The sequence below is a fragment of the Leptodactylus fuscus genome, chromosome 2 (assembly GCF_031893055.1).
Source record: "Leptodactylus fuscus isolate aLepFus1 chromosome 2, aLepFus1.hap2, whole genome shotgun sequence".
Lineage (NCBI taxonomy): Eukaryota > Metazoa > Chordata > Amphibia > Anura > Leptodactylidae > Leptodactylus > Leptodactylus fuscus.
Window position 1 is genome coordinate 274,363,774 of NC_134266.1, and position 72,089 is coordinate 274,435,862.

Genomic DNA, 72,089 nt, shown 5'->3' on the forward strand with positions numbered 1-72,089 from the left:
AATAATGGAAGAAGAAGATCAAGCAACACAGGTAAGAAAAAGGTTTGGCATTTCCAAAATTGGATTTTAATAATGAATACCAATCTAAAAACATTGTCCCATAAAGTTACTAAATTAAATACAAAAAAATATACAAAAATTTAAGAATGGTGAGTTTAGTCAATTCTATGGTATTTCCCAAGACATTCAATTACTTGTTAATTATATTTCTGTTAATTAAAATTTTCTCTATTTTTTCAATATGTAACTCCTATTTTCAAAAATCTGAAAAGTCTGACGTGTAAAAGTCTTCAGCCTAATGTTCTCTGATACTCCTAAACAAAATCCAGGGCGCACAATTGTCTTCAGAAGTCACTTAATGAGTTAATAGAGTCCGGCTGTGTGTAATGTAGTCTCAGCATAAATATATCTTTTCTGTCAAGGCCTCAGTGGTTTGTTAGAGAACACTAGTGAACAAACAGCATCACAAAGACCAAGGAACTCACCAGACAGCTCCGAGATAAGGTCGTGGAGAAGTTTAAAGCAGGGTCAGGTTATAAAAATATATCCCAAGCTTTCAGCATCCCAAGGAACCCTGTACAATCCTTCATCCAAACATGGAGAAAGTATCCTACAAATGCAAACCAACCAAGACATGGCCGCCAGCCTAAACTAACAGATCATTGAGCAAGGAGAGCCCTGGTCAGAGAAGTAGCCAAGAGGCCCATGGTCAGTGTGGAGGAGCCGCAGAAATCCTCAGGAACAGGGAGAATCTGTTCACAGAACAACTAGAAGTCACCGCGTACCCCACAAATCTGACAATCAACATGGAAGAGCAGCAAGAAGAAAACCATTGTTGTAAGAAAGAGGGAGAAATCTCATCTCTAGATGTGCAAAGCTGAGACCGAGCCCAAAAGACTCGCAACTGGAATTGCAGCAAACATTGGCTCTACAAAGTATTGACGTAGGGGGGCTGAAGACTTTTGCACGTCACTTTTCAGATTTTGATTAAACCTTCTATCATTTTCCTCCCACTTGACAATTATCTGATACTTTCTGTTATTATCGCTGAAAATCTCAACAAAATAAACTTAAGTTCGTGGTTGTGACAAAATCTGAAAAAGATCAAGGGGTGTGAAGACTTTAACAAGGCGCAGAATATGTATATAATGTGAACACAAAGCTAAATGAATTTGGTAAAAAAAAAAAAAATGCACTTAAGACAAGTACATACAACACAAATAAAATCAGAACCCACAACCAGGGATACAACAATCATATACACGGTGTAACAATACTTGATGTCACTCGTGGCACGTGCAGCCGTGTATTCACCACTAATATCCACACCTAATATTGGGACCTCTTGGAAATCTCTGGACATGTTTTCAAATAATATATATCTTGATGGCATGGAAGGGAATACAAGTTCTGTAAGTTCCCTTCACCTCTTCTTCTCCCCTCCGTTCCAGCTGTGGGGTCCTGGTGGTCTCCGCCATTCTCTGGTTGGGACACCACTAAGGTCAGTGATCGGCCGCAGCCGCCATGTGGAGACCATCACCAGCTGGAGCATCAGATCTGGAGACCTAAGGAGACAATGGGGTGCTTGTTGCTGTACGGTGGGGTGAAGAAGAGGTGACCATTGTTTATAGTTGTTAGTTTAACCCCTTCCCTGACCTCACCTATTTCTTATTTTATCCGGAGACCCCCTACAAGATCCTCTCACCTGGTACAACTTCTTACATAATACTATAACAGGATTCTGCTCTGTATCCGCCTTGGTTTCCCATATTCTATAGACATATCTCCTATGTATCCTGTATACTCACAATGATAATGTACCGTTAACCCTTGTGGGTGAGGTCAGAGCTCGGGTCCGATTATTCTGGTGCCTTGTGCCGCTGTACGGTGAGATGGCGGTATATTTATACTCTTATGGCTTCCATATCATTGAACATATAATCGGAGTAATTAGCAGAACCTCCAGTATGTGACACTGTAGACATTTCCCATGGAGATGGTTCTTCTCGGCTCTATCCCCAGTGATACATTAGCAGATGTTTCATCTTAATGTTTGATCTTAATGAAGAATCCTCTTGTGTTATACGGGACTGTACACACCAAAGGTCTCCCTCTTCTCTATCTGTGTCCCCGTTGACGTTTATCATATAGATGTTAGATGACCATGGCCCTTTGTTTTAGCTGGTTAGTTATCTTCCTCAACCCTTCCATGAATCTAGTTTGGCACTGACAAATTTCATTTGCAACCCAGTCTACTAAGTCTAGTTCCTGCATCTCTGTTTATGGGTGTGGAAACCAGGGGTATCACCGTTTAGGCTGGCCGAGTATGTAGGTTCACGTGGCAGAATATATGCAGCCCTAGTGTTTCTGGTGTCCCACAAACCTAAATTTCTCTGGGATACCCGTGTGCAATGTGCAGGTCTATGACTTGTGGATACAAGGTTGGAGTAAACAAGGTAACAGATCTTTTTTGAAGGATTGTGCATAAAATAACTAATCCAGACATTGATGTGCAGAGTTAAAGTCACTTCAGATGTCGGCACAGTCAGTGGTGCAGAAATGGAAGATACGTGTAATAGTCTGTTCACACTCTCCTATAGTAACCTCTGCTCGGAGCAGGCAATATTCTTGGTTGCTAGGGGTGATGATCTTCAAGGAATACACAGTCCAAGTAACAAGGATTCTGCCTATGAAGAGCCTTCACACCTTGTCTCAGCGAGGAGATGTGGCTACACACGTGGACTGTATTGTCCCCAGGCTGGAGGAACCATTACAGGCCCGGAGCAGGTAAAGGGGCCCTGACATAGGATTATCCCCTCTGGCTCGGGAATACCTGTGAGGAGAAGATGTTCTTCTGGCCTGGACTGGGTGACAGGAGAGTCACTTGCCCAAGTCTTACAAGGAATCACTGGAATCCTGTCTTAAGACAGGCTTGCACATTCCAGTGAGAGCCCTCTATTGGTTTGCAACAATGAGGCAGCAACTGACTTCCTAATTACATCATGGAAGGCAGATTTGCATATTCTTCCCATAGTTCCTTGCAAAGTGGAGTGCTAAAGGCTTAACAAGTCTCCACACACCTATATGGTGGTCTCTCCCTAAGGAGTGACAATATCCCCCGAACCCTGTCTAAGCCTCTCACCTCTACCAGGTTATAGTCCTCTCTACATCGGGCTGAAGTGATCCAACCAGATCGAAACAGCTGTCCTCGATTGAGAGACTATAACCTGGTAATAATCCCAGCGTCATTGCTAAACAAAGGCCTCTTGGAAGGTTGGGCATGAGGCTAAAGGGAGCAGCCATTATTGGGTTATTTCACTGGAATCCTGTCTTAAGACAGGCTTGCACATTCCAGTGAGCGCCCTCTATTGGTTTGCAACAATGAGGCAGCAACTGTCTTCCTAATTACATCATGGAAGGCACATTTGCATATTCTTCCCATAGTTCCTAAGGAATTACAAAGGACTCTTGTACACAGCAGCGATCTGGCACAGGTCGTCCTCAGGGTCAGGGGTCAGCAGATTTGGCCAGGCCTGACCCCTGGATACAACCTCCTCATAAAACACCTCAGCCGGGACTATGGAGAAGACTTGGCAGCTGAACAATGTAATGGAGGAGCAGAGGAGACGTCTGAGGGGAGACATGATGAGGAGATGGTGTCAGGACAGGTCCCAACTCACTACTGAAGGAACCGCACACTCTCCTGGGAGGGAGGGGGCACATCTAGCAGATTCTAGAACCTTCTGAGGCATCAGCAGATGCTATTGGCTGGAAGGATCATGTGACAGACTTTTGGCACGTACCATTACAAGTAAGGAATAAACCAATATTTATGCAGACAGATCAATGTGTCATTTTGGTCATTAGGTGGCAGCAGCACAATAAGCCTAATGTGGTATAATGTAATGCCAATGAGAAGCCATTACACACTATTATATAAGGTGACAGCACTGACTAATATCACTATGCAGAGCATTGGCCAGTGGCACAGGAAGGCCCAATGTATATAGAAATAATGGCCATACTAGGCCGAGCTTATAACTGTTATTTATCACCTGTTATCTTTATACCATTGTAGATCTTTTGTACATCTGCCTCAGCAAAGAGATCATCAGAGAGGAGCAGAAGGTCTGTGTGTCCTTTATTACTTGTGGGTGGCAAACGTAGTCATTAGAGATGAGCGAACACTAAAATGTTCGAGGTTCGAAATTCGATTCGAACAGCCGCTCACTGTTCGAGTGTTCGAATGGGTTTCGAACCCCATTATAGTCTATGGGGAACATAAACTCGTTAAGGGGGAAACCCAAATTCGTGTCTGGAGGGTCACCAAGTCCACTATGACACCCCAGGAAATGATACCAACACCCTGGAATGACACTGGGACAGCAGGGGAAGCATGTCTGGGGGCATAAAAGTCACTTTATTTCATGGAAATCCCTGTCAGTTTGCGATTTTCGCAAGCTAACTTTTCCCCATAGAAATGCATTGGCCAGTGCTGATTGGCCAGAGTACGGAACTCGACCAATCAGCGCTGGCTCTGCTGGAGGAGGCGGAGTCTAAGATAGCTCCACACCAGTCTCCATTCAGGTCCGACCTTAGACTCCGCCTCCTCCGGCAGAGCCAGCGCTGATTGGCCGAAAGCTGGCCAATGCATTCCTATGCGAATGCAGACTTAGCAGTGCTGAGTCAGTTTTGCTCAACTACACATCTGATGCACACTCGGCACTGCTACATCAGATGTAGCAATCTGATGTAGCAGAGCCGAGGGTGCACTAGAACCCCTGTGCAAACTCAGTTCACGCTAATAGAATGCATTGGCCAGCGCTGATTGGCCAATGCATTCTATTAGCCCGATGAAGTAGAGCTGAATGTGTGTGCTAAGCACACACATTCAGCACTGCTTCATCAAGCCAATACAATGCATTAGCCAGTGCTGATTGGCCAGAGTACGGAATTCGGCCAATCAGCGCTGGCTCTGCTGGAGGAGGCGGAGTCTAAGGTCGGACCTGAATGGAGACTGGTGTGGAGCGATCTTAGACTCCGCCTCCTCCAGCAGAGCCAGCGCTGATTGGTCGAGTTCCGTACTCTGGCCAATCAGCGCTGGCCAATGCATTCTATTAGCCCGATGAAGTAGAGCTGAATGTGTGTGCTTAGCACACACATTCAGCTCTACTTCATCAGGCTAATAGAATACATTGGCCAATCAGCGCTGGCCAATGCATTCTATTAGCTTGATGAAGCAGAGTGTGCACAAGGGTTCAAGCGCACCCTCGGCTCTGATGTAGCAGAGCTGAGGGTGCACAAGGGTTCAAGTGCACCCTCGGCTCTCCTACATCAGAGCCGAGGGTGCGCTTGAACCCTTGTGCAGCCTCGGCTCTGCTACATCAGAGCCGAGGGTGCGCTTGAACCCTTGTGCACACTCTGCTTCATCAAGCTAATAGAATGCATTGGCCAGCACTGATTGGCCAGAGTACGGAATTCGGCCAATCAGCGCTGGCCAATGCATCCCTATGGGAAAAAGTTTATCTCACAAAAATCACAATTACACACCCGATAGAGCCCCAAAAAGTTATTTTTAATAACATTCCCCCCTAAATAAAGGTTATCCCTAGCTATCCCTGCCTGTACAGCTATCCCTGTCTCATAGTCACAAAGTTCACATTCTCATATGACCCGGATTTGAAATCCACTATTCGTCTAAAATGGAGGTCACCTGATTTCGGCAGCCAATGACTTTTTCCAATTTTTTTCAATGCCCCCAGTGTCGTAGTTCCTGTCCCACCTCCCCTGCGCTGTTATTGGTGCAAAAAAGGCGCCAGGGAAGGTGGGAGGGGAATCGAATTTTGGCGCACTTTACCACGTGGTGTTCGATTCGATTCGAACATGGCGAACACCCTGATATCCGATCGAACATGTGTTCGATAGAACACTGTTCGCTCATCTCTAGTAGTCATGTTTGGGTGGAATTTTGGGAGAGGACAGGTAATACACAGGAGAGTTTGGCCGGGGAAGATTCCGGTGCTGGATGCAATGGAGCTGCCTTATTGCAATCTATCCGGTCAGTGCCTATTCCATGTGATTACTGATGTGTGTCAGGTTTCACTGCAGATGGATATACCGTCCCATCATGTAAAGATTAGCAGGCGGTATTTTAATTTGTTTGATAATTATCAGTTGGACAAAGCGAGTGAAATGAGGTATACAATACAGCGCTGTCCGTATACATCCAGACCCTGCCGCTGCCAGTCATCGGGAGGAATTTATTTCTACAAAACCTGTCAATCGGATTTGGCTGGCAAATGAAAAAGTACTTTAGTTACAGTATGGCACGGTAAAATTTAAATTTCACAGACTGCTTTGGTAGGTTTTTTGTATGGTTTTTTAAAATGAAAAATTTGTTAAAAAGTTTGCCTTTTGTAGGGGTAGTTGCGTGCAGACAGCTACGGACTCTACATCCATGCAAGATCTGATATAAATCAATATGTCCAGCCCCCAGGACAGGCACAAAATCTCCAAAATTAAAATCTCACAGCTTAGAGCGTACATTGCATTCTACTTGTATCTCCTAAAAATAAACTATCCGTAACCCCCTCCCACACTATTTTTTATTTTTTTATTTTCATTTTTTACTCCCCACCGTCAAAACCCATCACTTAAATTTTTTGTGTTCACAGACACATTTGAGGGCTTATTTTTTTCAGGACAAGTTGTACTTTGTAATGGCGCCATATAATATTCTGTATGATGTACTGGATAGATGGTGAAAAGGCTCTAAGTGGTGCAGAATTAGAGAAAAACTGCATTTGCTCCACTTTTTTATGGTTTAGTTCATTGTGCGGTAAAAAATGGCGTGTTCCTTATATTCTTTGAATCTGCACAATCACAGGAATCCAAAAATATCTCTGAAAACTGCAAAAAATTATTTTAGTGGACGTATTCTGACAAATGTAACTGCCATAGACTGCAATAGATCTTTATTGTTGTCTATGACTAAGTCACTACATAACTATTGAGGCTGGTCACAGGCAAATCTCAATAGTTATATTCCTATATCAGAGCTGAGAGCCTTCAGAAGACTCCGGCTGTTGCAGGAATCGGACAACTCCAGCGATCTGAGTCATACCAGCTAAATAAGTAATCAGAGGGGTGGGGGTTGGCGTTGCATTAATCACAAAGGCGAGATTGGGGCCCACGGTAACACCGAATGCCCACAGTCAAACAGATCTCTGATCGTGGGTACTAGCACCCGGTCTCCATTGTATAAAACCGGTGGCGTAACTACTGCAGGAGAGGCAGCTGCCACAGGGCCCGGGACATTAGGGGCCCGGCGACAGCCGCTACCGCCGCGTTTTTTTTTTTTTAATAGGCCGTTACTCCAGCCGGTAACAGACCCTATATACTTACCGAACCTGGCAGGGGCCAGGATCGGTAAGTGATACCGCGGGCCCCACAAGCACTATTATAGTCGGGGGTGTTTTCGGACCCCTGAGTATAACGATTGGAGGCTGGGGAGAGGTAAGATAACATAAAAAACTGTGTTACTTACCTCTCCAGATTCCGGGCAGGCTTCGGCCTACTTGCGTGACGTCATATGACCCGCGACGCAGGGCCCCAGTCACATGACGTCCCGAAAGATGGCCGACAGTGACGGAGAATGCAGGGAGATAGGTAAGTAACAGTAGTTTGTTGTTTGTATCCCTCTGGGTCTCCGATTATTATTGATTCTATATTATTGATTTGATTTGATTCTAATAATAATAATTGTTCATGGGTGTTCACAAAGGGACATAATACTGTGTGCAGGGGCCAATATAGGATATTATAGTGTGTGCAGAAATGCGCGTCAGGGGAGGGGGGGCGGCATTAGGGGTCAGTTGGTCGAGGTCTACAGCATCGGTCGGGGGGGGGGGGCATGTCAAAAGGTTGCCACGGGGCCCCACCATTCCTAGTTATGCCACTGTATAAAGCAGTGAACACCCCACAATTATGGTGCCCACTGTGCTTTTGAGTGGGCGCCATATTTAAAGTGTCATAATATGCAGTACTAATACGCTGTCTACCAATAAGTATTTGGACACCCATGCAAATGAAGATATCTGTGGTCGTGAGGTACATCACGCCTTCTACCGTTAAATATCATGTAGGAAACAGCATTGGAATTAGTCGCTTGCAAAGTACAGAGTTGTCCGATTTTGAGAAAGGGGTAATTGGGGGCACCACAGAAATGGTCGATCCTTAAGGGACATAGCAAGCGAACTGAATTACCCAAAATCGACAGTGGCCTATGTGATTATGAAGTGGAAGGTGAACAGTGATTGTTGGAATGGGTCCCGAGTCGGCAGACCCCCGAAACTGCAGCCGTCCAAAATCGGTAAAAGAACTTACCTGTCTTCTCCAAGCCGAATGGAATAAAATACCACTAGCCGTCATACAAGGACTTGTGGAAATTCCCGGAGGATTGAGGCTGCAATGGCCGCTCGTGGAGGTGCTACCATCTATTGCATAGGAGTATATGTTTTGTATTCTACCACAGGTGTCCAAATACTTATTGGTAGACAGTGTGAGCAGAGATACGGCGCAGTGGACAAGGGTGCTGTAAAACTGGGGGGAATGAGCGCCAGCCAGCACTAAGGGACTGAGCTGATGACACACCACAAGAGTCAGACGCACAGCTAGGTGTGTTGTATGGAACAACATAGGAAGCGATGCCTGTGGTCACCACTTGTCACCACTTCAGGAACTGGACCATTCTATTGATAACAATTAGAGATGAGCGAGTACTGTTCGGATCACCCGATCCGAACAGCACGCTCCATAGAAATGAATGGATGCACCTGGTACTTCCGCTTTGACGGCGAGCGGCCGCTTAACCCCCCGCGTCCCGGCTACGTCCATTCATTTCTATGTGAGCGTGCTGTTCGGATCGGCTGATCCAAACAGTACTCGCTCATCTCTAATAACAATATATTACAATTTGATTTAATTTGATTCTAGAGGTGGGGAGTAACATTACATTTTTGTAGACAAGCAATCGTCTGTGCTGTAATACTGTAACGTTTCTTCTCATGTATCCAGGATCCCCTTTTCTCACCTCATGATCAAGAGTTATGCAATATATGTAAGGTTTGCAGCCATCTTGGTCTCTACCTCTGATGTTGAGTCTGGGGTCTCCGCTAGCTGGTTCTCTTCATTTTGCAGTCTTGCTATATTTTTTCAGGTTTCCGGTTCTCTTTGCTATTATCACTTGCGGAGACACCCAATGCCCACCTCCTGGCCCTTCGCACTGCATACCTTTACACCAAACTTGTAAGCTGTAGATGAGAATCTCAGTAAGTATCTCACCCAGTTCCTGTGGAGGTGGACTGTGGTGGTTATGGCTTACGGCCTAGGAAAACCCAAAAGTCATTATCTCAGACAATTAGAATATTATATAAAACTAACTGTAAAAAAATGATTTATCACAGAAATGTTGGCCAAATGACAAGTGTGTTCAGTAAATGTCCTCAATACTTGGTGGGAGCTCCATGAATGATGTCATCAATGGAGGGATCAGCCTGTGGCACTGCCGAGCTCGTGTTATGGAAGCCCAGATTGTATGATAGCAGCCTTCAGCTCGTCTGCATTGTTGGGTCTGGGTTCTCTCATAGATTCTGTATGGGGATAAGGTCAGGCCAATCCAGCACAGTGATACTGTGGTTAGTAAACCAGGTCTTGGCAGTGTGGACAACAGGGGCCAAGTCCTGGTGAAAAACGACAAGTCCATCTCCATAAATCTTGTGGGCAGAGGAAAGCCTGAAGTGCTGGAGAATCTCCTGGTAGACGCTGCGCTGACTTAGGTCTTGATAGAAACAGTGTACCTACACCAGCAGATGACATGGCGCCCCAAACCATCAGTGAATGTGGAAACTTCACGCTAGACCTCAAGCAGCTTGGATTGTGCACAGCGGCCTCTCTGCTCTTCCTTCAGACTCTGGGACCAAACTAAGGAAATGCAAAATTTACTTTAATCTGAAAACACCTTTGACCACTGAGTACCAATCCAGAACTTTTTGATGATATTCTAATTTATTGAGATGTACTAGTATGTTATTAAGAGTCTACACCACTTCACAATGGGAGCCGAGTGATCATATGACCCAGACAGATGGAGTTCTGGGTAAGGAAGGCAATAGGAAGTCTTCTCTTCCTCTCACAGTTTGGATGGGGAAGTGTCAGTGTGAGAAGCGACTGAGCCACAGCCCAAACCTGGAGAGAGTACAGCTAGGCCAGATATGCATCCATCAGTAGTCAGGAGATTGGAATTATCCCCGCACTACTTGTGGTCAAAAGGAAAGTGAGGAATCGAGGATAAGTGCTATATGGGCCTCAAAGCTATGAACTATGCTTCAGGACAGACAGGGAAATTGTGATCAACTGCACCTTGAAAGTTGTGAACTCAGAGAGACTTTGTGGAAATTGTATGAAAATATTGCACACTATTTAATGTGAAGACTGCAAAGCAAGAAGGATTGTCCCTCTAGAAACTGGCTGCTGTATTACCTTGTGAGTAAACACCTTTAAAATAAGAGTGAGAATAACAGGTAACTACTGAGATTGGTGGTTAAGAATTCTTGATTTTTGCGACAACTGTCTTGAGAAATGGCCTATAATTGTATACTCGGAAAACAATGGCTAATGAGACTCTAATTTCTTTCCCCACTATTAAACACTTTTTAAAAAGTGTAAGAACAGATAAGTGCAGGTATTAGTGGATGATCATTCACTATTTTTTTGCTGTAATGCACTGTAAAAGGCTTGTTGTGTTCCACCTTGAGCACACAGGTATGAGTAATGAGCAGCAGTATACTCTGAACACAATGGCTAATAATCCCCTAATTTATTTCCCCATTATTGAACACCTTTAAAAAGGTGTGATGAGCTGAGTGCAGGTATTAGTGGATGATAATTCACTGTTTTTGCTGTAAAAGGCTTGTTGTGTTCCACCTTTAACACACAGGTGAGTAATGAGCAGCAGTATAGCGGCAGTGAACACTGCAATATGTATTAAGTTTCTTTCTGTTAAAGACACTGCAACCACCCCAAATTCTTCTTTGAGTTCCTCCCTATACTTTCCTTACACTTGTAGTCCTCTTTTCCTGACCTTGTATCCATTTTCTATCACTGTCCCTAGCTCCTGCTGATGCCTGTCCCTGCAGTAAGAGCGATGTGAAATGACTGTACCTAAAATGGCCACTGTTTTTTATAGGGCTGTGACATCACTGGGGCGGCTGGCTGCTGATAACTGCACAATTGGCATTGTGGGTGATCCCTTGTTCCCAGAGTTCCCTCCCCCTTGTCCTAACATGTACAGTGGCCATTTTAATAAAAAATTTGATATGATGCATCGAAGCCTGAAGAAATTCGGATTCTAGGTGTATCGAAGACTTCCTGAAAATTTTATCGAATTCCACTTCCTCAGAATCAATTCACTCATCTCTAATTCTGATTATAGATATCAACAGGGACACAGCGAGAGACCTTTGGTGTGTACAGTCCCGTATAACACAAGAGGATTCTTCATTAACATCAAACAGAAAGATGAAACATCTGCTAATGTATCACTGGGGACAATGCCAAGAAAAACCATCTCCATGGGAAATGTCTACAGTGTCACATACTGGAAGTTCTGCTAATTATTCCAATTATATGTGTAATGATACAGAAGATGGAAGAGAATAAATATACCGCCATCTCACCGTACAGCGGCACAAGGAACCAGAATGATCGAACCTGAGCTTTAACCTCACCCACCATTTTATCATTAGCATTGATATTACATGACATGTATAGGCATGGTAAACTGGAAGTTTCTATCACTAGTCGTGAGCACTACTACTGTATGTATTACTAATGTTTCAGTCTACTGTAAATCTCTAAACCTCAATGTATGTGGATTGTCTTGAAATCTGGGGAAGGCTGCAGTGTATCTAGACTGGTCCTGGAGGAGACTGTGGATGTTGTGTATCTAGACTGGACCTGGAGGAGGCTCTGCATGTTATGTATCTAGACTGGACCTGGGGAATGTTGTGGATGTTGTGTATCTAGACTGGTCCTGGAGGAGGCTGCGGATGTTGTGTATCTAGACTGGTCGTAGGGTCAACTGTGCATGTTGTGTATCTAGACTGGACTTAGTGGAGGCTGTGGATGTTGAATATCTAGACTGGTCCTGGAAGAGGCTTTGGATGTTGTGTATCTAGACTGGTCCAGGAAGAGGCTGTGGATATTGTGTATCTAGACTGGTCCTAGGGTCAACTGTGCATGTTGTGTATCTAGACTGGACTTAGTTGAGGCTGTGGATGTTGAATATCTAGACTGGTCCACGAAGAGGCTTTGGATGTTGTGTATCTAGACTGGTCCAGGAATAGGCTGTGGATGTTGTGTATCTAGACTGGTCTAGGGTCAGCTGTGCATGTTGTATATCTAGACTGGACCTAGAGAAGGCTGTGCGTGTTGTGTATCTAGACTGGTCCTGGAGGAGGCTGTGGATGTTGTGTATCTAGACTGATCCTGGGGGTAGCTGCAGATGTTGTGTATATAGACTGGACCTGTGGAGAGCTGTGGATGTTGTGTAAGCAGACTGGTCCTGGGGAAGACTGGGAAGTTGTGTAGTATCTAGACTGGACCTGATGAACCCTGTAAATGTCGTGTAGGTAGACTGAAATTGAGGATGGCTGTGGGTGTTGTATATCTGGACTACACTTGGAGGAGGCTGTAGATGTAAATCTAGACTAGACCTGGATGTTGTGTACCTGGATTAGACCTTGGGGAGGCTGTGGATGTTGTGTATCTACACTGGACTCTGGGGGTTGTGAATGTTGTATATGTAGACTGGACATATAGCTAATCAGGATTTAAGTAATAGAAAACCCCTTTAAGAATGCTAAATGCCATGGGTGCTACATTTCTGAAGATGGGACATTGATCCAGATATTTATTATGATCTACTTATTTGGGCTTAGGAAGAAATTTCCCCTAATATGGGGTAATTGGTATCTGCCTGATATGGGTTTTTGCATTTCTCTAGATTCATTTGTAGATCTGATGGATTTTTTTGCTTTTTTTTTCAGCCTTATTATGAATATTCCAGAAATAGTAACTGGGTCGCTACGTATTAATAAGATTTTTATTATATATAAGAAATCATTGGATAGAATACAAAAACAACAATGAATATTTGAAGAAAAAATCTATACAAAAGGCAATAAAACAAAGAGAAAGATAATTCAATGGTTTGGGCTAGAAAAAGGACCGGAATCATTTAACTCACAATTGTGCACTTTTTGGAAATTTTTAGTTTTTGACTTGATGAAACATTTTTCAATTCAATTTTAACTTTGGTTTTACATTTTCTTAAATAAAATTTTGGAAAGCAAAACCTTATTCCTGCCTTTCTTGTTTTAGTATTTTTTTTCCTTCTTTTCTTGCAGAGACTTATTTTCTAAGGTCAAACCCCAATTTTATTTCTTTACAAAAAATACCATAAAAAACAGTTATTCGGTTACTATAGGATTGCTCTCGTACTTCCTGTCTCGGATATTTGTCATGTACTATTGCACCTGCCTCATCCACACTCTACAACATTGAGCCAAAATTGGAAAATTTTTTTAACCGAAATCTAATCAAAGTATAAAAAAAATCCTTGAAGACATGAACATCTCTCCACCAAAAGCGGTAAACTCATCGCAACTCCAAACCAACCTGACCCAAGTGTCCGTCACTTCCGACCAGTTGCTTTACTACCTAATGGGGATTTTAGAATTTTTGATCTTGGTGGGTTTTGGTTTCTTCATCTATTTCATTACAATGATACTGATTGCTTTTTTCTCCACCCAACACATCCGGGACAAGGCTCGGTACGTCCTCTTCATCTACATGCTCTGCAATGACGCATTGTTTCTCTTCTTGGGGTTCTTTTCGTTGGTTGCATTTCAGAATGGACTATATATTTATGTGCCTATATGTTACATCTTGTACATCATATCCGCAGTTACTTTCAAAGTCACCCCCTACAACCTGGCCGCCATGGCTATAGAACAATACGTGGCTATTTGTCACCCACTACGACATGTGGAGCTCTGTACAACCTTCAGAGCTCATGTGACCTTCACCATGATATGTTCCTTGTCAATTATCCCACTTGCAGTTGAGCTATATGTCATGTTGTCCTCATTCACAAATATATTCAATCTGTATATCATATGTTTCCATAAGTGGCTGATAGTAAATCCCATCCAGGATATTATAAGATCCGTCAGCTACATCCTATGCTTCTCCTTTGTGGGAATCGTCATCCTATTCACCTACGTGAAGATCATGTTGGTCGCTCGTAGACTACGTTCTCGGTCATCTTCTGCCTCCAAAGCTGGGAAAACGGTCATGCTCCACGCATTTCAGTTACTCTTAAGCATGACGTCCATATTGTCCATATCATCAGAATCCCTTCCAGTCGTTCAGAATAAATTTAGGAATACGATAAATTTTTACATATTTACCTGCATGCCGAGATTTATCAGTCCCGTGATTTATGGAATCCGTGATGAGACATTGAAAAAGTATATCCGAAGGTCCTTGCCACATTTTTTCCAAAACTTACTTGGTAAAAATAAAGGAAACCTTTCCAGATGACCAAAAATGTCTTCTCTTGTCTCATTACTATATAGGAAGGCATGGGAAAAGATTTCTTATTTCTTATATTATTTGTACAGGGGAGTAGCCCAAGGCCAGAAGATTGAACTCTGCCCCACTGCAGAACTTGTCTTCAGAACTTCATAATGATGAATGTTCCAGATATTGACCTTCCATCTCCTCTCTCGGGCTCCCTTGTGTTGTCTGCTGCACATTTCTTTATACAGGGTTAGGCAGGGAGGTATGGATGATTTGGACAGGGCGCCACGCTAGGTGGGGATAACCTTGGTGGATAATGATTGGGGGTATCTGCTCATCAGGAGCTGCCATTTTAGTAGCAATGGAGACGTGTTCGATAGAACATCGTGTGTCCGTGTACAACACCTTTATTGAAACGGGCCGTTCTGTCATTCAAACACAGAGACGTTTCCAGAATTATTTCAACGTTGGCCGTCATGGTCGTGTTCCGAAGTTTGACACGATAATGAAGTGGGTGAATAAATTTCAATGAACAGGTTCTTTGAGACCCGAAACTGCACAAGGTGGTGACCGAACGGTACAGAGCCCGGAAAACATTGAAAGGGTGCGTCAAGGAGTTGAAGCCAACCCTCGACGTTCGGCCGTACAGCATGCATGTGCCCTTTGCATGTTGGACCGATTCAGAGGAGTACGGTCAACTTCTCGCAACGTCTACAGGAGTGTATGGACAAAAATGGACGCCATTTATCAGATGTCATTTTTTAATATTTCTTTTGTTTTTCTTTGATTTTTGTAATGGCAACATCCAAGCTACACATTGAAATAATAAAATTTGTGTTTCGGTGAAAAATGAGTGTGTAACTGTTATTTCAAATCATCCATACCTCCCTGCCGAATCCTGTATCTTTGGGACTATTTTATTATAATGTACCTAGGTTATGCTTTGTAGGAAGTGTCTTGACATTGATGCGTCCCACATAACTGCTGTGGCCAAATCACAGGTCCCCGAGGGCCTGAGGAGACCCAAAGGGAATCAAGTTGTTGGGGAGCCAGCACTGGATGCCACAAGGGATCCCAGGAGAAGAAGTGAGGGAAGGTGAGTATCAGTGTTTATTGCTTTACCGCACCTCCCTATGACCTCCATGTATTACTGATGTGATCCTAGAGTATAATAAAAGCATTTTCGGTTTAGAACAGAAACTAAACTGGTGGTGAACCTTTCATATACTTGTGAAACAAATCTTGTGACGCTCTAGTTACAATCTTACAATCTAGTCACAATCTTACTTGAAATGGTATAAGCTGTTCCACAGAGATTCCCCATCAGTTTTACACAATCTCCTATCCCAGTTACTGCTGATGATCAGACCGGCTCCTGTCACACAGTTACATGCAGGAGGATACAGTATATTGTAGACCCAGAACACGGAACTGGAAGTGAAGCCCCATCATTGCCTCTCCTGTAGCTTTGCACACATCGATCAGGAAGGTAGGGACAGTAATAACCTATCCCTGCCTTCCCTACGGGAGGTCGATTTCAGTCAACTGGATGTATATACACATAGGTAGGGATAAGCTTGGACCGTCTGGATATATATAATCAACCTGTGGTCTTGAACTAGTTACATTTCATGTGTGTGTTAAGATTTATGGATCCAGAAGAGGGACATTTCAAGGGTAACAATGTAATGGGTCAAAAATGGGGACTATTCCTCCAAAAACATCTATTTTTCAGTTTTATGCAACATCACTAACAGGAAAAGAGCACAACACCTGGAAACAATGGAGCCGAGGATGGAAGCTTGTAGCTCAAATTACTATTTCCTATTAACAGACTTTTCCATTGCAGTTAAGGGACCTTCCCATTTTATGGCTTGAGAAAACTATCAAATCCATCAAATCCCACACATTTATAGGGATTCTACCATTAAAACAAATTTCTTTTCTCGTTCACATGTCGGAATAGCTTTAAGAAAGGCTTTTCGTCTCCTACCTTTAGAAGTCGTCTCCGGCCCGCCGTTCGGTTAAAAACACGTTTTTTGTCGGTATGCAAATGAATTCTGGGGACGCCCCCAGTGATGTTTAAACACTGAGGCCCACCCCCAGTGCTGCGAGAGAACTCTCTCCATCTTCTTCATCAACCGCATCTTCATTCATTTTCTTAAGGCTTGGGTCACACTTCAACACCTGCGCAGTCGGCTCTGCTATCAGGCCACAGGCAAAGGTGAGTGCACAGGCCGGTGGCCATTTTTTGGAGGCCGCATACACGCACTTGCGCGGTACGCTCCTGTAGTTCTATATAGTTCCTGGAGTCCTATGGAGCATGTTCGCGTAAGCAGCTTCCAAAAAATGGCCGCCAGTCTGTGCACTCACCTCTGCTGCAGCTCGATGGCAGAGCCGACTGCACAGGCATCGAAGTGTGGCCCCAGCCGGAATAAGACGAGTGAAGAGGCAGTTGCTGAAGATGGAGGCGGCGCTAGACAGCTGTCTTGCAGCATTGGGGATGCCCCCAGTGCTGTTTGAGCGCTGAGGCCCTCCCCCAGTGCTGTGAGAGAACTCAATTGCATATCAACAAAAACCTGGTTTTTAACCAAACGGCGGGCCGGAGACGACTTCTAAAGGTAGGAGACAAATAGCCTTTCTTAAGGCTATTCCGACGTGTGAACGAGAAAAAAATTAGCTTTAATGGTAGAATCCCTTTAAGGGATATCCATATAAACCGATATAATCCTGAACGCAGGGGCGTAACTAGGAAATGCTGGATCTCATATCAAACTTTTAAATGGGCTCCGTCCTTGAGCAAGAACATTACAGGCCAAAATGAAGACCATAATGGCCTAAACCTGTTAAAGGGCCCATTCAGAGCCAAAGCTGCCCATACATATTAGGGAATAATGACCCTGCAACCAAAAACACATTTAGGCTAAGGCCCGATGTTGCGGAAAAGCTAATTTTTGCTGGGTTTTTTATTTTTATTTTTTTTTTAAGCTAAGAATGAATCTAGTAGAAGGAGCATTCTGAGTACTTTCTATATTTTTTCCATTCCTGTTGAAGCCACAACCCCCCCCCCCAAAAAAAAAAAACTTTTCCACAATGTGATACCTCTGCCTAAACATGTTTTTATATGGGCAATTGTTCTGCTCTTTTATAACTTTTCATTAAGTTTGTCGCAGGTTTCAGATACAAGGCCTTATATATGAAAGGCAGGAACCTAAGAGCTGAGCCACAGACTCAACTGAGAATGGGAGGATTTTTTCTTACCAAAAGCTTGCTTAGTATTTTTCTTACAATACATACGGAATTAGTATAGAGAGATATTATTCTTTATGTCAGGACGTTGTAGGTTTTAATAATATATACATAGATATATTTCTCAATACAAATGTTCTTGTAAAGAAGAGAATTCCTTTTGAGGCTTTTAGACAGAGAAAATCTTGCCATTGAGAATACTTAGGTCTGCGGCTCGGCTGTCAGGGAGTTCCTGGGTTTGAGAGGAAAAAACTGGAACACCAGCAAGACCTAGAAGGTTCCAATGCGCAGTGTACGTCCATAACAGTAGGGACGGGGCATTTCTTGCAAAAAAGAACAATCTCAACCCAGATCCCACATGGCATATCTTTCAGATGCAGAGGGTAAGAAGGTCATTGAACCCCGGTTGACAGCGAAGAAATTTAGAAGTAATTCAATCCTTGTATAACTTGCACAATGATGCAAAGACTCACCAGCCTTTGGTTTCGGATATTGAGTTCATATTCCTATCGTCCCTGTCTCCTGACCAACATGGTGTGTTGGCCGCCGCCTTTTGACTTTCCGAACTACACAAGGCCATTTCTTCTTCAAAGCCATTTAAATCTCTAGCATACAGACATCCCTCAGAGACAAAGACTAATTGGGTGGTGGAGGAAAATGTAATCTTTCAAAAACTTTATTAACAAGGCACTACAAAGGCCCTTTTTCAAGTGCATATAAAAACAGCTGATAGCCAACAGTGTCCGATATGTATACAGCCAGAGCCACGTCTCATACGGCTTTAAATAGAGCCCGCTTGAATTCGCGGGCAAAAGTGGCCGGCGCGCATGCGCAGAGGCCCGACAAGAAACACGAGGACTGCCGACTCGGCGTTCTAGTGTCCTCCTCTGCGCATGCACGTGTGCTTCGTCTCAACTTGGCTCCACTCGTCAAGGAGACGAGTCATGTAGACAGTTTAAATCTCTAGGTCCAGATGGATTTACTGGTATGTGCTACAAAAAATATATGTCTATTTTATCACCACATCTGCTGAGGGATTTCACAAGGGCCGTGGAGGATCAGAGATTTCTGGAGGAGATGCTTGCCGAGACTCCCTAAACCAGGCAAACCCCTCACGACCCTGGTGTGAACATTAAGTTGTATGCCAAAGTCTTGGTGGGTTTTGGTTTGTCTAAATGGGTTTTGGTTTGGGTAGACACTCAGGCCTCAGATGGCACCCAAAGATTTAATAACTGGATTCAGAGGTCAGAAACCTCTAAGATACCTTCCCTCTTGTTAGCTTTATATTCGGAGAAGGTGTTTCACTGGGGGTATCTGGATGACCTATTGGAGAAGTTTGGTATTAGCAGTCATCTCATCCTAGCCCCATTCATGGCCGTCAGCCAAAGCGATATCATTGGGATTTTTGTCAGAATCTCGCACAATTGATTTTTACAGAAGGGCTAAAAGTAGATGAAGAAACCAAATCAAACAAAGGAGTCGGAAATATTAGACTTGGTAATTTATTTATAGAAGACGATCCAATATAAGATATCAGTGAGTAAAAGTGAGTGAACCTTTGATAGGCCGGCAATCTTAGGGTGAATTCACACTGAGTAAACGCTAGCTTATTCTGAACGTAAAACACGTTCAGAATAAGCGGCGTCTAAAGCAGCTCCATTCATTTCTATGGGAGTGGGGATACGAGCGCTCCCCATAGAAATGAATGGGCTGCTTCTTTCACTCCGTGCAGTCCCATTGAAGTGAATGGGGAGTGCCGACGTATACGGCAAGCTCTGCTCATGCCGGAGCGTACACGCCGGCACTCCCCATTCACTTCAATGGGACTGCACGGAGTGAAAGAAGCAGCCCATTCATTTCTATGGGGAGCGCTCGTATCCCCGCTCCCATAGAAATGAATGGAGCTGCTTTAGACGCCGCTTATTCTGAACGTGTTTTACGTTCAGAATAAGCTAGCGTTTACTCAGTGTGAATGCACCCTTAGGGTGCATTCAGACTACGTAACGCCGGGCGTGTATGAGAGCCGTACACGCCGGCATTACGGCAGACTGCCGAACACTTCCCATTCACTTCAATGGGAGCGCTCGTAAATGCCGCTGTTACGAGCGCTCCCATTGAAGTGAATGGGAAGTGTTCGGCAGTCTGCCGTAATGCCGGCGTGTACGGCTCTCATACACGCCCGGCGTTACGTAGTCTGAATGCACCCTTAGGGTGCATTCACACTGAGTAAACGCTAGCTTATTTTGTAGAGTAAAATTACACTTGTAAATTTTGCTATCCCATTGACTTCAATGATATTTTTTTACAAGTGTAAAAATACGCCTGTAAAAAATACGCCTGTAAAAATACGCCTGTAAAATGTCATTGAAGTCAATGGGATAGCAAAATTTACAAGTGTAATTTTACTCTACAAAATAAGCTAGCGTTTACTCAGTGTGAATGCACCCTAAGGCTGTATTCACACAGAGTAACGCCAGGCGTTTTTTGTGTGTTTTTTGCACATAGCGCCGCGTTTACGCCGCGTAGCGCCGCGTTAACGCCGCGTATACGCGGCGTTAACGCCGCGCTATTTAGCGGTGGCGTTGCCCGGCGTTAACGCGGCGTATACGCGGCGTTAACGCGGCGTAAACGCGGCGCTATGTGCAAAAAACACACAAAAAACGCCTGGCGTTACTCTGTGTGAATACAGCCTAAGAGTAGAAATTATCTCTTGGACATAGATTGACACTATACCGGTGATGTATAAATTTGCGTATCATCAGAGCAATACGCCAGCAGGCAGTGCACCGTATCAATACAAGGGCCTGAAAATAAAAGAATAAAAAAATTACCATATATACTCTAGTACAAGCTGAAATTTTCAGCCCAGTTTTTGTGCTGAAAAAGCCCCCCTCGGGTTATACTAGAGTCAGCAAAAAAAAAAAAAAAAAAAAAATTAGGGGGGGGGGGGGGGGCGGTAGGGGGGGCATCTATGACCAGCCACAATATTAATGTATAGAATCTCCCATAAAATAGTGCAAAAAAAAAAAAAATTTAAAAGAAAAAAAAAAAAGTTGTAAATCCCTCCTTTCCCTAGAATAGATACAAAAGTAGAAAGTGACTGTGAAACACATTCACATTAGGTATCCTGTGTCTGAAAGTGCCCGGTCTACTGAATATAGGGGATCTGCAGTGCTCCTCTTCCGTCAGCTACACCCCTGCTTGTAGATAAGAGAGAACTCAGAGGGAGTTAGGTGAGACACCTATTACAAAAGGGAATTTTTTTCTCTTGTATACCCAATGGATTGATTTATTCGGCTGACTTTCTGACAGTGGAAGGCCGTTTAATGACTTTCTCACAGTGGAAGGCTGTTTGTTATAAATCTTCTCACTCCAGTACACTGGAGGGCAGGAGGAATAGGTTTAGAATTCACATACTGATGACCATCAATGGGAATCAATAACGAAGAAGAAAGAAGTTGGATGTGGTCAGTGAGCATTCGGGCTTCTAGACTGGATTGCATCTGAAACCACTGCAGCCCCTATAGGCAGGGCCGCCGATAGGGCAGTACTACTGGTACTGGCGTCAGGGGCCCGACCAAATTGAAAAATGGGGGGGGCCCGGTTTTGGCCCGCCACCGTGTGCCGGCCCCCTGGCGCCCGTAGCAGTCATTGTGTATGTCCTATTTCAACTCAGATCTGCATCCAGAGGACGCAGATCTGAGTTGAAGACATATGCGGCTGAAGCAAGGAGCTGACACAGGTCAGCTCCTCGCTTCGCCGCTGCGTGCCTCTCTCGCTGACACATATGCGGCTGAAGCGAGGAGCTGACCTGTGTCAGCTCCTCGCTTCGCCGCCGCTGCTACTGGCTTGTAGACGCGATGTGATCACATCGCGTCTAAAAGCCAGTAGCCGGCGGCAGCATCGAAGCGAGGAGCTGAAACAGGTCAGCTCCTCACTTCAGCCATCGCGTCTACAAGCCAGTAGCCGGCGGCGAAGCGAGGAGCTGACACAGGTCAGCTCCTTGCTTCGCTGCTGTGCGCCTCTCTCGCTGTCACATAAGCGGCTGAAGCGAGGAGCTGACCTGTGTCAGCTCCTCGCTTCGCCGCCTCTGCTACTGGCTTGTAGACGCGATGTGATGACGTCACATCGCGTCTATAACTGTGCGCCAGTGAGAGAGAGGCGCGCAGAGAGCTGCGAGGGAACGAAGGAGAAGGTAAGTCAGTCAGTGTAATGTGGAACGTGAAACTGGGGGCAGAGAGAGGACGGCATGACAATGGGGGCAGAGATGGAGGGACATGAATATGGGGGCAGAGATGGAGAGGACGACATGACAATGGGGGCAGAGATGGAGGGACATGAATATGGGGGCAGAGATGGAGGGACATGAATATGGGGGCAGAGATGGAGAGGACGACATGACAATGGGGGCAGAGATGGAGGGACATGAATATGGGGGCAGAGATGGAGAGGACGACATAACAATGGGGGCAGAGATGGAGGGACATGAATATGGGGGCAGAGATGGAGGGGACATGAATATGGGGGCAGAGATGGAGGGGACATGAATATGGGGGCAGAGATGGAGGGGACATGAATATGGGGGCAGAGATGGAGGGACATGAATCTGGGGGGCAGAGATGGAGGGCATGAATATGGGGGTAGAGATGGGGGACATGAAACAGGACAGAGATGGAGGGGACATGAAACTGGTGGCAGAAATGGAGGGGGGGAACATGAAACTGGTGGCAGAAATGGATGGGCGGACATGAATCTGGGGGCAGAGATTGGGTGGGAGACATGAAACTGGGGGCAGATGAAGGGTGTATATGAAGCTGGGGGAGAGATAGAGGGGGGACATATAATGTACGGGTGACTGTAGGAGGATTATACTGTGTGCGTGCACATGAAAAATTAATGAGAATGGGTGGAGTCAACATAACAGTGGGTGGGGCTAAATTTGCCGCAGCGCGCCGCACATTTTGTCCCTCTTTTGGTTCTTCAAAAGTTGGGAGGTATGGGTACAGGGGGCAGTGGAAAGATGTTAGAAGGTGGACGGGGGGGAAGGGGGATTGTTGGGGCATCGGGTGTGCGGCACTGCGGAGAGGTATGTGTGCTTTGTATTAATAATGATGTAAGGGCTGCTATGCTACTAGCATAGCAGCCTGTTTGGGGGTGGGACTTTCACTTTAAAGGAGTGTTCACATTGCGTTTTTGGCCTCCCTTGCTGGGATACGTTGGTAACCAGTCACAATCAGCTCCCCACTTATCCCTGCACAGAGAACTGCAGGGCTCCCTTTTTTTTAATGGCCAGTTCTTCGTGCAGGGATAAGTTGACAGCTGATTCTGACTGGTTACCAACGTATCCTGGCAAGGGAGGCCAAAAACGCAATGTGAATAAGCCCTGAGGATTTATTAGGAGGTCTCTTATAAATGGTGTTGGCTGTTGGTATAGGCGCTGTCACACGTAGCAGATTATACCTGCAAATAGAATCTGATTAAGCCTTGTAAAGCTGCTAAATAAAGGGAAATGTAATACAGAATGGGTATGTCGCAAATTAAAGTAGTTTTAAAATGGCGGCAGCGGGGGGCCCAGACACTTAGGCTGTATGGGGCCCCAAAATTCCTGATGGCGGCCCTGCCTATAGGTCTTGGAAGGTAGGAGATCCAACTCACCACCCACCTCAATTCCCTAAATATATACACTTCAAGTCAAGGATGTAGATATGGATGTGACTGGTAATTTGCGTTGATACCTTGTCCAAATGACAAAATGAACCATCAATTCTTAGAACAGGAAGGATTGTTCATGGGACTTTATCTCAAGTACTAATAGCAATAATAGGTACACTATAAAGAACTTTTTCCCACCTTTTACGATACCCAATAGGACCTTTATAAAATTACTTCTGGTCATCAGTAGAAATTCACTTTATTTTGGCCAAAGAAGTTATGAAAAAACGTGGCAAAGACCTTCTCATGTGTTCCCTCAATGTTTCATCACGGATTCCATAAATCACGGGACTGAGGAATCTTGGCACGCAAGTAAATATAAAAAAATTTGTAACAATCAAAACGTCATCTGGTCTCATGGGAAGGGACTCTATGAATGTGGACAATATGGAGGCCATGCATAACAGTAACTGAAACGCGTGGAGCATGACGGTTTTCCCGGCTTTGGAAGCAGAAGATGATCGAGAACTTGCTCTACGAGCCACCCGCATGATCTTGTTGTAGGTGACTAGGATGACGATTCCCACCGAGGAGAAGCAGAGGATATGATTGATGGTTCTTACAACATTCTGGATGGGGTTGACTACCAGTAAATGCTGCCAACATATAATATAAATATTGAATATATTTGTCATTGAGGAGAACATGACATAAAGCTCAACTGCATATGGGATGGTCAACAAGGAACATATCATGGTGAAGGCTACATGTGCTCTGAAGGTTGTGCAAAACTCTGCATGTCGTAACGGGTGACAGATGGCAACGTATTGTTCTAGAGCCATGGCAGCCAGGTTGTAGGGGCTAACTCCATATGCCATGCAGGACAAGGCATAGAAGACGTAACACAGCGGGACAGGAACATATAACTCGTAGAAAACCATGAGCAACATATAGAACCCCAAGATTAGAAAGAATGTATCATTCATGAGCAAGTAGACGAAGAGAACGTATCGAGCGTTGTCGCGAAGTTGAGGGCTGGTGAAAAAAGCAGTCAGTATCATTACGATAAAGTAGGTGAAGAAACCAAAGGCCACTGTGATCAAGAGTATGAAAGCCAACAGCGCATAGTCGGTCATCTTGCTGGACGTGATGGATATGTGGTTTATGTTGTACTGAAGTTCCGATGAGTTAACCATTCTTGGTAGAAGAATCGTCTTTAAGAATTTTCATACTTTGATATAAAAAAAAAAACAATTAACTTATTAGATTGGGGTAAGACTTATAAAAATGTTTACAAAATTGCCAACTATGAGTGACCTAAAACAATAGAGTAACCAATAGAATCAGCATGGGTCGTTGAATACAAAAATTCTGTATATTTTGTGATTTTGATGTTACCCGTCAACATAGGGAAAAAAATAGCATTGTTGCGTATTTGACATCTAGTAACAAAAATTGAACTGCCATTGAAGCTTGTCTTCAGTGCGTTGTTACACGTTTCGGCACTAACTTCCCCTTTACTTTAAGGTCCTTTCTGACAATTAGACAATTATGGAGTTTTTGTTTTTTAATTTCTTACCTGAGCCAATTAATTTTCCTTTCATTAATTCTAATAATTGAGTAAAATAATTGTGGTTGAAGCAGAACATTATAAAGTGAACCCACTTAGTTACAATCAAGCATTGAATTGACCTTCGGAGGAATGACTACCAGGATAGCCATGACTATCAGGGTAAACCCAATCTGAGGACAAGCCCAGATAAGACTACTACTACGTGGGTAAGCTCAAGCAGAGGACACAGGTAAGTACCACTACAACAGTAAGCCTAAAGAGAGGACTACTACGACCATGGTGAGCCCATAAAGGGTGCCCAGTGTAGGCACCACTGTCAGGATATGCCCAGATACAGGATAGAGAGTATGCACCACTAACAGAATACGCCCAGATAGGGGCACCACTATGAAAATAATCCCATAAAGAGGATCCAGGATAAGCATCACTACCAGGATAAGCTCAGACATAGAACTCAGGGTAAGTACCATTACCAAGATAAGCTCAGACATAGAACTCAGGGTAAGCACCACTACCAAGATAAGCTCAAACATAGAACACAGGATAAGCACCACTACCAAGATAAGCTCAAACATAGAACTCAGGATAAGCACCACTACCAAGATAAGCTCAGACATAAAACTCAGGATAAGCACCACTACCAGGATAAGCTCAGACATAGAACTCAGGATAAGCACCACTACCAAGATAAGCTCAGACATAGAACTCAGGGTAAGTACCACTACCAAGATAAGCTCAAACATAGAACTCAGGGTAAGTACCACTACCAAGATAAGCTCAAACATAGAACTCAGGATAAGCACCGCTACCAAGATAAGCTCAGACAGAGGATGCAGGGTAAGCACTACTACCAAGATAAACTCAAACATAGAACTCAGGGTAAGTTCCACTACCAAGATAAGCTCAAACATAGAACTCAGGATAAGCACCACTACCAAGATAAGCTCAGACAGAGGATGCAGGGTAAGCACATCTACCAAGATAAGTTTAGACAGAGGATGCAGGGTAAGCACTACTACCAAGATAGGCTCAGACAGAGGATGCAGGGTAAGCACTACTACCAAGATAAGCTCAGACAGAGGATGCAGGGTAAACACATCTACCAAGATATGCTCAGAAAGAGGATGCAGGGTAAACACATCTACCAAGATAAGCTCAGACAGAGGATGCAGGGTAAGCACATCTACCAAGATAAGCTCAGGCAGAGGATGCAGGGTAAGTACTACTACCAAGATAAGCTCAGGCAGAGGATGCAGGGTAAGCACATCTACCAAGATAAGCTCAGAAAGAGGATGCAGGGTAAGCACTACTACCAAGATAAGCTCGGACAGAGGATGCAGGGTAAGTACCACTACCAAGATAAGCTCGGACAGAGGATGCAGGGTAAGCACATCTACCAAGATAAGCTCAGACAGAGGATGCAGGGTAAGTACCACTACCAAGATAAGCTCAGACAGAGGATGCAGGGTAAGCACTACTACCAAGATAAGCTCAGGCAGAGGATGCAGGGTAAGTACTACTACCAAGATAAGCTCAGGCAGAGGATGCAGGGTAAGTACCACTACCAAGATAAGCTCAGGCAGAGGATGCAGGGTAAGCACATCTACCAAGATAAGCTCAGAAAGAGGATGCAGGGTAAGCACTACTACCAAGATAAGCTCGGACAGAGGATGCAGGGTAAGTACCACTACCAAGATAAGCTCGGACAGAGGATGCAGGGTAAGCACATCTACCAAGATAAGCTCAGACAGAGGATGCAGGGTAAGTACCACTACCAAGATAAGCTCAGACAGAGGATGCAGGGTGAGCACTACTACCAAGATAAGCTCGGACAGAGGATGCAGGGTAAGTACCACTACCAAGATAAGCTCAGACAGAGGATGCAGGGTGAGCACTACTACTAAGATAAGCTCAGACAGAGGATGCAGGGTAAGTACCACTACCAAGATAAGCTCGGACAGAGGATGCAGGGTAAGCACAGCTACCAAGATAAGCTCAAACAGAGGATGTAAGGTAAGCACATCTACCAAGAGAAGCTCAGACAGAGGATGCAGGGTAAGCACATCTACCAAGATAAGCTCAGACAGAGGATGCAGGGTAAGTACCACTACCAAGATAAGCTCGGACAGAGGATGCAGGGTAAGCACATCTACCAAGATAAGCTCAGACAGAGGATGCAGGGTAAGCACATCTACCAAGATAAGCTCAGACAGAGGATGCAGGGTAAGTATCACTACCAAGATAAGCTCGGACAGAGGATGCAGGGTAAGCACATCTACCAAGATAAGCTCAGACAGAGGATGCAGGGTAAGCACTACTACCAAGATAAGCTCAGGCAGAGGATGCAGGGTAAGTACTACTACCAAGATAAGCTCAGACAGAGGATGCAGGGTAAGTACCACTACCAAGATAAGCTCGGACAGAGGATGCAGGGTAAGCACATCTACCAAGATAAGCTCAGACAGAGGATGCAGGGTAAGCACATCTACCAAGATAAGCTCAGACAGAGGATGCAGGGTAAGTATCACTACCAAGATAAGCTCGGACAGAGGATGCAGGGTAAGCACATCTACCAAGATAAGCTCAGACAGAGGATGCAGGGTAAGCACTACTACCAAGATAAGCTCAGGCAGAGGATGCAGGGTAAGTACTACTACCAAGATAAGCTCAGGCAGAGGATGCAGGGTAAGTACCACTACCAAGATAAGCTCAGGCAGAGGATGCAGGGTAAGCACATCTACCAAGATAAGCTCAGAAAGAGGATGCAGGGTAAGCACTACTACCAAGATAAGCTCGGACAGAGGATGCAGGGTAAGTACCACTACCAAGATAAGCTCGGACAGAGGATGCAGGGTAAGCACATCTACCAAGATAAGCTCAGACAGAGGATGCAGGGTAAGTACCACTACCAAGATAAGCTCAGACAGAGGATGCAGGGTGAGCACTACTACCAAGATAAGCTCGGACAGAGGATGCAGGGTAAGTACCACTACCAAGATAAGCTCAGACAGAGGATGCAGGGTGAGCACTACTACTAAGATAAGCTCAGACAGAGGATGCAGGGTAAGTACCACTACCAAGATAAGCTCGGACAGAGGATGCAGGGTAAGCACAGCTACCAAGATAAGCTCAAACAGAGGATGTAAGGTAAGCACATCTACCAAGAGAAGCTCAGACAGAGGATGCAGGGTAAGCACATCTACCAAGATAAGCTCAGACAGAGGATGCAGGGTAAGTACCACTACCAAGATAAGCTCGGACAGAGGATGCAGGGTAAGCACATCTACCAAGATAAGCTCAGACAGAGGATGCAGGGTAAGCACATCTACCAAGATAAGCTCAGACAGAGGATGCAGGGTAAGTATCACTACCAAGATAAGCTCGGACAGAGGATGCAGGGTAAGCACATCTACCAAGATAAGCTCAGACAGAGGATGCAGGGTAAGCACATCTACCAAGGGTAAGTTCAGAGAGAGGACCTTCAGTAGGCTCAACCATAGAACTCAGGGTAAACACCACTACCGGGATAAGCCCAACTCGAGGTCTCCCACTCTATGATGATCATATGTCCTAATAACCTAAATTGTGACCTTGTAGGATATTTATAGGTGACCTATACTACCAAGTAGCAATCTGTGTAATAGGATTCAGCTGACCAGATTTTCTTGTTGCCTATATAGCTGTATAACAGATAGACATTTCCTACATATCCTGTATACTCACAATGATAATGTACCGTTATCCCTTGTGGGTGAGGTCAGAGCTCGGGTCCGATTATTCTGGTGCCTTGTGCCGCTGTACGGTGAGATGGCGGTATATTTATACTCTTATGTCTTCCACATCATTGAACATATAATCGGAGTAATTAGTAGAACCTCCAGTATGTGACACTGTAGACATTTCCCATGGAGATGGTTCTTCTCTGCGCTTATCCCCAGTGATACATTAGCAGATGTGTCACCTTAAAGCGCAACAAAACTGTCTGACAACTTTTGATTGTCTGGCAGTATTTGTATCATTAATATATTTACTTTATTAACAAATTTTACCTCCTTTCTGTGACCTCACACACCTAGGGTCATGTGGTTGACTGACCTGTGATTGGGCCTCAGCAGTGACCCTGGGCACGTGATGTCACAGAAGAGTGCCAGACATTTTTTGACTTGTTGCATTATACTTAACATGAAATAGTCACTTACTTTGCAGCTTAGTCTAATTTAGTAAAGCATGTGATTCTGGAATACAATGTAATTAGTTTTATTTAAAGGGATTCTATCATTAAAGGGGCTCTATCAGCCATCTTCCTTCGGTGCTCGCGAACTGACATTGCTAAAAAAAATGGCCTGGGCGCATGCACAGTAGCCGTAGTAGAAGCCGCATGCTACTGCGTATGCGCCCACGCCATTTTTTTTGCCCATGTCAGTTCGCGAGCGCCGGAGGAGGACGGGACCCGAGGACATCACAGGAAGAGGAGGCGTGGATGAAGAAGACGGCGCACCCTGAATGCCCGCCCAGCGTGCACGATGCGTAAGTAGATCACATTCTTTTTTAGGGTATTATTTTAAAACTGGGGGGTAGTATAATATAACATTAGCGGTGCCTGAATAGCCTAATTAAAGGCTATGCACGCATATGTGGGGCTCTAGCAGCATGATTTTGCTGATAGAGCCCCTTTAAAATCACATTTTTTCTCGATCACATGTAGGAATATCCTTAAGAAAGACTATTGTTCTCCTACCTTTAGATGTCTTCTCTGGGCCTCCGTTTGGTAGAAATCCCAGTTTTCATCTGTATGCAAATTAGTTCTCTCGCAGCACTGGGGGTGGTCCTCAGCGCTCAAACAGCACTGGGGCGGCCACTCTGCAAACGGAATGGCCTCTCTGCGTGTCTTCTTCCAGAGCTGGTTTCAGCCGACAGTAGTAGAGCCGACCGCGCATGCCGGCCGGCGGCCATTTTTGGGAGGCCACTCTTGCTCTTGAAGTTCAATGCAGGAGCGGCCTCCCAAAAATGGCTGAATGTTAATGGTCTCAATACAAGTTAATACAAGCTGTGGCCTACTCCCACATTATCCAAAGTTTTTTGCTGTGTTTATTAGAGGCAGGGGTCCTCTGGGAGTTCCCCCTTTCCCCTCCCTTTCTCTTTTTTTGGGAGAGGGGTTAGTTTTGTATAGGTAGTCTGGCTCATCCTTTGCCAGCTCATAATTAAACGAGAAGAGCCCAAGCCCCTCCGACTGAAGAAAACTGACATCGAACTTAGATGTATTGTACTGATGGAATAAGGCATAGATCTCATTTGCTTTGAAGCCCATTTTCATCAGTAGGTCAACCATTTTCCCTAGGAGGACACAACTCATTGCTTTGCCACTATAGACAGACCTCATTCCTACACTCAGCACATGGTCCGGGTGCTGGGAGAGACCACACAGTATGGCCGTCCCTTTATTCTCTTGTAGGCTGACAGTCCATGTCTGTGTTTCCAAAAGGATATATCAACCTTCACAGCCATCTCTAGACCTCAACCTCCACATCATCAGTATGAGGTCTACAGACAAAACTCACTGGGTCATTTGGCTTAGTCTTCTTCCTTCTGCTCCCTCCAGGTGCCTATAAGATCGTCATTAAAGGAAAAGATCTAGAGGCCCACTGGGGATTCCAGCTATTTAATCTGGGCCATTAGCGCCCCTCTCTGGCTGCTGTCATTGTCCTCCCCTGAGTCAGCAGAACTGCACCTAGGTGTCACAGCCTTCTGTCTTGCAGAGGGGCCGCTGTATGGAATCTGCTGGTGTTGCTGAAGGCTGGCAGGTGGATCTTGATGCTGGTCATCTTCCATCTTCTCCTCCTCATCCATATGACTCTCAGGTTGGAGCCCCGTTATCTTTGTCTCAATATCATGTGTAATATCCCAGCAGTCTCTCCGCACAGTATAATGTTCCATAGTGGCTTCCATATAATATAAAGTCCTCAGTGGACCATCCACACAGTATTATGCCCCATAGTGGCCCCTGCACACAGTATAATGTCCCATAGTGACCCATACGGTGTTCATTACATACAGTTCTATGAAAAAGTTTGGGCACCCCTATTAATCTTAATCATTTTTAGTTCTAAATATTTTGGTGTTTATAACAGCCATTTCAGTTTGATATATCTAATAACTGATGGACACAGTAATATTTCAGGATTGAAATGTGGTTTATTGTACTAACAGAAAATGTGCAATATGCATTAAACCAAAATTTGACCAGTGCAAAAGTATGGGCACCTCAACAGAAAAGTGACATTAATATTTAGTAGATCCTCCTTTTGCAAAGATAACAGCCTCTAGTCGCTTCCTGTAGCTTTTAATCAGTTCCTGGATCCTGGATAAAGGTATTTTGGACAAACAATTCAAGTTCAGTTAAGTTAGATGGTCGCCGAGCATGGACAGCCCGCTTCAAATCATCCCACAGATGTTCAATGATATTCAGGTCTGGGGACTGGGATGGCCATTCCAGAACATTGTAATTGTTCCTCTGCATGAATGCCTGAGGATTTGGAGCGGTGTTTTGGATCATTGTCTTGCTGAAATATCCATCCCCGGCGTAACTTCAACTTCGTCACTGATTCTTGAACATTATTCTCAAGAATCTGCTGATAATGAGTGGAATCCATGCGACTCTCAACTTTAACAAGATTCCCGATGCCGGCATTGGCCACACAGCCCCAAAGCATGATGGAACCTCCACCAAATTTTACAGTGGGTAGCATGTGTTTTTCTTGGAATGCTGTTTCTTTTTGGACGCCATGCATAACGCCTTTTTTTTATAACCAAACAACTCAATTTTTGTTTCCAAAATGAAGCTGCCTTGTCCAAAAGTGCTTTTTCATACCTCAGGCAACTCTATTTGTGGCGTACGTGCAGAAACGGCTTCTTTCTCATCACTCTCCCATACAGCTTCTATTTGTGCAAAGTGCGCTGTATAGTTGACCGATGCACAGTGACACCATCTGCAGCAAGATGATGCTGCAGCTCTTTGGAGGTGGTCTGTGGATTGTCCTTGACTGTTCTCACCATTCTTCTTCTCTGCCTTTCTGATATTTTTCTTGGCCTGCCACTTCTGGGCTTAACAAGAACTGTCCCTGTGGTCTTCCATTTCCTTACTATGTTCCTCACAGTGGAAACTGACAGGTTAAATCTCTGAGACAACTTTTTGTATCCTTCCCCTGAACAACTATGTTGAACAATCTTTGTTTTCAGATCATTTGAGAGTTGTTTTGAGTAGCCCATGATGCCACTCTTCAGAGGAGATTCAAATAGAAGATCAACTTGCAATTGGCCACCTTAAATACCTTTTCTTATGATTGGATACATCTGGCTATGAAGTTCAAAGCTCACTGAGGTTACAAAACCAATTTTGTGCTTCAGTAAGTCAGTAAAAAGTAGTTAGGGGAATTCAAATCAATAAAATGATAAGGGTGCCCATACTTTTGCACCGGTCAAATTTTGGTTTAATGCATATTGCACATTTTCTGTTAGTACAATAAACCTCATTTCAATCCTGAAATATTACTGTGTCCATCAGTTATTAGATATATCAAACTGAAATGGCTGCTGCAAACACCAAAATATTTAGAACAAAAAATGATTAAGATTAATAGGGGTGCCCAAACTTTTTCATAGGACTGTATATTGCAATATTTATGATGTTCACCACCCTTGAACTATTTTTATACTCGGGTCTTTTCAGACCCCAGAGTATGATAATAAGAGAAGGTGACAAACTTAAAAGAAAAAAAACTGTGTTACTCACCTCTCCTGGGCTCCGGCATTGGTTTTTCATGTCATTTATTTTATCTTGCTTACTTATATAGCACTATCATATTCCTCAGCACTTTACAGTTAGTAATATTGCCAACACTGTCTAAATTCCCTATCAGTATGTCATAGGAGTGAGGGAGGATACCAAAGTACCCAGAGGAAACCCACACAAACACGTGGAGAACATACAAACTCCGGGCAGATGTTGCAAGGCCACAGTACTAAGCAACGCGCTGCCCTATGACATTACATACTGGCTGTTAGGAGATGGGTCGGAGCCTCCGCGGTGGTGAGCAGAGACTGCCGGACCTCTCCACTTTTGGTCCCCGGCCTCTGCTTCTAGCTGATTCAGGGGGCAGACCAGAACCTCTGCGATGGCATACGGGGGTTTCTGGTTCCCTCCTGAGCCGGACCACAAACTTCCGGGGCAGGAGATCATGCAGCGGGCCGAAGCCTATTTAAGTTGGGCTCCGGCTTGACGCTGGCTATTGAGTTTCTCCTAGTTCGCTCCTTCTGCTGTGTTACGTGTGCCTGTATTTGACCTACTTATTATGTTCCCTGGACTCTGCCTTTACCTCTCGATTTAGTACTGTGCCATCTCCTGTTGATGACCTTGGTATGTCTTCAGAATTTTGCTCCTAGACCCTGATTTTGTACCGCTCTGCTCTCCTGTTACCGACCAAGCTTGCTTACGCTTTCTTCTGGATTACTCTCTGTACTGCACTGACCTCACGCTGATGACCTGGATTGGATGAATACTTTTTGGTGCACCGCCAACCGCTGCCTTCTGGTTCTTCAGACCTTCATGTCAACTCTGTAAACCTGCTGGTAAGTGATTCCAGTTTCTGGTTCTGCTGTGATTTGTGGTGCGCTGTGTGTCCAGGGTTCCCTGACCAATACCACCCTACTCGGCAGTAGCCTCCAAGTCCGTCACCATCATCAGGGGCTCTGGTGAACATCTCTGAAGGGTTGGGCTTGGTGTGGCCCGGAGTGTGCTGGACACTCAGTGCTGTGTTTTGTCATTTTGATCAGAGTTTCTGGTACTTGTACCCACTATTCGCTTGGTGCTGCATCTGTATCCCTAACCCCGGCATCATGACTCATAATGACCCACATAGTCCACATGACCACTGAGGCCCAATGACAAGCCTCAGCAGTCTGTGATGTCAGTGCAGAGGTCTGAAGACCAGCGCTGGAGCCCAGGAGTGGTGAGTACCACTGTTTGCTGTGTTCACTCACCTTCCCTGGTCTCTGCTCATTATACTTGGGGGTCTGAAGATGTTCCATATTATAATAATAATGGTTTTGTCTCAGTCGTGTTAAGTATGAAGGAAACCACCAGAGGAACAACAACAAATACTCCAAGTGCCACAACCCTAAATTTCATTCCCTGACCACGGACGCCTCCGCTTTCCCTTCATCGGCTGTGGGCAGGGCGTAATCCAGACGGTATTGGCTTATTAAAAGAAAAAGGTTCCATGGCATCTCAGCCTCCTTATAACATCCTTGCAGGTGGGACAATATAACTCTGAAAGTCCATGTCCAGACAGAGCAGCAAATTTCATAAGACCTCGGATTCTCTTGCTCCTGAGATTGGTGTTTACTAGTCACCAATTAGGGTTCCGATACCATAGTGGCCGCCATGCAGTAAGCACAGGGGGGCGAGCTCCCACCCCATGTACGACATTACGGTTAATACTTGTTTTACCCATAACATAGTGCGACCATTGCCCTACTGCATGTGGGCCAGATTTCATCCATCCCTCTCAGGGTGGATTCACAACTGTGCCCGATTTTCGCTTTAGCCAATCTGACGGGTTTCCATCCTCTGCCCCAAGAAACTGGGCAGGAGATGGAAACCTGGCGCTCAGTTTTCAAACTTATTCACTTTTATGGGTTTGCAAAGTGACCACCCGTGTGCATCTTCTGCCTCTCCGTGTCGAAACTGGTTTCATTATAAATTGTGAATCAAGTGAATGGGTTTGAAAACTGAGCGCTGGGTTTCATCCCCTGTCCAGTTTCTCAGGGCGGAAGACGGAAACCCGCCGGATTGGCTAAAGCGGAGACCGGGCGCAGGTGTGAACCCGCCCTCAGCTGTCAGCCGCCCCTCTACTGCCGACCATGACGTCTCCTACAATTTCATTGACACAAATCCAATCCAACACTAACACAGTTTTTTAATTTTACATATTACCAGAATTTTCTATATATGATTCCTTTATTCTTGCGATTCTCTTGGATTGCCGTCATGTCCTCGGAGATGGCCTACAAATCCCCGAAAACAATCATTAACTTCATCCTGTCATCCTGATGTTCATGAAACTTATCAACTGAGATCCCAGCCCTGCCCCCCGGGACACCTGGTGATGGTATATAGGATGGTATAGAGGTTCTGCCGTATACTCTGACATAGGTCAATGATACTACATGGCGCAGACAAGACGGAGCAGATGAAGAACTGAGAGGCAATAAGAACTGGAAACAGCAAGACCTTGTGTGTGGTAAGTGACCGCCATGAGAGTCATCCCCAGATGTAGCAGAGCTGACTATGTCATCTGTAAGGGGCAGGGATTTGTCGTGGACACAGCTCACTAATCTATGCCATTTGGATGGAACGATCATCCTAACCCTGTATCCTCTGATAAAGACAATGGGGGGAGTTTAGCCATCGCTCTACGCCAGAGGGACCATATTGTGACGCACGATTGGCACAAGGCCCTTTCTACCCCTCACTCTACACATTGTGCCGATGTTGGCAGAAAGGGGCTGAGATGCTTCGGGCCGACATCTCCATTCTGGTGCTCGCACATGCGCAGGGGTGGTCCAGGAATTACAATACTTGGGCAGGGGCCGGGGAAGGTGAAACATAAAAAAACTATTACTCCCTTGTCCCTGGTGCTCCGGTGTCCCCGCCACTGAGCCTTATGGGTTGCATTTTTCCATCATTCACTACATAGTACACGTGAGGCCTTACCTGTATTCTGTAGGTCAGTGTGATGATGTGATACCAAAGTTACAGAATATTTTTCATGTTTTAGCACCTTTCAAAAAAAATTAAAAACTTTGCAAAATGTAGATTTTTTTTGTTGCCATATTCATCTGGGAATTTTTCATATTTTTGCATTTTGAGCAGATTTGTGTTGCTCCTTCTGAGTGGGAAGAGGGTAATGATGGAGATTCCACCAGTTATGGGACCACTGAAGGGAAAATAGCAAAGACATGCGGCTCAATGCAACTAACTCCGGGACTTAGGGGTTATATGTGCAGAGACTTAGCCACGGACTGGAGCTCATGTTACCGGATGACGCTGCACTGGCTGAGAGCTGGGGCTTCTCATATCTCTGCTGCTCAATATAATTCCATTTGCAGTTGCTCTGACACCAGGGTGTTACATTTGCTGGGGTAGATATAACTGGGAGATCCGGAGCCTCCAGCCGCCCTGTGTCTGAGCACTGCCTCCATCTATTTGTATTGTGTCTATAGGAGCCTGTCAGTAATAGAGGGCTCCGGCACTAAGACTGGGAGATATAAGGAGGGTGACGCCATATCCACACTCACTTGTAGTCTCCTTAGGCTGATGTATATCTCGTGGATTACCCATATTATCTCCTGAGCATAAGGATTTCATGAGCCCCCCTCTCTATATGTGTCTAAATGAGCAGTATCAAATCAAACAGGCTTTATTGGCACGTCTGAATAGATATTTGGCATTGCCAAAGCTAGTAAAGTGGGGGGGGGGGGGGAGGGGGTTGATTTGGGGTATAACAGTCCGTGGAGTCTCATCTTCCCCTTAGTTGGTGACAGCTGGACACGTATTGGGCAGTGATCTCCACAGTGGCCTCTTCTTCTCCCAGTAGGATGTAGAGTTTCCTCTTCTCATCTGGGATGTGGGCAGAGAGTCTTTGGTAGTAGATGGCCCTCACAGCTGAGTATTTGGTGCAGTGTAGGAGGAAGTGGGTCTCGTCTTCTAGGGCCCCCTGGTCACAGTACTGGCACAGTCTCTTCTCCCGTGGCTTGTACGTCTTCCTGTATCGCCCCGTCTCTATCTCTAGGTTGTGGGCGCTCAGTCTGTACCGGCTCAGGGTCTGTCTGTGTTTGGGGTGGCGTATTCTCTCCAGGTAGGTGGCCATGTTGTAGTCCCTTTGCAGTGACTGGTACACGGTGAGTTTCTTGGAGTTATTTATTGCGCTTCTCCATTCCTCCATGTACCGCTCTTTGTCTCTCTCAATGACTCTTTCATTTGAGCCTTGTTCAGGGCATGTTGGGGGTTTTGGCTTGGCAGATGGCTGATGCTTGGTTGGGGGATATCAGTTTTTCTCGGGGCTCTGTGGCTCAGCCAGGCTTGGTGGTGGTAAGAGCCAGGACTGCTGCCCTGTATGTGTGTCCAGAATGATAGCGCCCTCTTCTGTATGGTGAGCCATAGGGGGAGTCTGCCTAGCTCAGCCCTGCAGGCCATGTTGGTGGTGTTGCGATGGACATGGAACAGGTATTTGCAGAACTCCAGGTGGAAGTTCTCTGTTGGGCTGGAATCCCACTTTGACTGGTCTGGGTAGGTGGCTGGGCCCCAAACCTCGCTGACATAGAGAAGGATCGGGGAGATGACAGCGTCAAATATCTTCAGCCAGACCCTCACCGGTGGTTTGAGGTGGTACAGTTGTCTTCTGATGGCATGGAAGGTTCTGCAGGCTTTTGCTTTCAGGGTTTCTATTGCTGCTTTGAAGCTTCCTGATTGGCTGAGCTCCAGCCCCAGGTAGGTGTAGCTGTTGGTCTTCTCCAGTGTGGAGCCGTTCAGCGTGAATCAGTATGGGAGAAGCCCCGGCCTCACATGTCCCATATGTGTATTTTATATACTGGGGTGTTCGTATCAGTGAATTGGACCGGACTATGTTACATCATTGTAGTCATTGGCTGCTCGGTGGCTCGTATATCCACAGGTTCTATCCTCAGATCAATCTCCAGCTTTGTATCTTATATCATCAGTGAGATAGACGGATACACGGATCCTCTCGTGGTTATTAATCTTCATCTTTATATTCAGCCCTTTGTCTCTGTTTTATGTTCCAATAAGAAATGTTTTACTTTTATTTGTATTATTTGAGGGATTCCTCTTCTGTCCTCTATCCTGTAGGTCAGTATGATGATGTCATACCAAATTTATAGAATATTTTTCCTTTTTTAATGCCTTTCTAAAAATAATGACAAACTTTGCAGAATCTACATTGTTTGGTGCAATATTCTGACATCTGGAAATTTGTCATATTTTTGTGCATTGTGAGTATATTTCTGTTGCTACTTCTGAGCGGATAGAGTGTAATGATGGAGATTCTCCTCTACTTACTGTATGTATCAAAAAAGAAAAAGACATGGCCACACATCCCAACCTTATACATTGATCTAGTGGTTCTCAGCAAATTTTATAATACCGAACATGAGGTTCTTAGTATACATATTGATCTGATGGAGATTCTCCTCTATTTACTGTATGCACTGTATGGGAGACATCATTGCAGCTCGTCTTACCCCACCGGCTATGGGACCACAGTCATCATATACCGGCCCAGTATAGTGTTACTCCTCATGTACACATTCTGGATTAAGGATTTATACAAGGCTAATTGAAAGGTTAGATACGTTTTGTATCATGCAAATCCCAATGATACTTTGTCCAGTGGTCGGGGCGATGTGGGGGGTTGTGTATCCAGTAATGTTGTGCCAAAGTAGTGATTTGGTCTTGAGAGTATTGTAATATATTCATGGTGGGACAGATTTAGAGAAGAAGTTGCCTGGACCTCGGTGATGTCTAAGTTACTAGAGGAGGAGAATTGTTTTGGAATGTTTTTGACTTATGTCTTTACTTCTATCTATTTTCTTCCAGTGCGGAAAGTCCAATTTCTTATCGTCTCTCCGATCTCCACAATAATGAATATAACGAGTGATAATCCACATGTGCCCTTCCTAGAGACTAAGGCAAGTCAGATTCTGATAGTCGTATTTTATGTCTTTGCATTCTTCTTCTTCTTCTTCTTCATCTACTTCATCGTTGTCCTGCTGATTGTCTTCTTCACCACTCCTCATGTCCAGGAGAACACTCGATATATCCTCTTTGCTCACATGCTCATCAATGATACCTTGTATCTTATCATGGGACTTGTCCTCTCGATGTTCTATACCTATGTTAGATCTGTTCCGATGCCCATCTGCTATGTCATGATCAGTCTAGCGACTGTTACCTTCAAGGTGACTCCCTATAACCTTGCAGTCATGGCGTTGGAGCGTTACATAGCCATTTGCTTCCCATTGAGGTATGCCATGTTTTGTACAACTCATAGAACTTATTTTGTCATTGCAGCCATGTGGTCTCTTGGACTGCTCCCTAATATTGTCGATTTTACTGTCTTGATGGTCTCAGCTGAGAAGACGTTTTTCTCCCAATACCTACTATGCAAACAGGCGTCCTTCATAGTGCAACCTGTGCAGTCTATTTTAATGTCATTGTCCTTCATCGGTAGTCTAATTCTGGTTTCGTTCATCATTCTCTTCACCTACATCAACGTTATCATCATAGCTCGAAAAACTAACTCTAAGAGTTCTTCTGCCTCGAAGGCCGGTAGGACCCTAATGCTCCATGCCATTCAATTGCTTCTGTGTCTCCTGTCGTTGACGTCCTCAATGACAGAGTCCTACAAAGGAGAGTATTTCCTCATTGTGATTGAGTTTAATTTTTTGGTATTGATGTGTTTGCCGCGGCTCCTCAGCCCTCTTATCTATGGGATTAGAGATGAAGTGTTCAGCAAACACATTAAGAAGATGTATTCTGCAAAAAAATAACGAAATGGTCTTTCCAAACCTTACAAATCAGATGTAATGACTGACTACCTGGAATGCCAAGAAATTTAAGAATGTCTTCAAATATCTCCAATAGTTCACCACCCACCCCATCATGTCACACCTACAGAGCTTCAGAACATGAGGCTATAAAGTAGTTTCCTGGGGGTAAAATATCGATGACCTATCGTTAGGATAGATGACATGATTAAACCCTCAGCACCTCCTACCACCTCCAACTCAAGAACATCTATCGAATCCGCTCCTTCCTCACCCCAGAAACCACAAAGATGCTAGTACATGCCCTCTCCCGCTTAGATTACTGTAATACCTTTCTCCATGCCCTCCCAGTGAATACTTTTGCCCCCCTCCAGTCCACCTTAAACTGTGCTAATCACTTAATACACCTCTCCTCCCATTCTTTATCAACCACTCTCCTCTGTCAATCCTTTCACTGGTTACCCATTCCCAGCAAATAGAGTTCAAGTTACACTAACATACAAAGCCATCCACAACCTGTCCCCTCCATATATCTCCGATCTCATCCTCACCTGTCCCCTCCATATATCTCCGACCTCATCCACAACCTGTCCCCTCCATATATCTCTGACCTCATCTTCACCTGTTCCCTCCATATATCTCTAACCTCATCCTCACCTGTCCTCTCCATATATCTCTGACCTCATCCTCACCTGTCCCCTCCATATATCCCTGACCTCACCTGTCTCCTCCATATATCTCTGACCTCATCCTCACCTGTCCCCTCCATATATCTCTGACCTCATCTTCACCTGTTCCCTCCATATATCTCTAACCTCATCCTCACCTGTCCCCTCCATATATCTCTGACCTCATCCTCACCTGTCCCCTCCATATATCCCTGACCTCACCTGTCTCCTCCATATATCTCTGACCTCATCCTCACCTGTCCCCTCCATATATCCCTGACCTCACCTGTCTCCTCCATATATCTCTGACCTCATCCTCACCTGTCCCCTCCATATATCTCTGACCTCATCCTCACCTGTCCCCTCCATATATCTCTGACCTCATCCTCACCTGTCCCCTCCATATATCCCTGACCTCACCTGTCTCCTCCATATATCTCTGACCTCATCCACAACCTGTCCCCTCCATATATCTCTGACCTCATCCTCACCTGCCTCCTCCATATATCTCTGATCTCATCCCCACCTGTCCCCTCCATATATCTCTGACCTCATCCTCACCTGTCCCCTCCATATATCCCTGACCTCACCTGTCTCCTCCATATATCTCTGACCTCATCCTCACCTGTCCCCTCCATATATCTCTGACCTCATCTTCACCTGTTCCCTCCATATATCTCTAACCTCATCCTCACCTGTCCCCTCCATATATCTCTGACCTCATCCTCACCTGTCCCCTCCATATATCCCTGACCTCACCTGTCTCCTCCATATATCTCTGACCTCATCCTCACCTGTCCCCTCCATATATCCCTGACCTCACCTGTCTCCTCCATATATCTCTGACCTCATCCTCACCTGTCCCCTCCATATATCTCTGACCTCATCCTCACCTGTCCCCTCCATATATCTCTGACCTCATCCTCACCTGTCCCCTCCATATATCCCTGACCTCACCTGTCTCCTCCATATATCTCTGACCTCATCCACAACCTGTCCCCTCCATATATCTCTGACCTCATCCTCACCTGCCTCCTCCATATATCTCTGATCTCATCCCCACCTGTCCCCTCCATATATCTCTGACCTCATCCTCACCTGTCCCCTCCATATATCCCTGACCTCACCTGTCTCCTCCATATATCTCTGACCTCATCCACAACCTGTCCCCTCCATATATCTCCGACCTCATCCTCACCTGTCCCCTCCATATATCTCTGACCTCATCCTCACCTGTTCCCTCCATATATCTGACCTCATCCTCACCCGTCCCCTCCATATATCTCCGACCTCATCCTCACCTGTCCCCTCCATATATCTCCGACCTCATCGACAACCCGTCCCCTCCATATATCTCTGACCTCATCCCCACCCGTCCCCTCCATATATCTCTGACCTCATCCACAACCTGTACCCTCCATATATCTCTGACCTCATCCTCACCTGTTCCCTCCATATATCTGACCTCATCCTCACCCGTCCCCTCCATATATCTCCGACCTCATCCTCACCCATCCCCTCCATATATCTCTGACCTCATCCTCACCTGTCCCCTCCATATATCTCTGACCTCATCCTCACCTGTCCCCTCCATATATCTCTGACCTCACCCTCACCTGTCCCCTCCATATATCTCTGACCTCATCCTCACCTGTCCTCACCATATATCTCTGACCTCATCCTCACCTGTCCCCTCCATATATCTCTGACCTCATCCTCACCTGTCCCCTCCATATATCTCTGACCTCATCCACAACCTGTACCCTCCATATATCTCTGACCTCATCCTCACCTGTCCCCTCCATATATCTCTGACCTCATCCTCACCTGTCCCCTCCATATATCTCTGACCTCATCCACAACCTGTACCCTCCATATATCTCTGACCTCATCCTCACCTGTCCTCACCATATATCTCTGACCTCATCCTCACCTGTCCCCTCCATATATCTCCAACCTCATCTATAACTGTCCCCTCCATATATCTCCAACCTCATCTATAACTGTCCCTCCATATATCTCTGACCTCATCCTCACCTGCCTCCTCCATATATCTCTGACCTCATCCACAACCTGTACCCTCCATATATCTCTGACCTCATCCTCACCTGTCCTCACCATATATCTCTGACCTCATCCTCACCTGTCCCCTCCATATATCTCCAACCTCATCTATAACTGTCCCCTCCATATATCTCCAACCTCATCTATAACTGTCCCTCCATATATCTCTGACCTCATCCTCACCTGCCTCCTCCATATATCTCTGATCTCATCCCCACCTGTCCCCTCCATATATCTCTGACCTCATCCTCACCTGTCTCCTCCATATATCTCTGACCTCATCCTCACCTGTCCCCTCCATATATCCCTGACCTCACCTGTCTCCTCCATATATCTCTGACCTCATCCACAACCTGTCCCCTCCATATATCTCTGACCTCATCCTCACCTGCCTCCTCCATATATCTCTGATCTCATCCCCACCTGTCCCCTCCATATATCTCTGACCTCATCCTCACCTGTCCCCTCCATATATCTCTGACCTCATCCCCACCTGTCCCCTCCATATATCTCTGACCTCATCCTCACCTGTCTCCTCCATATATCTCTGACCTCATCCTCACCTGTCTCCTCCATATATCTCTGACCTCATCCTCACCTGTCCCCTCCATATATCTCTGACCTCATCCCCACCTGTCCCCTCCATATATCTCTGACCTCATCCTCACCTGTCTCCTCCATATATCTCTGACCTCATCCTCACCTGTCTCCTCCATATATCTCTGACCTCATCCTCACCTGTCTCCTCCATATATCTCTGACCTCATCCTCACCTGTCCCCTCCATATATCTGACCTCATCCTCACCCGTCCCCTCCATATATCTCCGACCTCATCCACAACCTGCCAAGACACTCTAGTTGGTAAGATGACCACATGACTTCATGCTGCATTATCGGCATCCTTAGGACATTATTTTTGTCTTTCGGTAAAAAATATTCAGTGTTCAGAGGAAGTTTTTTTTCCAGGGATGCCCCAAGTCTGAAAAGTTGAGAAAAATTGATCATTTCAACCATAATAATCATCATCTAAGGTCTAGGTTTGAAATTTACAAAATTTAGAGCTTACATTTTCACAAAAGATCTGTCATCCATGAAGGATTCTTCCATGAACAGATTCTCAGAATTGTCCCCCCAAATTGTACACCCTTCACCTTGGGTCATTGAGCATGTACGGTATGGCAAGTCTGAATGACTATATAGGGGAACATGGACCAAAATGTGTTCGATTACATCTCCGAAATGAGCGATTGCTATTCGACCATCCACCTTCTTCTGCCCAATGTCTTAGCCTCCTTAAGAACTTCACGAAACACAGCGAGAGACTGATATGGGACAATAGTAAACTACACATGGACAAAATAGATCTGACTTTTAGGATTTATAATGAATTAGCCTACATTTGGGTTTTACCATCTAGACTCTCCCCATTAAAGGGATTTTCCAGTGGAATATGAATGGCTGTCAGTGATCTGTAAGTGTCTATATTCCTCTTCACTGTTCCCCGCAATCGTACTGTATGTTTTGGATTTTATATTTAATAAAGTTTTTTATTATAAACAATGTATCCATGGGATTCTTTGTGGATTGTTTCATAGATATTGTTTTGGATGTATTTTCCTGCCTTTTATTCACATTTTATGTTTCATTTACATGATATACGGTTATACATAACATAGGCAATACTGTCAACTACTATCAGAGAACACTAAACTTACATATAGCCATATACAACAGCAAGCTAAGTACAGTACTGCAAGAGAACCATAATAATGTCGGACACAAGGAAAAATGGTATATACAGACCAGCTATACAAAATTTCGCACCTCCATACATCTCCTCCCTCATCTCTGTCTACCGCCCAACCCGTGCTCTCCGCTCACTCAATGACCTAACACTTCCATCCTCTATTATCAGAACCTCCCCCACTCGTATACAAGACTTCTCCCGAGCTGCACCACTTCTCTGGAATGCTCTACCCCGGACAATAAGATTAACTCCCAATTTCTACAGTTTCAAACGCAAACTAAAGACACATCTTATCAGACAGGCCTATCACAATGTCTAATGTAAATCCTTCTGTACCGTCATTAGAATCCTAAAAATGTAACCCTCCTCTGTCCCCGCTCCCACATTACCTCACATGATATGAGGCCATCTCAGGATAACTCTATCTGTCCAAGCTCCATCCACATGTTACAGGACACGACTGGTGACGGCTCATAAAGTTTTATGTTTGTGTAATGACAGTCACCTCTATTACAGAAGTGTCTGACCTCTGTATAAGCAATGCCGCCCCTGCTACCTCTTGTGTCACCCCCTCTACCTCATAGATTGTAAGCTCTTGTGAGCAGGGCCCTCAGTCCCATTGTGTGACATGACTTTCTTTGTAATATATCTTTCTGTCTGTATTTGAACCCTACAAATTGTACAGCGCTGCGGAATGTTGGCGCTGTTGGCGCTATAGAAATAAAATGTATTATTATATTATATTATTATTATTATTATTAGATAGATAGATAGATAGATAGGAGATAGATAGATAGGAGATAGATAGATAGATAGATAGGAGATAGATAGATAGATAGATAGATAGATAGATAGATAGATAGGAGATAGATAGATGATAGATAGATAGATAGATAGATAGATAGATAGATAGATAGGAGATAGATAGATAGATAGATAGATAGATAGATAGATAGGAGATAGATAGATAGATGATAGATAGATAGATAGATAGATAGATAGATAGATAGATAGATAGATAGATAGATAGGAGATAGATAGATAGAAGATAGATAGATAGGAGATAGATAGATAGATAGATAGATAGATAGATAGATAGGAGATAGATAGATAGATGATAGATAGATAGATAGATAGATAGATAGATAGATAGGAGATAGATAGATAGATAGATAGATAGATAGATAGATAGGAGATAGATAGATAGATAGATAGATAGATAGATAGATAGGAGATAGATAGATAGATAGATAGATAGATAGATAGATAGGAGATAGATAGATAGATGATAGATAGATAGATAGATAGATAGATAGATAGATAGGAGATAGATAGGAGATAGATAGATAGATAGATAGATAGATAGATAGGAGATAGATAGAAGAGAGAGATAGATAGAAGAGAGAGATAGATAGGAGATAGATAGATAGAAGAGAGAGATAGATAGATAGATAGATAGATAGATAGATAGATAGATAGGAGATAGATAGAAAACAGAACAATTCTGACAGCTCATCCTAATGTACAAGTTACTCTAGCAGTTATATAGAATACATGTTCCCTCCGCACACACCACTAGGATATACAAACAGATGACATCACATCACAGCACTGATACACGTCACTGCTCCCGTATTATCTATTATCTACCCCTCCCCCCTTAGATTTAGAAGCGTCTCCGTCCTAATATCCTTTTCATACATTTCCGCAGAATTTCATCCCGTAGCCCATAAATGATGGGGCTGAGGAATCTTGGTAAGCAGGTCAATAGCAGGAAGTGAAGAATCTGACTGAAGATTTTCCACATTTCCTGTTGCATTGTCATGAATGGTACAGACAAGGAGGTTACACATAGAAGGAGCTGAAACGCATGAAGCAAGACAGTCCTAGCAGCCTTGGCAGCAGAAGACTTCCCTGAACCAATCTTGAAGGCCACCACCATGATGCTGACATAAGTAAATACAATGATTAACCCTGCCACCACTAAGCTGAGGATGAGAGTTGTATTCCGGACTGAATTTTGTCCTTCAGAGACATTGAAGACATTATAAGAACAGATCTTATCTTGACTAAAAAAATCCATCTGTACCGATGTCATAAGTGAAACGAAGTCCACAGCGTTGGGGACCAGTCCCACCACCCATATCACAAGGACGGTGGCGTTAGATCGAGGTCCCGTACACAGGGCGACGTGTCTAAAGGGAAAGCAGACAGAGACATAACGTTCCAGGGCCATGGCAGCCAAGATGTATGGGGTCACTCTAAAGGTTAAGGATCCGAGGGTGACCAAGACGTAGCAGATGGGTAGAAGGATGGTTATGGCAAACAAGGAGGCCAGTAGTAAGAAGAAGCCCACTACAAGAAATAATGTATCACTGATAAGCATGTGGGCAAAGAGGACATATCGAGCACTCTCCCGAATGTTGGGTGTGGTGACATAGACGTTCAAGATGACGGCCATAATGTAGAAGAAGACACCCAAGCAGACAACGGGTGGTGGTAGAAAAGACAACTTCACAATCAATGTCCAGTTACTATGGCTATAGGAGGAATTACCCATGGTTTCAGGTTGACCAAATGGATTTCTTGAAGATGTTCTTCTTGGAATCGAAGGAACAGATATGGTTTGTTGATTGTTGACTTGGTGAGATGGTCTACAAAGATCTTCTGGGGTTGGACATTGGCGTTCTCATAGGTTGTTTACACCAAGTTCAGATGGGCTATGGGAAGACAAAGCACCAAGGTCTTCTCCAGACCAGAGATTCATATCTAAAATCTAAAGTCATTTTTGATGTCCAGACTTCTCTTTAGTATGAAGATCTCCGATGCCTTGGATCTTTTCATAGTAAATAAGTGACTACAGGGCAAATCAAAAATTTATAGATCTGCTTGTTCCTCCCTTAAGTATTCTGGTAGTGCGCCTGGCAGAGGTTCTTCCCTTGTAGAGTTGAGGGTGCTCATGCGTGTACTAGGTCTCCCCAATGGCAAAGTCTGTGTAGATTTGGAGACTGCTAAGCAGATTTTAGTCTTGACGTAGCCCGATAAATTATTTTTAACAAAAAGTTTGGAACGGAGAGAATTTTTTACTGTCCTGATTAAAATTTGGTCAGTTGATAAACGACTACTACTGGTCTTAAAGTGGAACTCCAGCTAGTTGACACAATGTGTATTCACCTCAGTAGACTTCCATCCAGCTCAATGGTAGCACCCTTAAAGGGGCGTTATTGTAAAAGTGGTAATATTACCATGTCTATATGGGGGTGCAGAGGTAGCAAGCATACCTGGGCCCTCGTGTCTGAGGGGGCCTAAGGGCTACTCTGCCACATATTTTCAACAGTCGCGAGTACCACGACCGTGCCAGCGGTGACGCACTCTTGGTCTGGCAGAGCGTGTTTACTAGCTGCAGTGCTGGCAACGTCACATATATGTGCAGCGGTGAGACCTACACCACGTGACTACAGGAACAGAGTGATCATCTCTCCTGCCTTTCTGATGGCCCCACATGGTATCCTGCGGGTTATGGGTAGAGATCCCTGTATCAGAGGAGCCCCTCATCCCCTCTCCTTCCCAGGGTGTGGGGGTAGTGGAGTTCGTTGACCCCCCTGCCCTTCCTCCTGTTGTTAGCCATGTGCCGCAACCCAGATGGAGTAGACTGGAGGATGGGAATTGTAGTGGCGGATGTTGTGCCACGTGCTATGCCGAGCACACTCGGGTTATCAATCCAGTCCCACTTCCAGGCCAGACACCATCAAGGGGAGTCCTGCAGCACTACCAGATGGTGGTGGTAGTAATTTCCCCCAAGGCACTTCCAGTTGGAGTGGGGACCTGAGCCGGTGTGGTTGGTTTTGTTCCAACAGGCGTTCAAGGGCTGGTCTTCAGAGCGGGTCATATTGGATTCTTAGCGTCCAGTATCCTATGATCTGCTGTTGATGTGGGTCACGGATGCTGTCCGTATTTTTTTGTCTCTGTACAAAGCATTGCTCTTGCTACCGCTCTTTCCCTGGCCTTTTTGGCACATTGCGGGTTGGGAAATTCCTTCAAACCGTCTTGGGTTTGTGCGGGTGGTCTCTGGTATGAGGATGTAGTGTTAGTCAATGGGGCTTTGCTGCTGCGTTCCCGGGTCTGTCTTTCTTGTCCATTCATTGGGGGAACTGTTGATGGTTTTTCGCTTCCGTTCGGTGTTTAAGAAATGTTTGTCGGTGGTCGGTGTTGACCCCGCGGAGTATGGTACCCATTCTTTCTATATTGGGGCAGCGATGGAGGCGGCTAGAGCTGGGTTGCCCAGTGCTTCTGTCCAGCGAATTGGATGTTGGAACATCTTGTTTTGCGGGATATGTCCGCCCTGATTAGTTGCACTAACCCCTTTTTGTTTTCCAGGTGTTCGCCGCCCCTAAGTCTGTTTTTTGGGGCATAGTTATATCAAGAGGGCGGCGCAGTAGGCTGATACACGACCTGCTGATAAGGCTCTGGGCTTCAGAGAGATTGAGGTCTCATGAAGAGGAGTTTGGGGGCTTAGATGGTACTAGGTGCTCCCTGTGAGCTCAGGAATATGCCAGGGGGCATGAACTTTGCATTTTAATTATGGCTGAGTTGCTCACTTTCGTGAGAGTGGATTTAGAGTAGATAATGGAGTATTTTACAGAGCTAATTTTGGTGTGGTCTCAAATCATCCCACGAGTAACTCAGCAGGGGGTCCAGGATGCTGGTGTGGTGGAGAGCGCCCACCGACAACTCTCAGCTCTTCTTTGTATGTTGGTTCCGGGGGGTTGTAGTGATTAGGCACCGCCAACTTGAAGGTGATAACAGGCGGTTGGTGAGAACGGACGGTGTTCATCTCAATGATATCGGGCTCGATATCTTCCTGTTTGGGTTGCAGGATGGGGTCTAGCAGGCTTTGTTTTTGTTTAGTGGGGGTCAGAGCTCTGTGTAGGGCTTTCTCCGTGGCAGTATTGGAATTGTTGGCGGATATACTGGCGGACTTGCCCACAGGGAGTCCTGTGGCCGGCATACCGTGTCATGGTCGAGTTAATAAGTTGACGGTTATAAATAAATAAAGCTTAAAATAAGGTGAAATAAAGCTGTGGCCGACTCCGTCCACTTAAAGAGTTCATTGGTTGTCATATGTGTTGGTGGGAAGGTGGTTATACTCTCTGCAATCTATATGCAGAATCCCACACTATTTAATCCCCTTGCCGGTGCCACTGCTCCCATTGATACCCATCTCTTCCTACAATATTTCCCTTGGGCTGAGGCCCCACATTGTGGAAATACAGCTTTTTTTGCAGCAGATTATTCTGCGTTTTTTTTTTATCCAAAACCAGGAGTGGATGGAGCAGAAGGGAGAAGAACTTCCTATACAGTATCTCATTCATTCTTTTTGTAGTTCATCTTGGCTTTGGCTTAAAATGCAGCAAAATCTGCAAACAAAAAAGCTGTGTTTCCGCAATGTGTGCTCTTAGTCTTATGGTGTTTGATTTATGTTAAAAAAATCAAAAAGTTGGGCAACAACATTTTTCCTTTCCTATCATTTTCATGGTTCCTTTTTGAATTTATTCCATTACAATATATTTTGGCTGTTTCTTAATTCCACTCACAAGATGTTTTTGTCTGTAGAGGTTCCTTTCCCCCTACGCCCAACCAGCAGCACAACTGGGGTATTTCTGCCCCTAGGAGCTGTTAGGACAGGTAGAACTTTTAATTAACTAACAGCTTTAACCCCCTATAAGAGGTTGGAAGACCTGCTCCTCCCTGTGTTTTTTTTCTGTCCTGTGCAGGACAGGACAAGTGGAGGGGGGAGAGGTGTTCTTATAGGGGGTCCCTCTCCCCCCATGCTTTCCAATTTTACCATTGATACTTACCTTACCTTGCCTTGCCTTGCCTCTTTCCCTGTTGGGGGGTCAGCTTCTTCGGGTTCTGACTGCCGGCGTGCGTCTTCCGGCCCTCCACCGGGATCCTGGCCGCTAGGAACCATTTTGCTTCGGCGGTCAGAACGGAACCTTTGGCGTGCAGCTGTGTTTTCCCCGTCCGGCGGAACTTCCGCTTCCGGGGTTGGCCGCGCTTGCCGCGAACTGCGTTTTTTTTTTAGATCTCCTTCTCCTCACTCGGTTGCCTCTACAGGGGGAGAGGGTTCCACACTGGCCTCTGTCCCCTTGAGCCCTGTTTGGGGCAGTTTTGGGGTGAATTTTTCGGTGGTTTCCCGAAAGTGGGCGGGGTTTCGATCTGCCCCAACCCCTTTTCTTTCCTTGGAACAGATATGTGCCGCTGCCTCCTGGAGTACACAGCTGACCTTCGCCAGGCACTACAGGCTGGACTGGCGTTTGGCGGATTCCACAGCATTCGGACATTCTTTATTGGCATCGGTCTGCCAAGATCACCCACCCTAGGGTAAAGCTATACTTGCTAAATCCCCAGTTGTGCTGCTGTTGGGCGTAGGGGGAATGGAAGATTATGAATGATAATCAGTTTTCCCTTAGCCCAAACAGCAGCACAAGGCTCCCTCCCAATTGTTTCTATTGTAAATTTTGTATTTGTATATCATACTTTGGTACTAACACAGGGGGGAGGAGGTCTTTGCGGCCTCTTATAGGGTTTGTGCTGCTGTTTGGGCTAAGGGAAAACAGATTATCATTCATAATCTTCCTTTCTCTTCCTTCTCTCCCTTTTGTGCTTCATCAACAAAATCCTAACTGGAAAAAATTCAGAAGTAAATCAAAGTGTTAAAAGTGACTTCAGTGACTACACCTGAACGTTTCGTCCCACATCTCCCCTGTGGTCCTCGGTGCAGACTCTAGAGGGGCGCGGAGATTCTCACTCATCCATATAGTAATGTCAGTAAATTAACAAGAAGCCAATTGGGAGATTTGCCAATGTCATGACAGTCAGTCTGAATACTTAACCCTGTAAGAGATGGATGATCATATCTAGAATGTACAAGATAAGGATATAATGGGTTAACTTTCGGGAGGAAATCAAAAATATAACAAGTCTGTTTAAAAACACACAGCACACAATTGCTTAATACATAGCTAACATAAGACAAGCGCACCACAATCACTGCACTACACTATACTCTCCAGCTGCATCACACGTAGAGATGTGGTAAGGTTCACTTGAATTGTCCAACAGATTAGAATCAGACCAGAAAAATTTAGTCTGATCCAATTGTCCTGAAAAATGGTGCCAGGACTTTTGTGTACGTGTCGCATCATACAACATGGGCTGTCCCTACACCTATGGGTATGGTCTCTGGTTCTCATTGTGTAAAACACATCCCATTGACAAGGGAAATGGTCACACCTAGAGATGAGTGAATCGGTTCATGTCAAGCCCGATTCATTGCAAATTTTTAAAAAAATCTCTGAGATTTTGGGGGTTTGTTACCAATGAATCATTATTATACTCTTGGGTCTTTTTTTAACCTCAGAGTACCATAATTGGAGTCTGTATGTCAGACAGAGGAGCGACAGGTCCTGCACAGCAGAGTAAAGAGGCATGGCAGCAGGGGTCACTCAAGAGGCCTGAGCTCCGAGTGTCAGCCAGTGGTCGTTTCTTGAGCAGTGCTCAATGATAAGGTAGTCGGACAGTGCTTGATGATAAGGTAGTCGATCACAATTGGTAGCCGGGTGATTAAAAGGATTGATCATCATCGGGAGAAGAGGATGGCAGTTTGCGCATGAGGCTGCAGTAGAGCCAGCAAGTTGGTAGCATGGCCAGATGTCAGCAGGGTTGCAGCAGTGAGAAGTCAGGAGCCAAATGTGTCAGGGGTAGACCAACTGCTACACAGGAACCTACCTACCTGGAAAGAAGTGGTCCAGGGGCTCACAGAGGCAGTAGCAGTCAGTCAGTGCAGAGTGTAGGGAGTAAAATCATCTACTCGGTGTTAAGTGTCCGGGGGAGTTGAACATGGCCATATGTGGAATCTGTGGGAAGAATATGAAGCGTGGCCAAGGTTGGCACCACAGCCCTGCGTTAACATATTCACCATCACCATAAAGTTCCCTGGGAGAACCAGGGCTCCAATGTGATGGTCCAGTCTGCAAAAGCAACCACTGCATCACCTAGTGGCATGCACCGCATTTCAGGTAGTCAAGGCTCCACCATCTCAGCCGAAGGAAGCTGTGTGACCTTCCCATCGTCTGCTGGTCCTGATGCTTCTGATCCTCCTCCTAGTCAGTCATCATGTCAGCAATCGGTCACTGAAGTGATTTCGAAGAGACAACAGTATGCGTGCACTCATCCAACGGTGCAGAAGTTGAACGCGCTCCTGTCCAAGTTGCTGATTCTGCAATCTCTCCCTTTCCAAGTGGTGGACTCTGCACCTTTCATAGAACTGATGACTTGTGCGGAGCTGGAGACTCCCAAGCCATTGCCAAAAATGCAGTACTAGACCTGCACAAATATGTAGAACAGAAGGCGTGCCAGTCCTTGAGCCTGTTGGTGTCTGCCAAAGTGCATGGCAGCACCGACATGTGGAGCTGTAACTATCGTCAAGGTCAATATATGTCCTTTACGGCCTACTAGGTGAATGTGGTTCCTGCCCAGACACCAGTAATTTTGTAAGGTGACGCCGCTTCTGTCTCCACATTCTCATGCCATTGGTCCTGCAACAATGTCCACCTCATCCACTGTGTCCATACCTTCCAGATGTGTTCCTCTAGCATACCATATGTGATGTGCAGGGCATGGCAGTAGCACATTATTCTACACCTCGTTTGCCTGGGCGAACCAACGCACACAGGGGAGGAACTGCTCCGTATCCTTCAAGATATCAAATCCTGGCTTTCTCCGTGACAACTCAAAATCAGAACCATGTTGACCAACAATGGGAAGAACATGGTGTCGGCACAACGTCAAAGAGAGCTGGTCCATGCGCCCTGCATGGCATATGTGTTCATTCTGGTTGTCAATAGAGATGAGCGAACACCGTTCGATCGAATACATATTCGATCGAATATCAGGCCGTTCGAGGTATTCGATTCCAATCGAATACCACGAGGCAAACGCAGTAAAAATTTGTATCCCCTCCCACATTACCCGGCGCGTTTTTTGCACCAATAACTGCGCTGGGGAGGTGGGACAGGAACTACGACAACGGAGGCAGTTAAAAAAATTGAAAAAACCCATTGGCTGCCGAAATCAGGTGACCTCCAATTTAGGGTGAGTTTACACGGAGGAAAGTGGAGCGCAATCTGGCACGTATATATACACGTGTGAGCAGATTGCGCTCGCAAAAAGATCCCATTCATTTCAATGGGAGTTAGGATCGTATACGCCACGTTATTTTGCGGCCGTGATTTTGCAAAATAACGTGGCGTATACAATCCTAACTCCCATTGAAATCAATGGGAGCATTTTGAGCGCGTCATCTGCCGGCACGTGTATACGTGCCAGATTGCGCTCCACTTTCCTCCGTGTGAACTCACCCTTAGACGAATGGTGGATTTAACATTTAATTAATTTGGGACTGTGAACTATGTGACAGTGAGACAGGGATAGCTGTACAGGCAGGGTTAGCTAGGGATTACCTTTATTTGGGGGGAATGTTACTCACACAGCTCTTTGGGGCTCTATCTGGTCGGGATCCCTGTCAGCTTGCGATATGCAGGCGCTGACTTTTTCCCATAGGAATGCATTGACCAGTGTTGATTGGCCAGTGTACAGCATTTGGCCAATCAACGCTGGTTCTGCTGGAGGAGGCGGAGTCTAAGATCTGTCCACAGCAGTTTCCATTGTGGTCCGATCTCAGATGTAGCAGAGCTGGCCGATGTTAGCAGTCCGATGCAGCAGGGCTGAGTGTGTTAGTCTGCTGCATCGGACTGCTACATCTGCCAGCTCTCCTACATCGGGCCGTGCGCTCAGCTCGACTACTCCGGAGTAGTTGAGCTGAGTGTGCAGTATCGGACACTACTACGTGGGAGATGAAGCAGAGCTGGGATTTTAAAGACGATTCTATTCACTACACAGCATGTAGTCCAAAAATTTTTGGACCCCATGCTGTGTAGTGATTAACCCTCTCCTCCCCACTGGTGTCCGCTTACCTGCAGCTCCCTGTTCTTCTTGGTCCGGTCCTCTGTCCAGTCTTTAGAGCGCCCTGCCCCCCTCTCCCCCGACTAGTATTATAGAGAAGGCGGGGCTTAGGAGAGTGTGGGTGGGTACTGGGCAGGGCGCTCTGAAGACCGGACAGAGGACTGGACTGGACCAAGAAGAACAGGGAGCTGCAGGTAAGCGGACACTGGTGGGGGTGAGGGGGTTAATCACTACACAGCATGGGGTCCAAAAATTTTTGGACTACATGCTGTGTAGTGAATAGAATTGTCTTTAAAATCCCAGCTCTACTTCATCTCCCGAGTAGTACTAGTAGTAGTAGTACTCCAGAGTAGTTGAGCTGAGCGCACGGCCCGATGTAGCAGAGCTGTCAGATATAGCAGTCCGATGCAGCAGACTAACACAGTCAGCCCTGCTGCATCGGACTGCTAACATTGGCCAGCTCTACTACTACATCTCTGGTGTATCTGCACTACTCCCAACCATCCCTCCAGCTACTCCTCCTGTCACGCACATCTCGTGTGTATCAGAGCTCAGCGCACACTCAGCTCTACTACATCTCTACAACAGAGTGTAGAGATGTAGCAGAGCTGAGTGTGTGCTGAGCTCTGTTACACCAGAGATGTGTGTGACAGGAGGAGTAGCTGGAGGGGTGGTTGGCAGTAGTGCAGAGCTGTGTGTGTGACAGGAGGAGTAGTTGGAGGGATGGTTGGGTGTAGCAGAGCTGAGCTCTGCTTCATCTCACCATAGGAATGCATTGACCAGTGTTGATTGGCCAGTGTACAGCATTCGGCCAATCAACGCTGGTTCTGCCGGAGGAGGTGGAGTCTAAAATTGGACCAGAATGGAAACTGCTGTGGATGGATCTTAGACTCCGCCTCCTCAGGCAGAACCAGCGTTGATTGGCCAAATGCAGTACACTGGCCAATCAACGCTGGTCAATGCATTCCTATGGGAAAAAGTCCGCTCCGGCATATCGCAAGCTGACAGGGGATCCCGACATAATAAAGGTACTTGATGCCCCCAGACATGCGCCCCCTGCTGTCCCAGTTGCATTGCAGAGGTGTTGGCATCATTTCCTGAGGTGTCATAGTGGACTTGGTGACTCTCCTGAGTTGAATGGTGGGATTCCCTGTAGCGAAGTATTTTCTCCCATAGACTATAATGGGGAGAATGCATGCACTTCATCCAGTCGTCCAGCGCCTAGTACACCCTCCTTAAGCTGCATCGGCTAAACAGCCTCCCCTAACATAAGCTGATATTTGACGTTTCCACCCGTTTGAATTCCACCCTCCATATGCTGGACCAACTGTGCAAATAGGCCTTAAATGATTCCTTGGTGATGCAGGCGGACAGTGGCACTCCCCTGAACAACTTCAATGTTACCCAGTAGCAGCTCATACATGACACCTGCCGTTTGCTCATGTCCTTTGAGGAAGCCACTTTTATTTGTCAGTTGCCAAGACTATGGGATGAACAATGTCATTCCATTGACTCATATCTTGTAAAAGATGCTGCTAAATCTGGCTAGTCAGGGAACTGGAGACATGACGTCTACGTCTCTCGGCCACTTAAGCCCTGTGGGGGCTGAACTGGAGAAGGAGGCCATTGCAGCGCAAGAAATGTGTATTGCAATGGGTGGTTTTTCTACACAGGTGACCGGAGAGGAAGAGCAGCAGCAGCAACTGGAATAGCAAGAGTGAGATGAGGAAGACAAGGCAGATGACCCAGACACAACCTGACAGTATGCAGTGGAGATGGATGCATGGAGTCACTTCCACAAATGGTGCAATGCATGATCACTTGCTTGTGCAGTGTCACCAATTGGCAGAGGGATGACTACTGGCTCTCCACCATGTTAGACCCTCACTACCAGTAAAAAATGGTGGCCTTTTTTACACCCGCTGAGAGGGAGGACAAACTGAACTGCTATAGAGACATTCTATGTAGTCATTTGGTCGCTGCCTATCTGCGCCATCGTCCATGGTCTTATATGTCTGACTGGGGGGCCTTGGGCGCTCAGCTTGCACTGCCATGGCTGCTGTGGGGGGATGGGCAGGAGCTTTATCAGCTCCATCAGCAGCCTGAGCCTAGAGTCACATAGTGAAGAAACTACTCACCAGCAACTAGACATAGAACAGAACCTGAACCAGCAGGGGGTGGTATACTTGGAGAGCACCGGTCATCGAATATCTGCTGGACTACTGGGCAGCCAAACTGGATTTGTGGCTGCAACTGGCTGAGTTTGCCTTGGAAAAGCTGCCCTACCCGGCCAGTAGTGTGACATCAGAGCGGGTGTTTAGTGCGGCGGAGGCCATAGTTACCCCAAGGAGAACTCTCCTGTCCACCCAAAATTTGAAGAAACTGACCTTTATGAAGATGAATCAGGCGTGGATCAGCCAGCAATGCCTGATGCATCAGATTATATCATCCATGCTGCCTCACCCAAACCTTGACAAAAGAGACCGGTTTCTTCGGGCTACCTGCCTCAGCTACTATTCTGATGCTGCCCGCGCCTGATACCACACATCTGATGCCAAGTGCTCCTTCTTACAGCCAACCGGCGGGTCCTGTTTGTGCCACCCACCTACCCACTCTGTCACCGACTCATCTCCTTCTAGAGAAGAGACCTATAGGAGTACCTATTATCTTATTGGGCGAGCGCTGTTTTCCTTCTTGGCCGAAACCTACAAGGGGGCTGGTCCATTTTTTACTCTTCATCTCCTTCTAGGTCTCCTTTTGCTTATATTACTATAGAAATACTACAAAAATAAAACCAGTGCCGAGGCTTGAGAATGGCCGTAGATTTTCCGTGTTGCCATTTTATCTTTTTTATGTCTACCGTATATACTCGAGTATAAGCCGAGGCCCCTAATTTTACCACAAAAAACTGGGAAAACTTATTGACTCGAGTATAAGCCGAGGGGGGGAAATGCAGCAGCTACTGGAAAATTTCACAAATTAAAATGGTCTGTGTTTTGGGTGCAGTAGATGCTGGGGGAGGGGAGGGGGTGTTTTGGTTGTCTGTCTGCCCCTTCCCTGAGCCTGAGGACTGTTTTTTCCCCCCACTTGGAATCCAGCCTGGCTGAATATAGGGGATCTGCGGTGCTCCTATTAACCCCTTCCCGATGGAACAGGAGCACTGCAGATCCCCTATATTCAGTAGATCGGGCACTGTCAGACACAGGGATACCTAATGTGTATGTGTTTCACAGTCATTTTCTACTTTTATATGTATTCTAGGGAAAGGAGCGATTTACAACTTTTATTGTTTATTTTTTTAAAAGCTTCTTTTTCCCCACTATTTTATGGGAGATTCTATACACTACTATTGCAGCTGGTCATAGAACCCCCCCACCTTGCAAAAAAACAAAAACTGTGCTGAAAAATTCGGCTTATACTCGAGTATATACGGTGTTTTTGATAAATAAATAGTATTTTGGCAGCCCTTGTTTTAAGGTCCTTTTTTTTACTTCATTTTGTTATATACTAAGATAATGTGGTGGTGTCTTTAAAGGGTTTGTACCAAAACAAGAAACTCTCCAGAAACAGCGCCTCATATGGCCATTGGTTGTGTTGCAGATGAAAAATAAAAATAATGTCTGAGTTAAAACCCTTATGAAGTGACCCTCCACTACCCTCATTTTCTCCTAATTTCAGACCTTACACAATGAAATGCAGGAGCAGCTCTCAGTAAGATTGTATGTAGCGCACCAGCCAATATAATGCCAGTACATTATAGAAAAAAATAAAAATTAAAAATTCAGTAAAGTCCATGTAAAAAGTCATAAAAAAACAATATCTATGAAACAATCTACAAAGAATCCCATGGACACATTTGCGTTAAATAAACTTTATTAAATATAAATCCCAAAACATAACACCGAGGGATTGAGGAGAACAGTGAAGGGGAGTATAGACCTCTACCAGCCAATGGTATTCTGATGGAAAACCCCTTTAATGGGGAGGGTCTAGATGGTAAATCCCAATCACAGACTAATTCACTCTAATTTCTAGACTTTAGGTCTATTTTGTCCATGTGTAGTTTACTATTGTCCCATATCAGTCTCGCAAGATGTTTTGTGACGTTCTTAAGGTGGCCAACACTTTGGGTAGAAGAAGGTGGATGGTCGAATAGCAGATGTCATCGAACACATTTTGGTCCATGTTACCCAATACAGTCATTCAGACTTGCCATTCCGTACATGCTCAATGACACAAGATGAAGGATGTGCAATTTTTTGGGGGAAAATTCTGAGAAGGAATCCTTCATAGATGAGAGATCTTCTGGTAAAAACTTAAGATCTAATTCATTTCAATTCCAGTCATGGACCTCAGATGATCAATGAGCGATTATTATGGTTGAAATTGTCCATTTTCATCAATTTTTCACACTTAGGGCATCCCTGGAAAAAAATTTTTCTTCTGAACACTGAATGTTTTTTACCAGAAGACCAATAAATGTCCTAAGTATGCCAATAATGCTGCATGGCGTTATATGGTCATCGAAGTCATGTGGTCATCTTCTCAACTAGAATGTCTTGGCCCCCATGAAGGTTTCTAAGGCAGCGTTGGACAAAGGAACATCCCTGAATTGTTTGTCTAATGTTGATGGGCTCTGTGCAGTGTTGCTCGAGTATCTTCCTATGATAAGATATTGCAATGTGCTTTGTAAGTAGTTACGAGGCCGTAATGCTACTCATGGGATCACTTCAAACAGCTGACTGGTGGAGATGTTTGGGGTTGGGCCCCTTCTGATCTGAGGATCGTGTCATCTATCTTAACAATAGGTCATCAATATTTTACCCCCAGGAAACTACTTTATAGCCTCATCTTTCTGAACCTCTACAAGGGTGACATGATGGGGTGGGTGGTGAACTATTGGCGAGACTAATGGAAAGACCATTTTCTTATATTTTTGCAGAATACATCTTCTTAATGTGTTTGCTGAACACTTCATCTCTAATCCCATAGATAAGAGGGCTGAGGAGCCGCGGCAAACACATGAATATCAGAAAGTAAAAATCAACCACAATGAGGACACTTTCTCCATTGTAGGACTCTGTGAACGTGAACGTCAACGACAGGAGACACAGAAGCAATTGAATGGCATGGAGCATTAGGGTCTTACCGGCCTTCGAGGCTGCAGAAGTCTTAGAGTTAGTCTTCCGAGCTATGAGCATCACTTTGATGTAGGTGAAGAGAATGATGAAAGCCACTAGAATTAGACTACCGATGAAGGACAATGACATTAAAATGGACTGCAGAGGTTGCGCTACGAGGGACGCCTGTGTGCAGGCTAGGCGCTGGGAGAAAAATGTCTTTTCGGCTGAGACCATCAAGACAGTAAAATCGACAACGTTAGGAAACAGCCCAACAAACCACATGGCTGCAATGACAAAATAAGTTCTTTGAGTCGTACAAAACATGGCATACCTCAATGGGAAGCAAATGGCTATGTAACGCTCCAACGCCATGGCCGCCAGGTTATAGGGAGTCACCTTGAAGGTAATATTTGCTATAGTGACCATGACGTAGCAGATGGGCATCGGAACGTATCTAACATAGGTATAGAACACGGAGAGGACAAGTCCCATGATAAGATACAAGGTATCATTGATGAGCATGTGAGCAAAGAGGATATATCGCGTGTTCTCCTGGACATGAGGAGTGGTGAAGAAGACAATCAGCAGGACAACGATGAAGTAGATGAAGAAGGAGAAGAATAAGAAAGCTAGGATAAAAAATACGATTAACAGAATCTCATAGGCCTTAGTTTCTAGGAAGGTCAACTGGGTCGCATTTGGATTATCACTCGTTATATTCATTACTGTGGAGATCGGAGAGACGATAAGAAATTGGACTTTCTGCACTGGAAGAAAATAGATAGAAGTAAAGACATAAGTCAAAAACATTCCAAAACAATTCTACTCATCTAGTAACTTAGACATCACCGAGGTCCAGGCAACTTCTTCTCTAAATCTGTCCCACCATGAATATATTACAATACTCTCAAGACCAAGTCACTACTTTGGCGCAACATTACTGAATACACAACCCCCCACATCTCCCCGACCACTGGACAAAGTATAATCTGGATCTGCCTTGTATATATAAGCCTTGTATAAATCCTGAATCCAGAATGTGTACATGAGGAGTAACACTACACTGGGTCAGTATATGATGACTGTGGGCCCATAGCCGGTGGGGTAAGATGAGCTGCAATGATGTCTCCCATACAGTGCATACAGTAAGTAGAGGAGAATCTCCATCATTGCACTCTATCCGCTCAGAAGTAGCAACAGAAATCTGCTCACAATGCACAAAAACATGAAAAATTTTCAGAATACGGCACCAAAAAATGGACATTTTGCAAAGTTTTTCATTTTTTTAAGAAAGGTATTAAAATAGGAAAAATATTCTATAAATTTGGTATGACATCATCGTACTGACCTACAGGATAGAGGACAGAAGAGGAATCCCTCAAAAAATACAAATAAAAATAAAACATTTCTTATTGGAACATAAAAACAGAGACAAAAGGCTGAATCTAAAGATGAAGAGGAGTAACCACGAGAGGATCCGTGTATCCGTCTATCTCACTGATGATATAAGATACAAAGCTGGAGATTGATCCGAGGATAGAACCTGTGAATGTACGAGCCACCGAGCAGCCAATGACTACAATGACGTAACATAGTCCAGTCCAAGTCACTGATTTGAACACACCAGTATATAAAATACATATAGGGGACATGTGAGGCCGCGGCTTCTCCCATACTGCTCATCTAGACACATATAGAGAGGGGGGCTCATGAAATCCCTATGCTCAGGAGATAATATGGGTAATCCACTAGATATACATCAGCCTAAGGAGACTACAAGTGAGTGTGGATGTGGCGTCGCCCTCCTTATATCTCCCAGTCTTAGTGCCGGAGCCCTCTATTACTGACAGGCTCCTATAGACACAATACAAATAGATGGAGGCAGTGCTCAGACACAGGGCGGCTGGAGGCTCCGGATCTCCCAGTTATATCTACCCCAGCAAATGTAACACCCTGGTGTCAGAGCAAACTGCAAATAGAATTATATTCAGCAGCAGAGATATGTGAAGCCCCAGCTCTCAGCCAGTGCAGCGTCATCCGGTAACATGAGCTCCGGTCCGTGGCTAAGTCTCCGCACAGACAACACCTAAGTCCCTGAGAGCTGCATTGAGCCGCATGTCCTTGCTATTTTCCCTTCACTGGTCCCATAACTGGTGGAATCTCCATCATTACCCTCCTCCCACTCAGAAGGAGCAACAAAAATCTGCCGAAAATGCAAAAATATGAAACATTTCCAGCATTTTCAGCATTGACTAGGGTTGAGCGATCGGGATCGACTGGAAAATGATTGGAAATCGGATTTTAAAATCGATCCTGAAATCTCAAGATCGGCAATTGTGCGTCACAATATGGTCCGTCTGGCGTAGAGCGATGGCTAAACTCCCCCCATTGTCTTTATCAGAGGATACAGGGTTAGGATGATCGTTCCATCCAAATGGCATAGATTAGTGAGCTGTGTCCACGACAAATCCCTGCCCCTTACAGATGACATAGTCGGCTCTGCTACATCTGGGGATGACTCTCATGGCGGTCACTTACCACACACAAGCTCTTGCTGTTTCCAGTTATTGCCTCTCTGTTCTTTATCTGCTCCGTCTTGTCTGCGCCATGTGGTGTCAATGACCTAAGTCAGAGTATACGGCAGAACCTCTATACCGTCCTATATACCATCACCAGGTGTCCCCGGGGGCAGGGCTGGGATCTCAGTTGATAAGTTTCGTGAACATCAGGATGACAGGATGAAGTTAATGATTGTTTTCGGGGATTTGTAGGCCATCTCCGAGGACATGACGGCAATCCAAGAGAATCGCAAGAATAAACAAGTCGGAAATAGGAAATTCTGGTAATTTGTAGATTATTTAATTCCAAAGTATAAAACTGTGCTAGTGATGGAATGGATTTGTGTCAGTGAAATCGGAGGAGACGTCATGGTCGGCAGTAGAGGGGCGGCTTAGAGAATGGATGAAATCTGGCCCACACGCAGTAGGGTAACGGCCGAACTATGTTATGGGTAACACAAGTATTAACCACAATGTCATGTTGCTCTGCCGTACATGGGGTGGGAGCTCGCCCCCCTGGGCTTACTGCATGGTGGCCACTATGGTATCGGAACCCTAACTGGTGACTTTCCAAGTAAACAACAATCTCAGGAGCACGAGAATCCGAGTTCTTATGAAATGTGCTGCTCCGTCCAAGAATGGACTTTCAGAGATATATTGTCCCACCTGTGAGGATGTTATAAGGAGGCTGAGATGCCACAGAAACTTTTATTTTAATAAGCCCAGGGGCGTAACTATCGTAGAGGCAGCAGAGGCGGCTGCCACAGGGCCCGGGCCATTAGGGGGCCCAATGACAGCCGCTACTGCTGCATTTTTTTTTCTTCTTTTTTTAATAGGCCCTATTCACTTGCCGATCCTGGCAAGTGACACCGTGGGCCCCACAAATACTATCATTATACTCGGGGGATTTTGCAGACCCCTGAGTATAATGATCGGCGGACTGGGAGAGGTAAGGGAACATAAGAAACACTGTTACTTACCTCTCCACAATCCTGCCAGTCCTCCTTCCTACTCGTCTGACATCTCTGACGTCACATGAACCCAGCCTACGTCTGGGTCATGCGACGTCTGACGTCATTTCAGAAGACAGCGTAGGAACCGGGGACAGGTAAGAAAAAGTAATTTTTTATGTTTTTATTCCCCCGGGTCTCTGATTATTATACTCTGGGGTCTGAAAAGACCTCAGAGTATAATAATTGTTTATGGGTGTCATGAGTGGGACATAATACTGTGTGCAGGAGCCACTATGGGACATAATAATGTGTGCAGGGGCCACTATGGGGGATAATACCGTGTGCAGGGGCCACTATGGGGGATAATACTGTGTGCAGGGGCCACTATGGGGGATAATACTGTGTGCAGGGGCCACTATGGAGGGTAATACTGTGTGCAGGGGCCACTATGGGACATAATACTGTGTGCAGGGGCCACTATGGAGGATAATACTGTGTGCAGGGGCCACTATGGGGGATAATACTGTGTGCAGGGGCCACTATGGGACATAATACTGTGTGCAGGGGTCACTATGGAGGATAATACTGTGTGCAGGAGCCACTATGGGACATAATACTGTGTGCAGGAGCTACTATGGGACATAATACTGTGTGCAGGGGCCACTATGGGGGATAATACTGTGTGCAGGGGCCACTATGGGACAAAATACTGTGTGCACGGGCCACTATCGAGGATAATACTGTGTGTAGGAGCCACTATGGGGGATAATACTGTGTGCAGGGGCCACTATGGGGGATAATACTGTGTGCAGGGGCCACTATGGGGGATAATACTGTGTGCAGGGGCCACTATGGGGGATAATACTGTGTGCAGGGGCCACTATGGGGGATAATACTGTGTGCAGGGGCCACTATGGGGTATAATACTGTGTGCAGGGGTCACTATGGAGGATAATATTGTGTGCAGGAGCTACTATGGGGGATAATACTGTGTGCAGGGGCCACTATGGGGGATAATACTGTGTGCAGGGGCCACTATGGGACATAATACTGTGTGAAGCGGCCACTATGGGGGATAATACTGTGTGCAGGTGCCACTATGGGGTATAATACTGTGTGCAGGGGCCACTATGGGACATAATACTGTGTGCAGGTGACACTATGGGGAATAATACTGTGTGCAGGGTCACTATGGGGGATAATACTGTGTGCAGGGGCCACTATGGGACATAATACTGTGTGCAGGGGCCACTATGGGGGATAATACTGTGTGCAGGGGACACTATGGGGGATAATACTGTGTGCAGGGGCCACTATGGGACATAATACTGTGTGCAGGTGACACTATGGGACATAATACTGTGTGCAGGTTCCACTATGGGGGATAATACTGTGTGCAGGGGCCACTATGGAGGATAATACTGTGTGCAGGGGCCACTATGGGAGATAATACTGTGTGCAGGGGCCACTATGGAGGATAATACTGTGTGCAGGGGCCACTATGGGGGATAATACTGTGTGCAGGGGCCACTATGGGGGATAATACTGTGTGCAGGGGCCACTATGGGAGATAATACTGTGTGCAGGGGCCACTATGGGGGATAATACTGTGTGCAGGTTCCACTATGGGGGATAATACTGTGTGCAGGGGCCACTATGGAGGATAATACTGTGTGCAGGGGCCACTATGGGAGATAATACTGTGTGCAGGAGCCACTATGGGACATAATACTGTGTGCAGGGGCAACTATGGGGGATAATACTGTGTGCAGGGGCCACTATGGGGTATAATACTGTGTGCAGGGGCCACTATGGGGGATAATACTGTGTGCAGGGGCCACTATGGGACATAATACTGTGTGCAGGGGCCACTATGGGGGATAATACTGTGTGCAGGGGCCACTATGGGACATAATACTGTGTGCAGGGGACACTATGGGACATAATACTGTGTGCAGGGGCCACTATGGGGCATAATACTGTGTGCAGGGGCCACTATGGGACATAATACTGTGTGCAGGGGCCACTATGGGGGATAATACTGTGTGCAGGGGCCACTATGAGACATAATACTGTGTGCAGGGGCCATTATGGGGTATAATACTGTGTGCAGGGGACACTATGGCACATAATACTGTGTGCAGGGGCAACTATGGGTATAATACTGTGTGCAGGGGTCACTATGGGGGATAATACTGTGTGCAGGGGTCACTATGGGGATAATACTGTGTGCAGGGGCCACTATGGGGTATAATACTGTGTGCAGGGGCCATTATGGGGTATAATACTGTGTGCAGGGGCCACTATGGGGTATAATACTGTGTGCAGGGGCCACTATGGGACATAATACTGTGTGCAGGGGCCACTATGGGACATAATTCTGTGTTCAGGGGCCACTATGGGGGATAATACTGTGTGCAGGGGCCACTATGGGACATAATACTGTGTGCAGGGGCCACTATGGGACATAATTCTGTGTTCAGGGGCCACTATGGGGGATAATACTGTGTGCAGGGGACACTATGGCACATAATACTGTGTGCAGGGGCAACTATGGGTATAATACTGTGTGCAGGGGTCACTATGGGGGATAATACTGTGTGCAGGGGTCACTATGGGGATAATACTGTGTGCAGGGGCCACTATGGGGTATAATACTGTGTGCAGGGGACACTATGGGACATAATACTGTGTGCAGCGGCCACTATGGGGGATAATACTGTGTGCAGGGGCCACTATGGGGGATAATACTGTGTACAGGGACCACTATGGGGTATAATACTGTGTGCAGGATCTACTATGGGGGATAATACTGTGTGCAGGGGTCACTATGGGGGATAATACTGTGTGCAGGGGTCACCATGGGGATAATACTGTGCGCAGGGGCCACTATGGGGTATAATACTGTGTGCAGGGGCCATTATGGGGTATAATACTGTGTGCAGGGGCCACTATGGGGTATATAACTGTGTGCAGGGGCCACTATGGGGGATAATACTGTGTGCAGGGGCCACTATGGGGTATAATACTGTGTGCAGGGGCCACTATGGGGGATAATACTGTGTGCAGGGGCCACTATGGAGGATAATACTGTGTGCAGGGGTCACTATGGGGATAATACTGTGTGCAGGGGCCACTATGGGGTATAATACTGTGTGCAGGGGCCACTATGGGGTATAATACTGTGTGCAGGGGCCACTATGAGACATAATACTGTGTGCAGGGGCCATTATGGGGTATAATACTGTGTGCAGGGGCCACTATGGGACATAATACTGTGTGCAGGGGCCACTATGGGACATAATACTGTGTGCAGGGGCAACTATGGGTATAATACTGTGTGCAGGGGTCACTATGGGGGATAATACTGTGTGCAGGGGCCACTATGGGACATAATTCTGTGTTCAGGGGCCACTATGGGGGATAATACTGTGTGCAGGGGCCACTATGGGACATAATACTGTGTGCAGGGGCCACTATGGGGCATAATACTGTGTGCAGCGGCCACTATGGGGGATAATACTGTGTGCAGGGGCCACTATGGGGGATAATACTGTGTACAGGGACCACTATGGGGTATAATACTGTGTGCAGGATCTACTATGGGGGATAATACTGTGTGCAGGGGTCACCATGGGGATAATACTGTGCGCAGGGGCCACTATGGGGTATAATACTGTGTGCAGGGGCCACTATGGGGTATATAACTGTGTGCAGGGGCCACTATGGGGGATAATACTGTGTGCAGGGGCCACTATGGGGTATAATACTGTGTGCAGGGGCCACTATGGGGGATAATACTGTGTGCAGGGGCCACTATGGAGGATAATACTGTGTGCAGGGGTCACTATGGGGATAATACTGTGTGCAGGGGCCACTATGGGGTATAATACTGTGTGCAGGGGCCACTATGGTGTATAATACTGTGTGCAGGGGCCACTATGGGACATAATACTGTGTGCAGGGGCCACTATGGGACATAATACTGTGTTCAGGGGCCACTATGGGGGATAATACTGTGTGCAGGGGCCACTATGGGACATAATACTGTGTGCAGGGGCCACTATGGGACATAATACTGTGTGCAGCGGCCACTATGGGGGATAATACTGTGTGCAGGGGCCACTATGGGGGATAATACTGTGTGCAGGGGCCATTATGGGGTATAATACTGTGTGCAGGATCTACTATGGGGGATAATACTGTGTGCAGGGGTCACTATGGGGGATAATACTGTGTGCAGGGGTCACCATGGGAATAATACTGTGTGCAGGGGCCGCTATGGGGTATAATACTGTGTGCAGGGGCCATTATGGGGTATAATACTGTGTGCAGGGGCCACTATGGGGTATAATACTGTGTGCAGGGGCCACTATAGGGGATAATACTGTGTGCAGGAGCAACTATGGGGGATAATACTGTGTGCAGGGGCCACTATGGGGGATAATACTGTGTGCAGGAGCCACTATGGGACATAATACCGTGTGCAGGGGCCACTATGGGGGATAATACTGTGTGCAGGGGCCACTATGGGGGATAATACTGTGTGCAGGAGCCACTATGGGACATAATACTGTGTGCAGGGGCCACTATGGGGGATAATACTGTGTGCAGGATCTACTATGTGGGATAATACTGTGTGCAGGGGTCACTATGGGGATAATACTGTGTGCAGGGGCCACTATGGGGTATAATACTGTGTGCAGGGGCCATTATGGGGTATAATACTGTGTGCAGGGGCCACTATGGGGGATAACACTGTGTGCAGGGGCCATTATGGGGTATAATACTGTGTGCAGGGGCCACTATGGGGTATAATACTGTGTGCAGGGGCCACTATGGGGGATAACACTGTGTGCAGGGGCCATTATGGGGTATAATACTGTGTGCAGGATCTACTATGGGGCATAATACTGTGTGCAGGGGCCACTATGGGAGATAATGCTGTGTGCAGGGGTCACTATGGGGCTAATACTGTGTGCAGGGGCCACTATGGGGTATAATACTGTGTGCAGGGGCCATTATGGGGTATAATACTGTGTGCAGGGGCCACTATGGGGTATAATACTGTGTGCAGGGGCCACTATGGGGGATAACACTGTGTGCAGGGGCCATTATGGGGTATAATACTGTGTGCAGGATCTACTATGGGGCATAATACTGTGTGCAGGGGCCACTATGGGGGATAATACTGTGTGCAGGGGTCACTATGGGGATAATACTGTGTGCAGGGGCCACTATGGGGTATAATACTGTGTGCAGGAGCCACTATGGGAGATTATACTGTGTGCAGGGGCCACTAAGGGACATAATACTGTGTGCAGGGGCCACTAAAGGACATAATACTGTGTGCAGGGGCTACTATGGGGTATAATACTGTGTGCAGGGGCCACTATGGGGGATAATACTGTGTGCAGGGGCCACTAAGGGGTATAATACTGTGTGCAGGGGCCACTAAGGGACATAATACTGTGTGCAGGGGCCACTATGGGGGATAATACTGTGTGCAGGGGCCACTAAGGGGCATAATACTGTGTGCAGGGGCCACTATGGGGGATAATACTGTGTGCAGGGGCTACTATGGGGTATAATACTGTGTGCAGGGGCCACTATGGGGGATAATTCTGTGAGCAGGGGCCACTATGGGGCATAATACTGTGTGCAGAGGCCACTATGGGGCATAATACTGTGTGCAGGGGCCACTATGGGACATAATACTGTGTGCAGGGGCCACTATGGGACATAATACTGTGTACAGGGGCCACTATGGGGGATAATACTGTGTGCAGGGGCCACTATGGGGTATAATACTGTGTGCAGGGGCTACTATGGGACATAATACTGTGTGCAGGGACCACTATGGGGGATAATACTGTGTGCAGGAGCCACTATGGGGCATAATACTGTGTGCAGGGGCCACTATGGGGATAATACTGTGTGCAGGGGCCACTATGGGGATGATACTGTGTGCAGGGGCCACTATGGGGAATAATACTTTGTGCAGGGGCCACTATGGGGAATAATACTGTGTGCAGGGCCACTATGGGGTATAATACTTTGTGCAGGGGCCACTATGGGGAATAATACTGTGTGTAGGGGCCACTATGGGGTATAATACTGTGTGCAGGGGCCACTATGGGACATAATACTGTGTGCAGGGGTCACTATGGGACATAATACTGTGTGCAGGGGCCACTATGGGGTATAATACTGTGTGCAGGGGACACTATGGGACATAATACTGTGTGCAGGGGCCACTATAAGACATAATACTGTGTGCAGGGGCCACTATGGGACATAATACTGTGTGCAGGGGTCACTATGGGACATAATACTGTGTGCAGGAGCCACTATAGGACATAATACTGTGTGCAGGGGCCACTATGGGACATAATACTGTGTGCAGGAGCCACTATGGGGGATAATACTGTGTGCAGGGGACACTATGGGACATAATACTGTGTGCAGGGGCCACTATGGGGGATAATACTATGTGCAGGAGCCACTATGGGACATAATACTGTGTGCAGGGGCCACTATGGGACATAATACTGTGTGCAGGGGACACTATGGGGGATAATACTGTGTGCAGGGGCCACTATGGGACATAATACTGTGTGCAGGGGCCACTATGGGACATAATACTCTGTGCAGGGGCCACTATGGGACATAATACTGTGTGCAGGGGCCACTATGGGACATAATACTGTATAAGGGGTCACTATGGGACATAATACTGTGTGCAGGGGCCACTATGGGGTATAATAGTATGTGCAGGGGCCACTATGGGGCATAATACTGTGTACAGGGGCCACTATGGGGCATAATACTGTGTGCAGGGGACACTATGGGACATAATACTGTGTGCAGGGGCCACTATGGGGGATAATACTGTGTGCAGGGGCCACTATGGGGGATAATACTGTGTGCAGGGGCCACTATGGGACATAATACTGTGTGCAGGGGTCACTATGGGACATAATACTGTGTGCAGGGGCCACTAAGGGACATAATACTGTGTGCAGGGGCCACTATGGGGCATAATACTGTGTGCAGGGGACACTATGGGACATAATACTGTGTGCAGGAGCCACTATGGGACATAATACTGTGTGCAGGGGCCACTATGGGACGTAATACTGTGTGCAGGGGCCACTATGGTGTATAATACTGTGTACAGGGGCCACTATGGGACATTATACTGTGTACAGGGGCCACTATGGGGTATAATACTGTGTGCAGGGGCCACTATGGGACATAATACTGTGTGCAGGGGCCACTATGGGGGATAATACTGTGTGCAGGGGCCACTATGGGACATAATACTGTGTGCAGGGGCCACTATGGGGGATAATACTGTGTGCAGGGGCCACTATGGGACATAATACTGTGTGCAGGGGCCACTATGGAGTATATTACTGTGTGCAGGGGCCACTATGGGGGATAATACTGTTTGCAGGAGCCACTATGGGACATAATACTGTGTGCAGGGACCACTATGGGACATAATACTGTGTGCAGGGGCCACTATGGGACATAATACTGTGTGCAGGGGACACTATGGGGCATAATACTGTGTGCAGGGGCCACTATGGGACATAATACTGTGTGCAGGGGACACTATGGGGCATAATACTGTGTGCAGGGGCCGCTATGGGACATAATACTCTGTGCAGGGGCCACTATGGGACATAATACTGTGTGCAGGGGTCACTATGGGACATAATACTGTATAAGGGGTCACTATGGGACATAATACTGTGTGCAGGGGCCACTATGGAGTATAATAGTATGTGCAGGGGCCACTATGGGGCATAATACTGTGTACAGGGGCCACTATGGGGCATAATACTGTGTGCAGGGGACACTATGGGACATAATACTGTGTGGAGGGGCCACTATGGGGGATAATACTGTGTGCAGGGGCCACTATGGGACATAATACTGTGTGCAGGGGCCACTATGGGGCATAATACTGTGTGCAGGGGCCACTATGGGACATAATACTGTGTGCAGGGGTCACTATGGGACATAATACTGTGTGCAGGGGCCACTAAGGGACATAATACTGTGTGCAGGGGCCACTAAGGGACATAATACTGTGTGCAGGGGCCACTATGGGGCATAATACTGTGTGCAGGGGACACTATGGGACATAATACTGTGTGCAGGAGCCACTATGGGACATAATACTGTGTGCAGGGGCCACTATGGGACGTAATACTGTGTGCAGGGGCCACTATGGTGTATAATACTGTGTGCAGGGGCCACTATGGGACATTATACTGTGTACAGGGGCCACTATGGGGTATAATACTGTGTGCAGGGGCCACTATGGGACATAATACTGTGTGCAGGGGCCACTATGGGGGATAATACTGTGTGCAGGGGCCACTATGGGACATAATACTGTGTGCAGGGACCACTATGGGACATAATACTGTGTGCAGGGGCCACTATGGGACATAATACTGTGTGCAGGGGCCACTATGGGACATAATACTGTGTGCAGGGGACACTATGGGGCATAATACTGTGTGCAGGGGCCACTATGGGGCATAATACTGTGTGCAGGGGCCACTATGGGGTATAATACTATGTTCAGGGGCCACTATGGGGTATAATACTGTGTACAGGGGCCACTATGGGGCATAATACTGTGTGCAGGGGCCACTATGGGATATAATACTGTGTGGAGGGGCCACTATGGGGGATAATACTGTGTGCAGGGGCCACTATGGGACATAATACTGTATGCAGGGGCCACTATGGGGCATAATACTGTGTGCAGGGGCCACTATGGGACATAATACTGTGTGGAGGGGCCACTATGGGGGATAATACTGTGTGCAGGGGCCACTATGGGACATAATACTGTGTGCAGGGGCCACTATGGGGGATAATACTGTGTGCAGGGGCCACTGTGGGACATAATACTGTGTGCAGGGGCCACTATGGGGGATAATACTGTGTGCAGGGGCCACTATGGGACATAATACTGTATAAGGGGTCACTATGGGACATAATACTGTGTGCAGGGGCCACTATGGGGTATAATAGTATGTGCAGGGGCCACTATGGGGCATAATACTGTGTGCAGGGGCCACTATGGGGCATAATACTGTGTGCAGGGGACACTATGGGACATAATACTGTGTGCAGGGGCCACTATGGGGGATAATACTGTGTGCAGGGGCCACTATGGGGGAT

The 72,089-nt window shown here is 45.9% G+C and overlaps 5 protein-coding genes across 5 annotated transcripts; 2 read left to right on the forward strand and 3 right to left on the reverse strand.

Moving 5' to 3' along the window:
* Positions 1–13,686: 13,686 nt before the first annotated feature.
* On the forward strand, positions 13,687–14,664 carry LOC142194148 (odorant receptor 131-2-like). Its single transcript, XM_075263164.1, has one exon. It carries the CDS (start codon positions 13,687–13,689, stop codon positions 14,662–14,664), a length of 978 nt encoding a protein of 325 aa, XP_075119265.1.
* Positions 14,665–23,798: 9,134 nt separating this feature from the next.
* Positions 23,799–24,740, reverse strand: LOC142194149 (odorant receptor 131-2-like). The gene has a single exon (XM_075263165.1). It carries the CDS (start codon positions 24,738–24,740, stop codon positions 23,799–23,801), a length of 942 nt encoding a protein of 313 aa, XP_075119266.1.
* A 3,559-nt stretch (positions 24,741–28,299) lies between these two features.
* Positions 28,300–39,742, forward strand: LOC142194150 (odorant receptor 131-2-like). Its single transcript, XM_075263166.1, has 3 exons — positions 28,300–28,577; positions 37,862–38,001; positions 38,790–39,742. Exons 1-3 carry the CDS (start codon positions 28,300–28,302, stop codon positions 39,740–39,742), a joined length of 1,371 nt encoding a protein of 456 aa, XP_075119267.1.
* Positions 39,743–45,885: 6,143 nt separating this feature from the next.
* On the reverse strand, positions 45,886–46,779 carry LOC142194152 (odorant receptor 131-2-like). The gene has a single exon (XM_075263167.1). It carries the CDS (start codon positions 46,777–46,779, stop codon positions 45,886–45,888), a length of 894 nt encoding a protein of 297 aa, XP_075119268.1.
* Positions 46,780–59,173: 12,394 nt separating this feature from the next.
* Positions 59,174–60,091, reverse strand: LOC142194153 (odorant receptor 131-2-like). The gene has a single exon (XM_075263168.1). The coding sequence runs from the start codon at positions 60,089–60,091 to the stop codon at positions 59,174–59,176; it is 918 nt and encodes a 305-aa protein (XP_075119269.1).
* Between the last annotated feature and the right edge of the window lie 11,998 nt (positions 60,092–72,089).

Bases quoted from the DNA above. Each gene is read 5' to 3' on its own strand.
- LOC142194148 (XM_075263164.1), top strand. From the start codon at position 13,687: ATGAACATCTCTCCACCAAAAGCGGTAAACTCATCGCAACTCCAAACC.
- LOC142194149 (XM_075263165.1), bottom strand. From the start codon at position 24,740: ATGGTTAACTCATCGGAACTTCAGTACAACATAAACCACATATCCATC.
- LOC142194150 (XM_075263166.1), top strand. From the start codon at position 28,300: ATGCAGGGTAAGCACATCTACCAAGATAAGCTCAGACAGAGGATGCAG. The intron at 28,578-37,861 runs GTAAGTTCAGAG...TTCTATCCTCAG, and splicing joins GGTAAGCACATCTACCAAGG to ATCAATCTCCAGCTTTGTAT. The intron at 38,002-38,789 runs GTATTATTTGAG...ATTTTCTTCCAG, and splicing joins GAAATGTTTTACTTTTATTT to TGCGGAAAGTCCAATTTCTT.
- LOC142194152 (XM_075263167.1), bottom strand. From the start codon at position 46,779: ATGGGTAATTCCTCCTATAGCCATAGTAACTGGACATTGATTGTGAAG.
- LOC142194153 (XM_075263168.1), bottom strand. From the start codon at position 60,091: ATGAATATAACGAGTGATAATCCAAATGCGACCCAGTTGACCTTCCTA.